This window comes from Camellia sinensis, chromosome 12 (genome assembly GCF_055761805.1).
Source record: "Camellia sinensis isolate YWXY chromosome 12, ASM5576180v1, whole genome shotgun sequence".
In the NCBI taxonomy this organism is placed as follows: domain Eukaryota; kingdom Viridiplantae; phylum Streptophyta; class Magnoliopsida; order Ericales; family Theaceae; genus Camellia; species Camellia sinensis.
This window is the reverse complement of record NC_138972.1, coordinates 69,390,477-69,462,565: the sequence shown is the minus strand read 5'-3', so window position 1 is coordinate 69,462,565 and position 72,089 is coordinate 69,390,477. Positions and strand designations below refer to the sequence as shown.

Here is a 72,089-nt window from a genome sequence, read left to right as displayed (position 1 = left end):
TTATCAACACTATTTAGCAAGTTAACTATATAATCCTGTAGATACCACACAAATTAACAACTTTTAATTAAAATTATAATTCATTTTAACAGTCGCATGAAATGCCTCGTTATATCCCTGTATTTTTATCCCGAAATTGAGTGAAAAATGTGGACATGTGTGACTTTCAAGCTTTCCTTATTCTAGTCCTTGTTTTTAACTTGCAAGCTTGTTTCCAGTGGGGCACCCCTCGCCTCTTGTACTATAAATTATTATGAGAAAGTAGAGAGAGAAAAGAGAGAAACATCCACGGTTCACACCGACGCTCTCACATCACATCAATTACATGTGCATAAATTACGGTTTTAATAAAAGTGTAAGGTTTCTCTCTCATTCTGACTATAACTAAACTATATATATGTGTGTCATCCATTTTTGACTTCCCACCTTGCAATCTTGGCTATTCTACTCTCTAAAATGTCCTTCAAATGGATTCACCTTTTATTTTCCTTGTCCTCATGTTGTGTATATATGTAAGTCATTCTAATAGATCACAGTTATAAGTTGTATAAAATATGCTTCTCTTTTCCAGGCTATGTATGTAGACTTTTATTTGAAAAAGGGGAAGAATAATAAATATTAATTCAGTAAGTTTAAAAATTTATTTTTTATTAATAGTTAGCATTATAAATTTGTAATTATTTTAAAAAATTATCACTGATTTATAATTTCACCTGAAATAAATGAATTAACCAAAAAGAATTACAAAATGTGGAGAATCTAAAATAATTACAATAGACATGAAAAATGCCAATTAGTTATAAAATGATGAGAAAAATATAAAATTATTAAATTATCCTTCATTTTCTCTCTAGTGTCTTCCTATCAAAGCGTAAATCCTAACCCACCACAAACGGAAAATGAGTGAGAGCACTAATTAGTGCTATCACTAATGATGTGGCAGTGGGCCTCACCAGGAATAATTTGATGTTTTGGTCTTGATGTTATATTTTTTTATTTTTTTATTGAGTGCCATGTCATTAGTTGTCTTTTTAAAGCTCTAAAATTAGTAGTCTCTATCATTGTTGCACCACAAACCAAGGGCAGAAGTACGGAGGGATCGCAAATGGGCCCAGCCCCACTCCTAAATTTTGAAAAATTACATATTATCTCTTATATTTTATTAGTATTTATAAATAACATACATATGATATTATTCCTAATTTATATATATATATATATATAATAAATAAATAAAAAAACACTTTAGTAACTCACTACAAAAAATATCACTTTTGGCGACTAAATTTTTAGTCGCCAAAAGTCCGTTTTTAGTCGCCGAAAGTCCAAATTTTACTTTCCCCGACAAAATTTTTTAGTCGCCACATTTGTCGCGTATATGTGGTTGGCGGAGGTATTAGCGACTAAAACTTTTTTAGTTGCCAAAATAAAAGTCTTTAGCGACCAAAATTTTAGTCGCCAATAGTGTTTTACACTTTTGAAAATCATACATTTACCGACTAATAATTTAGTCGCCATTACTCACTCAATCGCCGACTACACTGTTTAGTCGCCAAAATAAAGACTTTTGGCGACTAACCATTTTAGTCGCCAAAGGTGTTTCCGTCGAAAAAAAAAAACCCACTTTTTTTTGCTTTTTCTGAGTTTCGAACCCCAACCGTCCCACATTCTGAACCTTTTTGCAACACACTCCCTTCACTATGCCACTACAACATCACATGAATATATATGCAATATATATTATTTATATAGTATATTAACCGGTATTAATACAAAATAATATATATAAATATAATTTTTTTAATTCAATATAATTTATGTAAAAAGTAAATTATTTACTTAAAAAAATTTAGGCCACTTTTGGCGACTAAATTAAATTTTTAGTCGCTAATTCTATCATTTTTCGCTACTAATTATTATTTAATCGCTAAAAACTTAAGTTCCGCCTAGAAATAAGTAGTTTTGGCGACTAAACCTATTTTTAGTCGCCAAAAACGTCCCCTTTTGGCTACTAAACCGAATTTTAGTCGGCAATGGACTGTTTTTAGCTACTAATTTTTTTTTTTGTAGCCAAAAAGCTTCACTTTCAGCGACTAAACTGTATTTAGTCGCCAAAACCACTACTTTTGGCTACTAAATCATTTTTAGTCGCCAAAAACCGTGACTTTTGGCTACTAAACAACCTTTAGTCACTAAAACCCCTACATTTGGCGACTAAACTGCCTTTTAGTCGCAAATGCCCTCATATTTGGCGACTAAACTCTTTTAGTCGGCAAAAGTTATCAATTTTGGCGACTAATTCCATTTTAGTCGCCAATTGTACTACTTTCAGCGATGAAAAATGTATTTTTAGTCGCCAAAAGTGCTTTTTGTTGTAGTGACTACCTATTTCAATAGCTAATAATTTTTTTTTAATATATATTTCAATATTATTTCACAATGTATAATGAAATGATTTCCCATCGTAGCCCATGTTAATTAATAATATTAATTTTATCCAGTTGATTCCATTCATACAAGTGGTACATGTCACTTTTTTTCCTTTCTTTATAAATTGAATGATATTTATATATTTAATTTAATACTCTAATAAAAATAAATTTCAAAAGTAGTTATAAATGCATGTAACCAAGAAGCCAGGGGCTTCATTTCATTATCATTGCCCTTTTGAGACCCTAACCTGGCCCTCCTCAGAGTCAAGCCTAAGCTCAATACCACAAGCTAGCTCAGTCCGTCATCTAACTTGAGGACCAAGGTGGCCGACCCCAATTGTAAGGTCGATTCCCCATTTAACCATAGTATCACTAAACGCGATGGTCAGTTAACACTAAAATTATAGACCTTCACCTATCACGTGACCCTGTCAGAATGTCAAAACACGGTCCCCAAAGCAAATATGTCACACGACGCACTCTAAGAAGGGCGTCACGAACCCATTGAGGTAACAAATCCTACCCATGTACAACACATTCTACACACTATTACCATATCATATATATCCTCAAGCAAGATGTCTAACTTCTCCATGGGAAGGCCAGAAAGGAAGACACCCACTGATGAAAATCCTTCTGGGCTTGTTTTGCAAATTAAAAGACACATCTCTTTGGTCATTGGACCATCGTGAAGCTGATATCATCAAATATATAAGCAATAAGTCTAGGGAGCCTCTTTATTTATCCAAAAATTTGCCAACTATCCATATGACAGCCCACCTTAATATGGAGGTTGTTTTTATTTAAAAGGAAAATATATATATATATATATACACACAATAACCTTACCTTAACATAATTCAGTTAATTAAGTTATCAATCTATATTATTCATATAAAAAGAGAACAAATTTATATGAATCTAAATAAGTGATTATTAATAAAACTCATGTTAAAAAAAGAAAAAAGAAAATGCGCCTCTCATAAATATGTAATTACCAATTAATTAAGTTAAGCCTCACATAATTCATCTTTAAATATCAACACTCTTTTTTCTCTTTTCTTTTGATTAAAAAATCAATTAACATGTATCAATATTTCTGATTCAATTTGTTTGTTTGAGTTTTCAAATATATATATATTTATATATAATTTCAGAATAGTTTGGTAAAAAAACAAAAAAAAAAAAATTAAAAAAAACTTTTTTTTATATGATTTTCCCTTTTTCGGTAAATAATAATTTAAAAAATTTTAAAAATGAGTTTTTTAGTATTTATTTTTGTCAAACTAGTTTGTAACTTTTGAAAAAAAAAATTAAAACACAAATTCTAAAAACTCAACCAAATAAAATTATATATATATTTGGAGCACGTATTTATTTTATTTTAATTTTTAGGTATGTGTATCATGGTGCTACATACTAAGACATTCTCAAAAAAAAAAAAAAAAAAATGAAAAAGAAAAAAGAAATGCATACCTATTTTATCTACTTGTCTCTGTATATAATTTTTTTTCTTAAAAGCCTCCACTCTGAGGTGGGTTGTCATGTAGTCAGTTGGTAAATTTTCGGATAAATTGGGAGATTTCCTAGTTTTATGATATTAAAAAGATGCCACATTGCCTCGGACAGTAAGTGAATTTGATATAAAAATGAACAAATTATAAATTATATTTGTAGTTTGCCTGTTGCATCAATTTAGTCATGAAGTTTCAATTTTATCATTTTTTGTTCATCAATTTTTCACGCTTTGTTAATTTAATTGATAACATCAATTAAGAAATTGATATTAAGTACAAATTAGTTCATTTAAAAAAAATCAATTATTTTAAATTGACCATTAATCTCCCAATTACTTTTAAAAAAATAAATTAAATTAATCATGTTGCACGTTCAAACATATGCCTAGAGTAAGTCTCTGATACTTTCTCCATGAAAATGTATTAAAATGGATAAGAATGTAACAGCCGACAAAAATAAAAAATTGATCACGGGATGACCCTTTCTTTCAATATTTTAACTCATACATATGATCAGAAAATAGAGAAAGAGGAAGCATCCAAGATATTGTTCAAAATCCATGTTCTCAATGGTAAAAACTTTGACCATGCACGTTGCCAACTTGCCAGCTGCTTCTCTCAACATACCTCTCTCTCTCTCTCCCCCTCTGTATATATATCACTCTCAACCGTTGTTTCCATTCAAACAAACATCTCTCCCCCTACATATATCCTCAAGTTCATATCATTCAAATCATAGATTGGCTCATTTTCTCAAAAAATACTATGAAGATCTCATTTATATTTCTTTGCCTTCTTGTTCCCATTGTCACAGCCCAACTTCGAGTTGGCTTCTACAGCTCTACCTGCCCGCGTGCTGAACAAATTGTTCGACAAGCAGTGCAGAAGCAGTTCAGCACTGACCGCTCCATAACCCCGGCCTTGCTTCGCATGCACTTCCATGACTGCTTTGTTAAGGTAAAGATTTTTATACTACTACATGCAAAGTTTCAAATGGCATTATCGAGAGTTAAAATTGATATCTGTCCAAGGGTAAATTAAAAACACACTCTTTCAGATTTACTTAAATTGTAAATTATTCCCTGTAGTTCTATAAATTATATTATGCATCCTAAGATTTTTAATTTCATAACAAATAAGTCATTTTATTAATAAATCATCAAGTTAATTAACAGTTTTTAATAATGTTGAAATTTTATTTTAATTAATAATTCAAATAATTTTATTATTGTATAGGTGAATATTTAGAAATTTCACTTTTTTAATTAATTTTGTTAAATAAAAAATTTTGATAGGGAGATATTTGTAATTTTTCAAACTACAGAGAATAATTCGTATTTTAAGCAAATCTTAGAGAATATTTGTAATTTACCCAAAATTATCAGCTGTGGTAAATCAGTTATGCATATAGTGGCCGCCGTGTCAATACACATTGATTTCCATTCTTATTGGTGAACCGGCGTGGATTGATATCAGGAGTACTAGAACCCAAAATATAGCAGTTGATATTAAGGCCAAGTTTGGTATACACAAAATAATTTATCTTTTTATTTTTTTATATTTTTTTCATCACATCACCTCTCTACTTTTCTGCACATCTTGTCGTAAAAAGATAAAAAATGCACTTATTTAAGTCAACCCAAACAACTCCTAATTAAAGAAGTTTGAGTGGGTGGTGCGGGTCAGTTGAGGGGCTTATTAACTGGTGGTGGGCTGGGTTTAAATTTATGAAGTTTGAGTGATCAGTTTGGAAAGCTATTCCGATGGCTTTGCTATGGTCCATAGAAATGAATGTGTTTGAAAAGATTAAAAATTAGAGATATAGGTTTGAAAAATTAGAGATATAGCTGGAAGTGCTTAGCGATGAGGTAAAAGTTGGGATTGCATTATGGATTAAGGCTTCGTTTGAGAAGCGTTCCGTTTAGTTAAAAAGTTATTAAAAAAGTCAAAAAATTAATAATTCATATTAAAAATTTAAAAATTCTATTTTCTTTTTACTTTTTACACATTTTTTCATAAAAAATTAAAAAATTATTTTAAACATACTAATTTTTTTAACTCATATTTTAACTAAATAACCAAAAAAATCTAAGTATCACCACCAAATGTGGTTTGTCAGTGCAGGACTTTGACTTTAATTTGCCTCAGACCAAATGTGGTTAGGTGTGCTGGTGCTGTCTTGATCTTCTCACTGCTTGAATATATGGCAGTAGGAAGATGCTCTGTAGTACTTGGCGGTTAGGGTGGGTTTGGCGGCTCTGTTTGGCTCTTTGTGGTTGTTTTATTTTACGAATGTTATTATCACATTATACTTGTCATAAATTCTGTATAAATTACTTATAAGCGTATCATTTTTTATGATTTTATTGCTTCAAAAAAAATAAAAACAAAAACAAAAACAAAAACGAAAACAAATAAACAAAAAATCAAAAGACCAAAAACACAACATCAAAATGACTCGTATTTTCAACAATATCAAACTTTGAATCCAACAGGTGAGGGGTTTTTTTTTTTTTTTTTTTTTTCAGATTTTTGTGTGAGTTCTTAACTTTAAACCCAATTATCTTAATTGTACAATTTCAAACTTTACACTAATTTTGACAATTTTAACCTACCTATACTCTTACACTCAACCCTACTCTATCGATGCCCTCCAGAACATTTTTTATTAGAATCAAGTTTGGCCAAACACAGTTAGGTCAAGTAATTTTACCATAGAATTTCATTTTGTTTCATCTTAAAAAAATTACTCATTTATGCATGATTACAAGCTCTAATTCTTTTGTTTGGTGAAACTGTTTATAGGGTTGTGATGCATCCATACTTATAGACTCAACACAGACTACGCAATCGGAAAAAGATGCCTTTCCAAACCAATCTGTTCGAGGATTTGATCTTATCGACGAAGCCAAGTCAAACCTTGAGGCTATTTGTCCCAGAACAGTCTCTTGTGCCGACATCATAACCCTGGCAACCCGAGACTCGGTGGCCTTAGCTGGTGGGCCCAATTACACTGTCCCAACTGGCAGGCGTGACGGTTTGGTCTCTGACCCGAACCTCGTGAACTTGCCAGGCCCATCCCTTTCTGTTTCACAGGCACTCCAATTCTTCACAGCCAAAAAACTCACTCTTAATGACATGGTCACTCTTTTGGGTGCACACACTGTTGGCGTTGCCCATTGTGGTTTTTTTCAAGATCGGCTTTCAAACTTTCAGGGATCTGGGAAACCTGACCCGACAATGGACCCAACCCTAGTTTCTAAGTTGTTCAAGCTGTGTGGGACCCAATCGAGGCCGTTGAGTCAAGACCCGACTACATTTTTGGACCAAAACACATCTTTTATATTCGATAACGAATACTACCATCAAATTAAGTTGAAGAGAGGTGTGATGCAAATTGATCAAGAACTTGCGTTGGATAAAGCTAGTGCTCCTATTGTGACGGGTTTTGCAAGCAATGCGATCGGATTCCAACAAGGTTTTGCCAAGGCGATTGTAAAGATGGGGGGAATTGAAGTTCTTGTTGGAAATAACGGGGAAATTAGAAAGAACTGTAGGGTTTTCAATTGAGTCAAGCAAAAGAAATCCATGCCTCGGGTCTTGTAACAGTTCTTTTATTTCTGTGTTCTAAACATCAATGATTTAGTTTTCAAATTATCAACATTTAGGTTTCTATATTCAAGTGAATTAATGAATTGTAAACTTTTCCTAAGGATTAATTTGTTCTTTGCCTATTGGTTTGCTTTATTTGTTTTGTGAAAATATGTGTTGAGAAATGAATGCAGATTCACACATGGGTGTTTTAATTTGAGTTTTATTAGTTTAAACAATTGAATTTATTACTTTTATATTATTTTTGAGAAACATCTAGTCAAGTGTCAAATCAAAACATAAATGATCTGAACTATTAGTCCAAGACCATCAAAAAATTACTAGGTGAGTAGTGAGAGGGTGAATCTCCCTATACAACCATGGTACTCCTATTTGGAATGGGATTTGCAATGTGAAAAGAAAAATAAAGGGAAAATAAAATCCAGCATAAGTCAAATTTTCTTTTGTTATTTAAGTGTAAAGGATTAAAAATGATATTTTTTTTTAGGCGTTTGAAGATGGAAACAAAAAAATTATCTGCCAATATTGTATCTAAAATCCAAATTAAGGTACTAAACCTCTGTGTTCATTGTTAAAAGAATATCTTAATGATGCATTTTGCGAAAGTACAAAAGTATTAGAACAATGCAAAAAATCGAGGTGTTGAAGCTACATCATAACTTGGGAAACATATCCCAACTAATTTGGGACATGAAATTCTAGCAAAATCAAAAGGAAATATCATTTCATCCCCCAAATTATTATGCGAAAATCAATTTGGCATCCGAACTTCGTATTATTTTAATTTGACCCCTAAACATTTTTAAATTTGATCAATTTATTGCATGCTGTTTGTTTCCATTTATAATCATACAAAACTTACTAACGTGTAACCAAACTTTATTGTTTTCACTGAATGTTTTTAGTATTTTAAATAATTTTTTTTTAGTTTTTAGATACACTTAATATAAATACAATTAAAAAGTGTAATATTTGTGAAAAAATCTTTAAAAATTTCACTAAATACCAAAAATATACATATATATATATATATATATATATATACAAATTTAGCATATTTTCGTATTATTGTGTATTTATTGATTTTTTAAAATATTTTATTTTTTAGGTACATGTAGGCTAGGTGCATCTAGAAAATAAAAAATTTACTTAAAATATTAAAAAATTCACTAAAAACAAAATAAAATAAAATAAAAAAATAAAGAACTCATTTTTCAGAAAATTGGAATAAAACAATTTTTTTCATCTCAAAAATGAAAAAATGGAGTATTAGTCTAGTTGGGTATTCTTTAAACAATGATTAATTTGGAGAATAAACTAGTTACAATTGTATGTGCATACACACAAGAAATTTTCGGCTCAATTAGTTCCTCCAAGATCGACTCAAGATAATTTGAGACTTAAAGAGATAATTCCAAATGAAAATCTTTGTATTTTTTAATTATTTTTTTGCAATGTATATTATTTAAAATTTAATTTAATTTTTTTTTTATTTTATATTTGGGGGCATAATTGATTTTTAAGGTATTGTTTGGGAGTAAAATAAAATTTCAAATCAAGTTCGGTGCCACATCAGCAAGTTCCATTGGATTTTAGACGGAAACAAATGGTGGGAGGTATATTGATCAAATTTAAAAAAAAAAAATTGCGGTCAAATTAAAATAATGCGAAATCTAGATACCAAATTGATTTTCTGTAATAATTTAGGGACGAAATGATATTTCCTTAGCAAAATCATGAGCAAATACGAAAGAAAATAACCTATTTGTTGGCGAGCAACCAACAACAAATTAAAATACAAACAGTAAAAGACGAGAAAAGTAAAAGTCAATGGGACTAACATAGAAGAAGCCAAAGCAAATACAACTCCTTGATGCCAAAAAAATCCACCAGAAGAATCACAACACAGCTCCAAGGACTAAAATCATCCGTAAAAGACGAGAAATGCTAAGCTAAGTGAGCCTCCTGCTTTTCACTCCCCTTCAAAGAGGAGAGAAAGTCATTGACAGAATATTCTGAAATATTAGCATGCCATTTAACGCAGTTTGTGACTTCAACCTTCACCGAGTCAACTAATTTTAGCCATGAAGGTCCTTATTCTCTGAAGTTATTTTGTTTCTAGCAATCTAAAGAGTCCTAAACACAGGGATGGTTTCCCATATGAGTCTTCCTGTGTGCTTGAACTTAAATCCATTGCTTTGAGGTACTGGTGGATTTGTGTTATGCTTTTGTGAGCGGAAAATGTATGTATACCGAAAATGTATCATGAAGCTTATCACGGTAGTTAAGTGTTGCACTTAGGCCGGAAGTCAAATTTTAAATCTTTTGGGCCATTAGGCCTAAGTTCTAATATCTTTAGGCTAAAAGGATATAACTTGTCTAAAATGACAACTATTTGTTGAAATCAACCTATTAGTTTATAGCTTGATATCACCTAATTTGTCTATCAATTGATACTTACCAACCTCATTTTTCTATCTGTTGAAATTTGCTAAACTATCTTTTTGTTGAAATGTGACACATGTCACTCATTTAATACCCTATCTGTTGAATGTCACACATTTCTCTATCTTACCATTACCTCTCCTTCCGCCAAGGACAGGTGCTGGCGCCGGTGACTTTTCTGGCATGTCTTTATCACCAAATAATATTTGACCTTAAATCTAATACCTTATACGTTCCTTAAAATGGAATTTCACCAATTATTTCTAAAATGAATATGTTCTACACATTCTATTTTCTAAGTACTTCTTTAAAAACTCTTTCTGAACACCTAACATTGTTGTTTGTGAGTATTAAGATTAGGTTACTTACTATGTTGTGTGTACGGGAAATAAATAAACCTTCTCGTATAATCCTGTTGATTAAGTCTGCGCTCCTCTGTACGTCGTCGCTTTATCAACTGAAAACACAAATGTGAGCTAGCCGGCGGGTGTGTGCCGGAAACCTCTCCGATGCCTAAGTCAGTAAGCTTGACAAATAGATAAAAGCTCTGTGTATTCAGAAAGCAAAGTTGTGTATTACCTCTCCAAAGGTGATGTTTGTGAGCTTTTATGGGTTTCGTGTGGCACAATCCTAGTAGGACTTCTACTCCTCCATGCAGAGTCCTCCTAGGATTCATACTCCTGAAAGATAATGCTTATCCTTCAACACCCCCCTCACTGCTTAAACCAAGTGAGATGGTTTTATCATGGCCGAACTCCAATATGACCGAAGTAAACATGACTGTGCATAGCGGCAGACTAAGCCGAACTAGCTCTTCCTTTACTACTCTTACGTCGGCTTCTCATGCACAACCCATGGCGTGGTTAGACCGAACTATCATGTCATGACCGGTGTAACTCCAAGACCGGCCTAACTCCAATCCATCGTTAGACCGATCTAACTTCGATCTTCTATCGGACCGGACTAGCTTTACGGCCTTAGGACCGGACTAACTTCAAAATATTCACTCGACCGGAGTAACTTACATGGCCATTTTACTCGGCCTTTTGTACTACGGCTCATAACGGCCCATTACCCAGCTCGGCCCAATTTTCACATAAATTACCCTCTCAATTGCCCCTTAATTCCATCTGCCTAGCATGATTGGGATTACCTGACCTCCAGCCGAGCTAAGATTCCTCTTCTGTTGCAGCCGAACTAAATTCATACCGGGCCGTACTTGTTCGGTCAGAACGTCCCTTCAATCACAGCTACTGAATCGATTCTTATTCTAATGACACGTGGCTGGTCCTGATTGGCCCTCTGCAGCTGTCCCGCCGCCCTCGTACTTCGCAAAATTTGAACAATTCCCGCCCTTCTACTTTCGTCCTTTTCACAAAACAATCTCCTCATTTTTGGATTCATCACTGCATTTCTTATTTCCTTCATTCTCTCTTTCAAGCTCCATTGCTCTCCAACTTTCGCAACTGTGAAGCTTGCTTCGTGTTCCTCTTTTACTGCCGTTGCTTCCATTTCCAGGTCTTCTACTTCAATCTAGTAAGCAAATCCATCTTTCTTGCTCTGTTTGTTTTCGTATTTGTTCAATCCATATTTTGTTTTGTGTGCTTTTTGCAAACACTTTCTCTATTTAGCCTTCGTTTTTTCTGCAAAAACATGTAATAGAACCACTCAACTTCACGAAACCTGTAGAACATCACTTTTGATCCACAACCCCAACATAACCGAATTAAAAAGTTGTTTGTAGCTGGTGCCTGCATAGCCAGGCTACCCACCGGACTAACACTTCACACAAAACTAGTAGTTTCACCAAGTCAAACCACCTTCTGATTTACTTTAACCGAGATAAATGAACCGAATTAAGTTTGAGCTAAGCAAACTGAAAACCCTTGCCTTCGACCGAGCTAAGTCTTCGGGGCTAAGCCAGTTTTCCTAGTTTTTAAACCGAACTAAGAAAGCTGCCCCTATAGGTTTGACCGAGGTAACAAAACCCGTAGTTCAAACCGTATAAAACCAATCCCAAACACAAATCGATCTATCAAACCCCTTGCTCAATCCGAGCTACCATATACTTTGCTGAACCGAGATAAACCCTGTAGCATCCCCCATAGGCCGAAGTAGGACTTCTTTATCTTTACTTTGATTTTGTAGCACGGTCAACGATCTGTGCTTAACACCTTTGTTTTCCACTTTGCAGACCTAGGTTGCCCAGGCATTCCTCTGCGCGCTCAACCGAGCTACTAAGCACAATTTTTGGACCGAACTAATTTATTCATAATTTATACAATAAATGTGGAAGTATAGGTTTCTAGTAGAGACGCCAGGTGGTCTAGCCGAATTCTGAAAAGATTACAATATACCTGACGACGTTCACCTAATTTTAGCCGAAAAAGATGTCATACCCTGGGGGAATGAAAGCTTTGTCCCCTTCACCCTCTTGTCCATAATTGAAACCGGACTACGATTTCCTGTCCAACCCTTAATTTGTGAGTTTCTTAGGCAAACCAGACTATGCCCAGCCCAACTATCCACCAATTCATACCGTATAATAATGGGAATAGCTGAATTAAACCGCCAAGCCGGTCTCAACCTTGGTCTGGCCGAAATCTTCCACCAATACTCCATTGGTTCGAAGGAAGACGGCTGGGTGTACTATCTTAGGATACGTCGTCGACGTGAGAAAATAATAAAAAACACACTGGATAAAGACTTGAATGACGATGATTTTTTCTGGGTGTCTGGGAATTTTGAGGATCACCAAGCCCAGATTCCTGGCCGAAGCATCAATTGGAAAAAAGGAACACCTGGTATAATTACTTCGGTTTTCTTGCGTGCTTTACAACATTTCGGTCTCAATTTTTCAGCCGAACTAACAGTTGTTTCCTTTCGTAGATTCTGCCCACCTTCGGTCTCTGTACAGCTACCCAAATCTAGCAACCTTACACGCCGCACTACGGTATCTAGAACGTAGTTGGGCCAAGCTGCTAAAGTTCGAACCGACCTATAGATGCAGCGGCCGCCGAAAAGCGAGAGTGACCGACTTTTTGCTAGAGGAGGCCCCAGAACCGGACCCAACCTTGCCAGAAATCAAACTAATCCCACTGACCGCTGAAGAAGAAATGGCCAAGAGAAACAGAGTCAGGGCCCTCTTGACCGAGACCAACCGACCCGAGGTACCACAAACCGGTCAGACGACTGAGACCGTGGTAGCCCTTCCATCCCAGCAGCCATCCTCATCTCGGGCGAACAAGCGTGCCCAGACTAGCCAAACCGAGCAACGACTTGTTGACGAGGATGAGACCATTCTTCCGCCCAGCCCTCAACCAAGCCCTCAACCGGAGTACTCTGACCGAGCTAACTCCTCCAAATGGGCTCCAAGTCTTACCTTTCAAAGTCGAGATATTCAGGAAACTGACTCGGTTATTGCTGAGAAGGATCACTTGATGGCTTTCAATCTAGCCAAGAGTGTTTGCCTTCCAAAAGACATGGAGCACCACAACAAACAACTAAACACCGAGCTGAAGGCCATCCGGTCATCAACAAAATCAATGATCCTGGTAAGTGACTCCCTTTTCTTTGTCTAACTTGGGAAAACTGTCAGTCCGGCTGAAGAGAGTCACTACTCTTTTGCAGGCCATTCAGAAGAACAACATTGCACATAAGAAAGTGTTGGAGCTCCGCAAGACTACCAGGCAGGCCATGGCAGATGCCGAGGCAAAGACAGCCGAGCTGGAGCAAGCCAAGAAGCAGATAGCCGAGCTACAGTCCGAGAACGGTCGCTTGACCGGACTTGTTAGCTCGGCTGAAGCAGAAAAACAAAAAATTGCAGCAACGGTGAAAGACAAATACTTGCGCGAGTTGGCCAAACTTGTAGGCAAAAAGAAAGCCGAAATAGCTGAGCTTGAGAAGAAGCTGGAGGAAGCTGAAAGCTGAGGTTTCAAAGAAGGTGAAGCCTTGTATATCCAACAGTGCGAAGCTGCGAAGGACCTTTTCTTCAAATGTGGCTGGAGGGGTGCTGTGGAGCAGCTCGGTAGTGGTCCTGACACCGAGGTCTACAATGCTCCACAGTATTTCATACCGGACTCACTGGCGGAGTATGCTGCCGATCTCCAGAAGTAATTTCTTGAGGAGTCTGATGATGAAGAAAATGAGCAAACTGAAACTCCGGCTGTCAACGTGCAAACAAATGATCAATCAGCTCGGTTGGAGCTAACGGCGGAAGATTTCACAACCGAAACCGTGCTTCCGATAGAGACCGGGCTTCAAACTGAGACTGCTTTAACCTCTGACACCGGTGATCCTATTGATGTTGACGCCGATCTGGAGAATCTTTTCAACTGATTCTGTAATTTTTCTTTTTCTTTTGTTTGCTTTGACTTGTAACCGGGCTACGAGCCCCTCCCATGTAATCTTTCTAAACTAGATCAATGGAAATCATTTTTTTTTTGTTCTGACTGTTATTCCGGTTTTAGCTGGTCAATCTAACTACGCTTACTAGCCAACCACTCTTTAGCCGACATAATTACTTCGGCTGAAGAGTATAAAGTGTTGGTTTAATTCTACCAACCGCTAAGTTGGTTTAGTCCAGCCAACCATTCTTTAGCCGATTGTACTTACTTCGGCTAAAGAGTACTAGGAGTTGGTTTAGTCCAGCCAACCACCCTTCAGTCATACCCTTACTTCGGTTGAAGAGTAATAAAAGTTGGTTTAATCCAGCCAATCACTCTTCGGCCATACCCTTACTTTGGTTGAAGAGTCATAAAAGAGTTGGTTTACTCTAACCAACCACTCTTCAGCCATACCCTTACTTCGGCTGAAGAGTACAAAGAGTTGGTTTAATCCAGCCAACCATTCTTCAGCCATACCCTTACTTCGACTGAAGAGTACAAAGAGTTGGTTTAATCCAACCAACCATTCTTCAGCTATACCCTTACTTTGGCTGAAGAGTACAAAGAGTTGGTGTAATCCAGCCAACCACTCTTCGGCCATACCTTTACTTCGGCTGAAGAGTAACAAAAGAGTTGGTTTAATCTAGCCAACCACTCTTCAGCCATACCCTTACTTCGGCTGAAGAGTACAAAGAGTTGGTTTAATCCAGCCAACCATTCTTCAGCCATACCCTTACTTTGGCTGAAGAGTACAAAGAGTTGGTTTAATCCAGCCAACCCTTCTTCAGCCATACCCTTACTTCGGCTGAAGAGTACAAAGAGTTGGTTTAATCCAACCAACATTTAGATTGGTTTTTCCAGCCAACCTAAAGTAAAGTTGTTTGGTTATCCCGGCCAAACGTCCTGCAGCCTGGATCCTTATCCTGGGCTTAGGAGGGGTGTTGGTTTAATCCAGTCAACCTCTAAGTTGGTTTTTCCTGCCAACTTAGAATAAAATGTTTACAATGTTTCTAACTTGCTAAAAATTTCTTTTACAGAAAATAACTATGCTGAAAAGAATTGACTTTATTTTATTGATGAGAAGAAAAAAATTTACACCAATTTTTAAAAGAAAAAGCTAAAAATAAAAAATTTGAGATTGGCAGTATTCCACGGTCTGGGAATTGTCTTGCCGTCCTCGTCTTCTAAGTGGTATGCCCCTTTGCCTGCTAATCCAACCACTTTCTAAGGTCCTTCCCAATTAGGCCCTAACTTGCCATCTTCGGGCACCAAGGTGTTTCCCATTACTTTGCGCAGTACCCAATCTCCAACCTTGAATTGTCTTGGATGAACTGTTTTATTGTATTTCCTGGATAACTCTTGTTGATACGAGGCAATGTGAACCAGTGCTCTTTCTCTTCTTTCCTCCACAAGGTCGAGTTCCAAAGTTATGGCTTCGCCATTCAAGTCAGGATCAAAATTTTCGCTTCGAATTGTGGGGAGACCAACTTCCAGTGGGATCACTGCTTCCATGCCATAAGCTAAGGAGAATGGTGTTTCTCCAGTTGATTGTCGTGGTATAGTACGGTAAGCCCATAAAACATGAGGAAGTTCTTCCGCCCACTTGCCTTTTGCCTTCTCTAACCTTTTCTTCAGTCCATCCAAGACAACTTTATTTGATGCTTCTGCTTGGCCATTTGCTTGAGGATACGCTGGTGTAGAATTGTAGAACTCTATTTTGTATTCTTCACAAAAGCTTCTGAAAATTTTGCCATCAAACTGGGTGCTGTTGTCTGATATGAGGGTTTTAGGTATGTCGAATCGAGTAATAATATTTTGCCAGACGAACTTCTTCACGTCTTTTTCCTTGATTGACGCCAATGCTTCTGCTTCCACCCACTTTGTGACGTAGTTTGTTGCTGCGAGAAAGAACTTCCTGTTGCCGGGTGCGGTTGGAAGTGGTCCTACTATGTCCAAGCCCCACATTGCAAAAGGCCATGGGCTAGTTAATGGTAGGAGTTCTCTAGCTGGTTGATGTATTTGGTGTGCAAATTTTTGGCATTTCTCGCACTTTTCACATATTTCTCTGAGTCTGCCTGCATGTATGGCCACCAGTATCCTTGTGAAATGGCCCTGTAAGTTAGCGATCTTCCTCCTTGATGGCTTCCGCACACCCCTTTGTGTATCTCGTACAAGAATGCTTCCACTTTGCTGGGGTGGACACACTTTAGATAGGGTCCTGAGAACGACTTTTTGTATAATGCTAAAGATGGGAAGAGCCAAAATCGCTGTGACTTTGCTTCTATTTTGTTGGCTTCTTTCTTTTCTTCCGGTAGGACGCCATCTTTCAGGAATAGTATGATGGGATCCATCCATGAGGGGCCTAGATCTGTGCAGCATCCTTCTTCTGCTTCGGGGTCTTCGATGCTTGGTCTTGGTAAGTAGTCGATGAGCAGTGGATGAGGGATGGATGTATCTGCCATTGAAGCAAAGCCTGCTAGTTCGTCTGCTCTGCCGTTCTCTTCCCTGCCTATCTGTTCTATCCTCATTACTTCAAATTTCTTGATTTCTGTTCTGACCAATTCTTGGTACTTCGCCATCCTATCATCCTTTGCTTCGTAGTCGCCAGAAATTTGGTGGCCTCCCAGATGTGTACATCACAAATATGGGATTTAGGGTTCCAGAAAATGGCCCAAGGGTGGTCAACATTGGCTTTGAAGTGAGAAAAAACGGGCGACGGAGGGCGATGAAGGGATAAAGTTGGCTGACAGAACAATTACTGGCCTCCCACCCTTCTACGGCCTTTTTACCAATGAAACAGAGGTCCCTGCCAAAAATGAACCCAAACCGATGCAGAATGAAGGTTCGGGGGCCAAAACGCGCAGCCCGAGGCCCCGAAAACTGGCTGTTAGGCACCGGGAGTGGTGTTCGACCACGAAGTTGGTTTCTCGAGCCACAGTGTCCCTCAAAAGGGAGTAAATAAGATGCATGCCAAAAACCGGAGCAAACAGAGGTGATTAAGTGGTCCCGAACCGAGGCACACGGCCAACGGCTCCGAAAAACCAAAAACCAGACTCCAATCAGGCAAAATGGCCTACGACCACGAAACGTAGCCTACAGCCACTGAGAGATGATCTACGGGACCTCTCCCTTCCTTCGGGAAGAGAAAACAGAGAAAACGAAGCTTGGTTCGCAAATCGAGGCAAAGCACAAAAGAGTCCGGAAGTTCGGAGGCAAGGCTCGCAGCCGAGACTCTGAAACTTCTGAACGAGCACGATATGCAACATCTCCAAGCACTCAATCGGTGACGTCTGAGTCTTAAGGTCGGTCAAAAATGGGGTGTCTATAGCCTTGTCTCGGGACCTCTTAACTTTCTCTTTTTGGCTTGGTTTTTGGACCATGCCTTGCTATCTTTGCCTAGAGGGAGACAGAGGCCTGTAGGCCACTTTTTGTAGTCGTAGGCTACCTTTCCCTCTTGTAGGCCACTTGTAGTGGCCCGTAGACTAGTTTTCGAGGCTTCCGGCTGAGTGCCTTGCCTTACAGACTCTTGTCTTTCTTCCTTTTGGTTTGTTTTTGAACCAAACCTTGTTACCCTTTGCCTGGAGGGTGGAATAGGGGTGTAGACCAGTTTTCCCCCCTGTAGACCACTTTTTTTCCCTGCCAGACACTTTTGGTGGTCGGCTAGCTAGGATGGGTGGTCGGCAGCCAACCACCACCTTCTACTCCCTTTGTAGACCCTCTTCCTCCCTTGTCGACCAGTTTTATTCCCTGTAGACCACTTTTGGTGGTCGGTCGACTAGGGAAGGTGGTCGGTCGACCACTTTAACTGGTCGGTGGCCTTTCTGCACTTTCTGCAGATGTTGTGGGTGCCAGCTATGCCAGCTAGTGAGCATAGATTGCATCCTTCATACATGTGTATGGAGGAATTGCACCAAGCTTCTTGCTTCTCCAAGAAGCTTGAAGCTTGGAGTTCTATAAGAGGGAGTCTCTCTCTTCCTTTTCTAGGTTCAGATTTTGCTGAGACCAAAATATCATTCTCTCTCTAGATTTCCCCCCTCTCTCTCTGTCTCTCTTTATATATATATATATTGTGCTAAGAAGTGTATTTTCTTTGCATTTTTGTACACAACCCTCTTAGCCAAAGACCCTACCTTGGAGCTAAGGTTGCTTGAGGACTTGTAGGAGCTTCAAAAGCTAGTTTTTTTTTTTTGCTCAAAGTGGTGCTGTTATTGTTGTGCTTCAAAGGTGAGTCTGATATCCTCTTTAAAGATTCATTTTCATTGCTTATTTGGCCATCCTTGCATGTTTTTTTTTACTTAGCTTTCAACTGAAAAAAGTTCTATTTTGAAGTGTTTAAAATGGTTGTTTAAGGCTTTGTTTGAGTTAGGGGTGGTTTACCCCATTTGGTGGCTTGTTCTGCCTTGTTTTGTGCCATCTTTTAAGGCCTTTGAGACCATCTCTTTTTGGCCCTCCTACCACTGAATTCCAGGGGAATTTCAGTGGTGGAAATGTGGTTTTGAGGTCCCATATGGGTGGGGGTGGTCCCCCCTCCTCTTCTCTTGTTTGCATGTGTTGATGGCCCTCCAAAGGAGCATGTGTTTCTACTTCTTAGAGGCTTTGTTTAGGCTCATTTTTGTGACTTTTCAGACCTACCATAATTCTTTTTTTGGTTGTCTTGGACACCTCTTGCATGCTTCTTATACTTGTAGTGTAATCCTACTTGTAGCCTTGCAAAGTAGCATGTCTTTGTGATTTGAATTTGCTTAGTTCAAGCATGTTTTTGGCCTTTCATTCTAGCATGCGTATGCTTCACTCTAGCTTATTTTTTGCTCTAATTTAGCATGCTTTAGGTCTGATTTGAATGGTTTTGGTCATGTGGTTCATGCTTTGAATAGCTATAATGTAGTTGGTCTTGCTAGCCTTGAGTTTTGGGGCCTTTAGCATGCCATACTTGTGTTGTTTGCATGATATGTCATCATTTGGTATGCAATTTCAGTGCCTACATCTCTGCCATACTCTCTTGTTTATCACTTCTTCATTGTGCTTGAGAGTTGTGCTTAATGCCTAGCTTGCGAGCCGATGCATGAGCATATTGTTGTAGCTTTTGGTGCTTCATTTTCAGCATGGTTGTACCGTTGTTGTGGCATGACGTAGGTTTGACCATTTGAGATTGATGATGCATGCTTCATGTGTAATACACTTCACTAGTTTTGGTGCCTTAGCCTTTTAACATGCCATGCATGCATTGATTGCATGATAGAGTCTTGTGCATGCCACTTTAGCATTGAAAGATGAGCATACGTTGTTTGCATTGTATTGTGTTTGGATCAGACGTTAATCCAAACACGAGGAATGTCGCACGTTTTATACTAAAAGTGATGAAATGTGTAGCATTTTTTGGTCGCCGACCCTCTTGATCAAGCATGATAGAAATGGAGGCCCTTATGTGTTATTTGTGTATTCATTGACATTGACTTGTGCAAATTTGACTTCTCGGCCATCGTGCATTGCGATGCTTGGTTGGTGGCCGAAGAGTCGAGTACCGCACTCTCTTGAGCTTGAGAAATGATAGGGAGGGTGGTTGTGCATACATATCTTGCAAATACACTGCTATGCCCGTTGTTGTTCTCTGTTGCAGCAAAACTGGAGCTTGGCAAAATTTCTGGTTGGCCGACCAGTAAGGGTGGTCGACTGATCACTTTTTCTGGTCTATAACCAGTTTTTCTGGTCTATAGCCCCTTTTTCTGGTCGGCAACCCACCAGGAGGTCCCCATGTTGGAACAAAAGCAATCTACAAGTTGGTACACTTTCCAGAGATCAAATCAAATGCAAACAGAGGCAATTCTGGGCGCAGTAATGGATTTCCGAGCGAGGCGATCGAGCATGCGTGCACCCCTCGCCCCGAGGGCCTCTTTTAAACTGCTTTAGCTGTTTTACTTAGTTAGCTAATTCGTCAATTTTTTACTTAATTAGCTAATGCGCTTAATTCATCGATTTGTTTTGTAATAATTAGTTAACTAGGAATACTTAATTAGTTTTGGTTTGTAATAATTAGTTTAATTAGCGTAACTAGTTAGCTTATTATTTGGACCCTCCGTCGAGAGGGAAAATGTTGTAATAAGTGTGCGTGTGTGTGATGCATGTCTTCCAACCCAACGTCTTGCTCCCTTTTACTTATCAGCTTTTGATGGTTAGTTTTAGGGCATGTTTCAATTAGCATACTTATACTTTGCATACGTGCATCATTCATTCGTATCGCATGCACCGGGCTCGGCGCATCATTCAAACTGCATTGTATTTCAATTTCTATTTGAATACATGTATCAAATGTCGCATTCATATGCCATCTTAGATAGCCGAGCCTATTTTAGTTGCATTTTTGCATGTGTTGCATTAGACATTTTAACATAGCTAGGATCATGTATGATTTTTAACTAGTTTTATGTTTTGGCTTGGAGTACACTGTAAGTGTTTATGCTTTAGCATTCTTGCATGTGTGTAAGTGACTGCCATGATAGCATGCTTGCCATGAGGCTATGTGCTTAATTGATTAACTGCATGAATGCCTATGGATGAAGGCTTTATTGCTTGAATTGGAACAATTCATCAAAATGTGAGTTTTAAGCCCACTTTGTGGAGTGAGAAATCATGTTTTCTTAAGCCCACTTGAGGGTGGAAAATCCGCGTTTTAGCCTACTTGAGGGTAGTAAATTCAAACCATTTTCGAAAAACAAACATGAGATGTTTTGTTTCAAATTGAGTGATTTAGTCTATACTTGTGTGCTGTGCGCATCACATAGTAAGCTAGCTAATAATCAAACAAGAACACATGTGTTTTCAAAACAACGTATCATGTTAATTGAGGTCGATCTTTGATCGGGCGAGTGGGGTGCTTATTTCAGGACCTTCCCTTCTCGTACCCAAGTTCCCAAGCCGAGGTAACTTTGGTAATGAAGGACACATGGCCTTTGGCACGAGTCAGGGTTTCCTAAATTTTTCAAAATAAAATATTTAGATGGCGACTCTGAAATTTGGCAAAGCAGTCCATGTTTGGCGCTTTTTGATTAAAATCGATTTTCCAAAACGATTTGTCGGATTTGGACTCTTTGGTGATTTATCAGTCTTACATTGCACTTTATGAGATTAGATTTAGAACCGTGACAGGAGTACGAACTGTAGTAGCTAGAACCCAATTCGCTCCCTCGCGTGCGGAGAGAGTTCAGACGGTCTACAGTTAACTGGGAGTTTTTGCTATCAATGATGAAAAATTTTGGGTTTGGTGAAAAATAGGTGGGTTGGATTAGGTCCTGCATTTCTACGTCAAGGATTTCAGTGCTTGTAAATGGGTCACCCACAACAGAGTTTTCTCCTCAGAAGGGTTTAAGACAAGGAGATCCACTATCGCCTTTCCTCTTTAATATAGTGGCAGAAGGTTTAAATATTTTGTTAGAAAGAGCCAAAGAAAAGGGGCAGATTAGAGGAGCTTCAGTTGGTCATCGAGAACTGAAAATCTCTCATTTACAATTTACAGATGACACTATTATTTTTTGTGAAGCCAAATGGGATGAAATCATGGTGCTTAAAAGAATTTTGAGGTGTTTTGAAGTCATGTCAGGCCTCAAGATTAATTTTCATAAAAGTATAATTTGTGGAAAAGGAGTTAGTTAAGGAGTTTGCTAACAACCTGAATTGCCTTAGCCAGAGTCTACCTCTGTCATATGTTGGCTTACCTTTAGGGGCCAATCCAAGGAGAAGAAGTACTTGGCAACCAGTGGTGGAGAAGTTTAAAAAGAAGTTAGCATCTTGGAAGAGGAGATTCTTGTCTTTTGCTGGTAGATTGACCCTAATTAAGTCCGTATTATCAAGTTTACCAGTGCATTTTCTATCTATCTTTAAAATGCCTGTTCATGTTGCTAAAGCAATTGATAGGATTCAATCAAACTTCTTGTGGGGAGGTTCTGAAATTCAAAGGAAAATTCTCTTAGTTCAATGGAAGGAGGTGTGTAAAAGTAAAGCCCAAAGGGGGTTAGGTGTGAGAAGTCTTGGTGATGTTAACGTGTGTTTAATGATAAAATGGTTGTGGAGGTATGGTCGACAGCATCAGCCACTATGGAAAATGGTGGTATGTAGCAGATATGGTGGGATTGGGGGCATGTGGAAACTAGAACCAGTGTCAGCTGCAATGGTATCTACAATGTGGAAGGATACTGCATCATTAGCCTCATCAAATAGTGTAGTGGCAGAGTTTTTCTCACAAAACTTCAGGATTATCATTGGAAATAGGGAAATGATTCATTTTTGGACGGATAAATGGTTCAATGATATGAGTCTTAGGTGTGAGCTTCCTAGACTGTTTAGTTTATCAGTGGAGAAGAAAGGTTCCTTGCAGTTTTTCTACCAAAGGAAAGGGTTGGGCAGTGACTGGAAGTTGGTATTTAGAAGATCACTCTTAGGTTGGGAGGAGAAGGAAGTTCAAAGGCTAAATGTATTATTAGCAAAGGTTCCTAATTTAAATCCTCTAACTGAAGATAGCTGTTTGTGGAGAGCTAGTAATTCTGGAGTATTCTTTGTGGCTTCAGTGTGGAAAAGGTTGGAATTAGTTAATGGATCCATGATTCACATTTCAAAGTTCCTGTGGAAAAATGCAGCACCCCCAAAGGCTCATTTCTTCAGCTGGTTAGCTTGGAAAGGGAGAATCAAAACTGCAGAATTTATGCAAAGGATTGGAGCTCTACCTGTCAATGTCAGCTCCCTATGTGTATTTTGCAAAGCAGAGGTAGAGTTGCTTTTATGCCCATTGGTATGGAAGTTATGGTCTGAGTTGGTAAGCTGGTGGGAAGTGCAGTGGGTAACACCAGGGTCTGTGGTTGTTTTGCTTAATTGGTGGTCAGGTATGAAATTAAGGAAGAAGGAGTTCAACATTTGGAAGGTGGTCCCTTTGGCCATGTTATGGTCCTTATGTAAACTTAGGAATGAATGCTTATTTAACAATGGTAATGCAGATTTTGCACAGATAGTAGAGCTATTGAAAGTAAGAATTACATTATGGGTTAAGTCAAATGTTAAGGGGGTGAATTACACAGTGCATGATATTGTCACAAACTTGAAGCAGGTGAAAGGTTGTATGACATAGGTTTATGGCTGTTATGTCATTAGTGTGAAGGTAAACCTGTCATCAATATGGAAGGTAGCTGGTCTGATGCAGATTGGTATGTAGCAGATTGTTGGAGTGTAGCAGATGTTGCTGTCATTTTTAGCTAAGATATATTGGACGCTGGTCATTTTTAGCAGATTGGTATGTAGCAGATTGGTATATATGCAGATTGGAAGTTGGTCTGAAGCTGTTACTCTGGCACCAGTGATGCTCCCTTGGAATGTATGTTGCTGTCTGTGAATGTAACCTGATTGGTATGTAGCTGCTGGAGTGCATTGACATGATGATGTACAAAGCCACAAATCAGTAGCTATGAGGGGTAGCAGCTAAATTTGAATTGATATTGGGATGTGCCTTGATCAAAACAAGGCCTATAGTCATGTTTTGTGTTGTTTTTCCCTACTTGTGTTGTTTTTTCCCTTCCTCTCTTTTGGTTCTTTTGATTGGTTCCTCACCAATCTTGGGTTAAGTGCTAGTAAAGGATTACGCTTCATTATCAGTGTCAACCTAGTTGGGATTGGTAAGGTTAGTTATGATGCTCTTTGCACTTCCCTTCTTTATTGATGTAAGTTTTCGCATGTATCTTGCTTTCTTTATCAATAAAGTTTCTTTTGCTGATAAAAAAAAAAAAAAAAACAAAAAATTATGGTTTTAGCGACTATTTTTGGCAACACTATATAGTTCGCCCAATCGAATTTGTTTCATTTTGCTACTACAATAAAAACATACTTTAGTAGCACTATACAAGTGGCACGTTTTTAGAAAATGCCACAAAAATAATATTTGGTACCATGTTTTAGAAAAATGTCACATAGCCACAAACATAAAAGACTCTAGTGACGTTTCAATAAAGAAGTACTATATAACTACAACAAAAATGTGATCTAGTAGCATCAATTTTATGACATTTTATAAAAGAATGACACAAGAAATCATTTTAGTAACATTTATCAACAGATGCCACTAAACTTTAATAGTAATGACATTTTTTGAAAAATGTCACTAAACTAGGTAGGTGTAAGTTACACTACTAAAAATTAGACCATTTGCGACAGTCTCAAACGTCGGAAAAGGTCCACATGTTGTCGCAAAAGATTTTTTTGCGACGAAGTAGCGACGGGAAATGAAGGGTGGCGGTAGGGGACGTGACAAAAGTATTTTCACGATGGTTTAATCGGACACAAAAGTGAGAAAAAGATAACTTTTAGCAACGATTTAGGATGCCGTTACCAAAAACTTTTTTAGAGATGATGTTTGACGTCACAAAAAATATTATTAGTGATGGTCTTAAACGTCGCAACAAAACAAAATTAAATCAATAATGCATTCGCAACAGTTTAAATCGTCGCTAAAGATGCCACTAACATATATATGTGACAGGTTATCCCGTTGCTAATAAAATGCAAGGAAATAATGATTATATTAGCGACGGTTTATTACTATCGCATAATAACTATTTTCATAAAATAAATATATATTTTATTAATTCATACCCTGTATAAATTATTAATATTTTTTAAAATAAAATACATCCACATCCATATACATTGACATTGACATTCACTTTCACAAAATCATATATACGAATAATAATATATATATACCATGTAACCGTACAGTGCCAACCAAACATTCCTTATAAAAATATACAAAACATCCTTTAACAATACTAGTAATTTTTAATAATTCAAGAACTCAAATTTGTATATAAAACAAAACAAAAGTATCGACAGTACAAATAAAATATATATATATATATATATATTATAGCTTGTTTTAGAGTCAACAGTAAGCTCCAATATCGATATGCGAAAATATCATCACGTAGTCAGATAGGATCTGCAAAAGGAAACAAAAATAATAATTATTATTTATAATATAATTAATTTCAAGTTTACAAAAAATGTAAAACATTTGATATTTACTTCAAAAAAAAAAATAAAATAAAATAAAGAAGATTGTAACATATACATGAATTGAGTGCCACATAACGTATCTTCCAATAGGTTCTCCACCTGTTCTTAGACCCCGGAATGTTGTTTCCAAACCAGCATTCAACTTTTTCACTTTTGAGACAAAGACTTTGCAATATTCAGTCCCAATTGGAACTCCATCAATTTCACACAACGGATCTTCACTAATAAAAAAGTTAGGTCCAAATTATAGAAACTGAATCACAAGAACAAAAGGACGTACTAACGACACAAACTAAACCTATATGCATTACAACCTACCAATCTATTGAAGCACGCACTACAAGATTAGAAAGGTAAAGTGACGCAATATGTGTTCCATCTAAACCACATAAAATTAAACCCATATGAAAAAGTCCCTTGGAGAAATGTTTTATAGCTTCCTCTCCTGTTTGACCACCAAGAACTATGGCCCTTCTCCCACCAACAACGGATATACTATGTCCCCAAGCAAATCTCAGAGGTCGCCCAAGTACAATTAATAACCTCCAAGTAGGCTTCTCATCGGTAGGGTCCAGGATATAAAGCTGTGAGGCTGAGTGAAGACTAGCCATGGACCCAGCACTTACCAGGATTCTGCCACCTGGCAGGCTCACGGCTACATGATCTGATACATACAGACTGCAAGAATGCAAGTAACCAATCAAATGTCCAGGAAATAATGGTCTAAGCTCAATAATTAAAGTTAAAAAGCATATATATATTCTTGAACAAGGAAATCAAAAGAAGCCTCAACAAAAACAAAGTTCAATTGATTTCCAAAATATCTAGATGCCATTGATAGTTAATGCGCATGCTATTTCGATGAGTTATTTTGAAGCATACAACATTGTGACTAAGCCAAGCCATACATCTGAACACTGCAACCTTTTACAGCAGTTGGAGATAAGCATTACCATAGAAACCTCATAGAGAAATGAAATTAGCAGCTAATGAGTGAAAAGCATAACATATAAACTTACCTCCACGAGAAGTGAATTTTGCATCTGTAGAGCAATTTTGAGATCATCCCCTTCTCCAAGAACCTTTCAACAACTAGGACATCTAGCAAAATAAAGTATTGTTAACCAGAAACCAGAAACTCCAACATCCAAAGACGAAAACCATATGAACCAGAATCTCCAACACCCAAAGATGAAAGCAACTACCTCTCAGGTACCAGGCCGAATCTTAGCCTTTCAGGAGGCAAGAAGAAATCTCTTGCAACACTCCTGAACTTCGAGAAGAAAGAATCAAGGCAAGAAGAACTCTCATGCAACAGCCATGGCCTTCAAGAAGAAAGAATCAAATCACTGGAACTCTTCAAAGCTGCAAGAAATCCCAACAGTGGGACTCATATTTTTATCCACAAGAAAATCAATTTCACATACAAAGTTAAATTCCCCAAGCCAAGAGAGTCCACTAGACCCACTTTGAATACCACAAGTTAATTGCAATAGTTAATTGCAGCACCAGCCAAATCATTGGAATAGGAGAATTTCAAGTGCATTTTCAAAACTAGATTCTGGAAGGATCTATCAGTTGCTCACAGAACATCAGCAAAGAATAAATTGGAGCTTAACCACATATAAAGACCTAATTTTGCCCATTGTGATTAGCAAGACACGGGAAGAGGGACAAAGTTTATAATTTGACATATTATGAAACACGATATCAAACAAAAATTTGAAGCATTGAGATGTGGATGATTCGCATGTGCTCAAGTCATTTGTATATGTGGATGACAAAAAAAATGGTAAGTAGTTCTTTATTATTTTTCTGCTATTAGAGCAAAGGGACATACATAACTAGTTCTTTTGTACAGTTCCAAAGTAGGACAAAAAATGGTCCCTTTTCTAGCAGTCCAAATGGTAATGCCATAGTCCAAGATTCACCCGAGTCTCAGTTTTCAAAATTATAACAGCAAGTATATGCTGAAATTATTCTCCAGTACTACACTTCTTTCGAAGTTCATTAATGGGCATGTGAAATTAGCTTTGTGTACGCTGGTCAGTTAACATATTCTAATCAATATTGACACACATAATTGAAAAAATAAAGAAACAAATAGAACAGAATAGAATTTCTTAGATGACCAAAATTACGGTATCAGATGACCACTCATGCACCTCGTGCATCAAACAACTGGATGCAAGCAGCCAAAATTAGCAATTACAGCCAAGTGCCCTCACTTCACCATACTTGGGACAAGCTTAGGAACTTTAGAAGGAAGTTCACGATACATATTCCCATAATGAGCTAAATGACTCCTCTGCCCGACTTTACTTAAGCAGATATCGTGATGGAATATTAGTTAATCCACCCGATTATGTATCTACAAACAAAATCCTAGATGGTACAATAATTGAATTGAAATTATGTGAATGGTAAAATTAAGGAAAAAGAGATTCTTTAGATATTTATAACTTTATCAGAACACAATACCATAATTAGAAAAGTCTAGTCAAATAATGACATAGGAATTGCAATGTATTCTCATGCTTAATGAAAAAACCTTCAGAATCAGGTGTTCCAAATGCATCATTTATGTAGAGATCTCCAAGAGATGCCAACTTCTTTGCAAATTCAGGATCATTCTTCTCTTCCTTCTTATAGAATCTCACATTCTCTGAAAGGTATTACAGTCACCAATTTTTCTACTTCTTCAGAGAAAAAAAAAAAAAAAAAAATCACAAATTCAAAAACCATTTTTGAAAAATAAAAACCAAACAGGGTGAATTGTAATTAAAAATAAGATGGATAAATAACCAAAATATCACAAAAAAAGAGAAAAACAACCAAAGAATGAGTAAAACTAAATTGAAGCTCTGAGGGCATGAATTTTTATTTTTATTTTTATTTTTTTGAACTGGTATGGGCATGAATTAACTCCCTATAATTAACAGCTCTTTCTCATCTTCTCTACAAACCCAATTAATTCCAAGGCAATGTTCTATCAAGCAATTCAAATTTGCCAACATATGGAAGTAGATGATATATCCTTAGATTAGGTTAAGTTAGGATTAGGGTTTTGAAACTTTGAAGGGTTTTATTCTTTATTCTTCACTTTTCATTCTTTATTCATCCATGTTGAGAGAGTTTACAAACTAATCTTAGATATACAGAACTAGAAATCAGAAATCCATTGGACATGGAGATACAAAACCATCATTGAAAATTTTCAATGGCTTTAAAATTATTTGGTAACACTAATTCAAAATCAGATTGTATACCTTGAATCATGGTGCAACAATTGAATATATACGGAGATACAAAACAAAACAAAAAAATTAACTGAAAATCCAAAGAAATACAAAGCAGATAGACAAACAGAGTTCAGTTAAGAAATTAGGAGAGAAACAAATGGGGAGCGAGATACAGAGAAAGCGCTGACGAATCTACCGAGCCAAAATGAAGCGGCGATGGTCACAGCAACGGCAAACGGCCGAAACCTGACAGTCGACGAATGTCTATGCCGGTTTCAGGAAAATGACCCTTTTTTTTTTTTTTTTTGGACGGCACAACAAAATCCATGGCCAAAAAGTAAATAAATAAATAAAAATAAAAAAATTGCGAAGGGAAGAAAAGTCGTGGCAAAAAATTTGCGATGGCTAATGGATTGTCATCTCAAAAATCATCCGACATATTCTTTCCTTTTTTTAAGACAGTAATTACCGTCGCAAAATGCAATCATTGGTGATGGGTATTAATTGTTGTAAACAGTTGCTTTTTGTGACGGAAAATATACCGTCGCAAAAAGTTCGGTTATACCCTTTTTATGATATTAGGTGAAATATGTCATAAATAAATATTTTATGATATTTTGAAAAATGCTACTAACCCAAAAACTTTCTAAACTATCTAATGGCATTTTTTGAAAAAACAAAAAATGCTAATATACTTCCAAATTTTTTTGAAAATGCACAAAATAAATATAAACAAATAAATAGAACTCAATAAAACACATTTTTTTTTTTAATTCTACTTGCCACATGTGTTTTGTAAGTCTTCTTTAATGGCACTTGATAGTGTCACGAATGATGTTTATCATGACATCAAAGTGTCATTAAAAGTCTTTAATATTGATGGTGTAATGACACTTACAACTGTCACTGAAGTGCCACTAGGTCTTTTTTTTTAATAGCGCTTGGTAGTGTCACAAATAGTATCTATTATGACATTTAGGGATGGCCATTTGAATCTGATCCTTGGGAGTCCACCCATACCCGTATGAATGGTGTAGATTTTACCTGACATGACACTTATATAGGGTTGGGGTGGGGGTCGGGGGTGGATTATATTTTGGTCACCTGCAATAGGAGTGGGGCGGGGGCAGGGGTGGGTATCACCTCTCCCGATCCAAACCCGACCCAATATAATTAAATATATATATTATATAATTAGATATAAAAAATAAATACTAAAAGTTTGTGGTTCTGTCTAAATATAAATAAATAATAATTCTAAAAGTCTCACTGTTTATACATATGGAAAAAAGAAAAATAATTTAGTGTGTTAAGAATTTAAATGATTTTTAATTTTTTTTTTTTTTGCTATTTGAAATGTGGTTGGGTATCGGGTATCGGCGGGGGCGGGGGCGGGGGCGGGGGCGGGGGCGGGGATGGGGTTAAAAAATTCCACCGGTAGCGGGGTTAGAGCGGGGACAGAGGCGGGGTTTATCCACGTGGGCAGGGATGAGGAATAACAAACCCGTCCCGTGCCCATCCCTAATGACATCAAAGTGTCATTGAAAGTCTTTAGCCATGATGGTATGTTAGGTTTTTATTATTGGTAACCCCGTTTGACAAAACTGCTTTGAGTTGTAATTTTATTCGCATTTATATTTCAGTGAGGCTATGAATTTATTAGATGCGAATCCAACCCGAATGATGTTAATGTGTTCAAGATTGCCACTTCGCTGATTATGACGGGGGTCGAGCTTTCTAGTTTTGGTCTTCCCGCTCGAGCGGGAAAGTGACGCTCGAGCGGGGTTTACAAGCTCACAGTATCTCTGCTATGCCTGAAAAAATACTGGATGGTGTGATTTGACGCTCGAGCGTGGAAACCGACGCTCGAGCGTGGAGCCTATATGAAATCACGGAATTTGAAGTCTCCGCTCGAGCGGACATTCCCACGCTCGAGCGAACCGTGCGAACCCAGATTTCTAGACTTGTTAAGGAGTTGGTTTTCTTCTGAAACTGGGATTACTTTTGGTTTTCTATAAATAGTTGGTTTTCTCCCAACACTAGAGTAACTCCTCCAGATCTTTTTTTGGTTCTTAAGGTTTATGTCTGGGGATATTTTGTTAGTTTTTCTTTGATGTTTTGTTGAGTATTCAACTTATGGTTTAAAAAGAATATATCAAAGGTTTTATTTGTTCTACATAAAAGAGAGAGTTGTTCTTCGGTAGATTATGAAGAATTCGAGCCTAAAGCTTCGGTGGATTCTGGAGTGGCTCATCGTAAAGAAAATTCCGAGGTGAAGACAGAGTTGGAAGAGGCACATAGAGGTTGATTCAATTAGGCGTGAATTCGCTAGGTAATTGAGAGTATACCTGTGTAATTCCTTTAAATTTTCTTAGTGGATTGTTTTGTGGCTGTTGCCCGTGGTTTTCTAATCACAGTTGGAGGTGTCCAATTATGGTTTTTCCACGTAAAATCGTTGTGTCGATTTGTCTTAATTGTTTGATTATGATTGTTATATTTTGCTTAAAATTGGTACATAATCACAAATCAACATCTAGGGGATTTCTAGATTTTTCATGGTATAATGACATTTGCAAGTGTTGCTGAGGTGTCATTAATATCTACCGTGATTCGTGTATAAATGACACTTGTTCAAAATGTTACAAGATTAAAAAATACCATTAAAAACGTAATTTTGTAAAATATTCAAATACCACTAAATTAAGAAAATATTGTAGTGCATCTCAACTAGAGGTGCCTCAAGGCTTTATAGCCCCGACCCAAAATCAAAATCAAAATCAAAATCAAAATAAAAATAAAATATTCTATAGTTCAATCGAATTTATTTTGTTAGGATCAAAACCAATTTGGGAGATAACAATATATGTACATACAAAAGTACCATAACCAACCACCTCAAGCACTAATAACCAAAATCACTATAAATTTGACAATCAGTAAAATCTCAAAATTAAGAATTAAAATGACTCATAATTAAAATTCTAAATCTTTATATTTGAAGCGTATACTACATACCTTTTGCAATAAAAAAAAAATAAATAGCACAGTTTCTTGATCGTGTCTTCGGATTATTTCCTGTCTCCCTTCGCACAGTGTGTAACGAACTCACTATTAATAACATATTGAGTTTTATATGCCAAGCATACTGTTGACTATATGATATCTCTAAAGATCTTTATTTATTTTTTAAAATTTTGAAAACTGAAAAAAAAAACGATAAGGATACTCTTTCAAATTGGCTCCCATTTTTATCATGGATCACTAAAAGATTTAGAGTTGATAATTTTATTAAGTTATTTTTTTTTAACTACTTGCATGATTTCTGATCCATGTGATCTCTGCATTTGAGCAACCTTTGGATCTGAAAATGTCATGGCATTGGCAGGTGAGAGAAAGTTATTGACATTTATTGGATGTTATAAAACTAACTAGGTGTTGTTTTTTTTATTTTGTTTTGTTGTTTCAGTTCCGGTTTGGTTCCGGTTGGTTTCTCACCAATTTTGATGTTGTACTAGAATATAATTGGGTTAGTTCGGTAGTGTCAACTTAGTTAGGACTGTTAAGTTTTGTTTTGACACTTTATGCACTCGCTCCTCTCTATTGATATTTGTATCAATCATTTATATATTTTTATTCTTATCAATAAAGTTTCTTTTGTCGAAAAAATAAAAATAAATAATTAACTAGGTAGGGCTTGAGCCACGATTCCCTTCGTGGAGGGGCTAGATTGCGAGAAAAAAGGGGTAGGTCCCGACAGTTGTCAATAGATCGGGTCGGGTTGAGTTTTATTTGTTTAAATCATTATTAATTGGACTAATAAACAAGTGCAAGGGATTAGTCTCAATTTAAACATTTTTAGTACAATTTTTATAGTTGGATTGATCAAAATATATAAATTTATAATAAAAGGTAGGTAAATTACACTTATCTCCCTTGAGATGTTTCATAATTGCAAAGATCTCCTTATAGTTTCAATAATTATACTGACATCTTCTATATTTAAAATTATTATTAGGATTCCCCCTTCTATTATCTCTTTGTTTGAATATCTAACATAACAAGGTGATGTCAACAACTTTTAACTATTAAAAGGCCAAAACTACCCTTATTCATCTCTTTCTAGCAATGAAAAGGTTAAAGGGAAAATTACATTTACCTCCCCTTATATCATCTCATTCCTCTCACAAACTTTTTCCTTTGGTTTTCTCACATTTTCTTAATCATTTTTTGTCATTTTTCTCCTTTCCTTATTTTTCCCCTATTATTCTTTCATTATGACCTACTTTATATCTCTCAAAAAAATAATGTTCACCATATCCGTCTCTGTAAATTTTTAGTACCTCCATCTCTTTTCGTTTTCTTTTATTTCTTTCACTCTTCTTGCTATTTATTCTCTTTTATTTTGTTTGGGTGTCCTTACAACTGATAACAGTGTCACATATATATATATATATTTTTTTTTTGGGTGCTCTTTCCTTATGCTCGTTATAGCCACAAAAAAATAATAAAAATTACAAAGCCAAGAAATTACATTTACATTTTGAAAATTTTGTGGTAAATTGTACTTAATTCTCGTAAGGCTATAGTGTTTCAAGGGTATTATAGTCATTTGCACAATCAAATTAACATCTTTGGTCCTAGTTAATGGGAGAGAAGAATCTTGACAATGTCAGAAAAAATAAGAGAGGTCAATGTAATTTCAAAAATCATAGGGAAGGTCCCTACAATTATGCAAAATCTCAGGGGAGGTAATTACAATTTACCCTAAAGGTAAGGTGGTATGCTAAAAATTGAGAAGATCTTAATGTAATTAATCTAATTTCCACTCAACTTTCTAAACTAATTTTTATAGTTTTGGTTACACAATATCTTAAGTCCATAAAAGCTTTAGTTTAATTGCTTTTAATAAAAGCTTTTATGTTTAATATGATTGCAAATCAATCAAGTAAATTATATTTTTTTTATTTATCGCAAGTTTTCTTAAGGGAAAATTAAATATCAATGGGTGTTTGAATTTTTTTTTTTCATTTAGTGATGGACTTTATAATCATTATAAAGTAAAATTACAAATTTTCATGATTTTGTAATTAATTTTTTTAACGATTTCTCTATCATGTAATTTTTCCTGTTTTAAACATGTGATTACCAATATCTTTTTAACATGAGCTTCATTTAATTTTTTAATAATATTAGTATGATCATCTTTTCTTATTATAATTTGTTTATTACTTTATGTGTCAACACTGTATTAATGTTTGCTACCAATGTAATCTCAACACATGATAGGACACAATGTAATCTCAACACATGATATGACAAAAAAATAAGAAAAAAATATGATCATCATAATATTATAATCATTAAATTTTGAAATACAACTCTTAAACATTATGAAATTTACAAAATTTTTAGATATATATTGAATTTTGGGGCGGGTCATTAGGTAATATACAAAAAATAAATAAAAATAACATTTATCTAGGGGGCAAGGACCCCCCAACCCCTTCCCTCGGCAATATAACTAGGCTTCCTATGTTATATAATTATTTTTTTTAAGATGTGTACTATATACTAGTTATGATAATGTATAATATGAAAATGATTATAATACACACTCTTCAAATCCTCAAAAGGTGTGTATCATATGTATCTTATAACTAAAAAAATGATATAACTTTTTACTTTTTGAGTTTCAAAAAAAAAAAAAAAAAAAAAAACCATAACCAAATACTACATGAGGCATAACCAAGAATCTCAAAATAATTTCATAAATAAAGAAGAAAATTAATTACAATTAAAAAAAAAATGGTGTAACTAAAGGTGCATATGGTATATAGTGTGTATTATAAAATTCTCCTTATGATATTGACAACATAAATACCATAACCAAAAAAATTTTCAGTCATATATAACTAAAACAATTGCAATGAGTTATAATTAACTTCTTGAGGCATAATCATTTTTTTTTTTTTTTTTTTTTTTTTTTTTTTTTTTTATCATAACCAAAATAATAACCACAATAGATAATGACTTATATCACAATAAGTCATAGCCAACACCAAAATGGGTCGTAACTCAATTTCACTTAAGGTATATAACCAAGGACGTTCAGCCATAATCAAAATAACAATCAAATTTCCTAATATACATGATGTGCCTTTTCTTCAGTTATTTAATAATGGGTTAATTATTTTTAGTCTCTAAAGTATGAATCTATCATTTTTGTCCAAAGTGTTTAAATTATATCAATATAGTATTTAATGTATAAAAAGTATTTCAATTTAGTCCCACAATTCAGATTGACACATTGTCTCACAATCTAATTCTCTTAATAGAGACATTGGGAGGGACTAAATTGGAACACTTGACACAATTTAAATATTGGAGATGAAATTAAAATAATTTTATATATTAAAAATCAATGGACACAATTTAAATATTGAAAATTAAAATGACATGAAACTCATATTTTAAAGACCAAACTTTCAAAAAAAAAAAACTATAGACAGATCATATAAGTCGAACTAATTAGTCTCAATTACAATAAGGAAGATTAGATGAATTTGGAGTGGCAATTGCACATAGTGCACGACAGTCATTGTTACACTGCCTAGTCAGCCCATTCTAAGATTCATTTCAATGATCTAAATCGTTACTTTTTAGATTATATCGAATAGAATATTTTTATAAAAAATTAAATTAATCGGATATTAATAGGTCTTTCATCAAATTACATTTGCATCTAAAATTTTGAATAATAAGTGTAACTTGAAATAAAAAACTGAATACAAATGTGATTTGATTAAAAAGATACTAATATCTGATTAACTTGTCTTTTTCGGATATATTCTATTAGCTATATTTTAAAAAGTAAACAAGCCTTGGCATTGACTAAAATGAGGTTTGGGGCCTAAAATAATTACAAAATGATAAAATAAGTTAAAAAATCAATAAAATAAAATATCGCATTTAAAATATAATCATTTTATTTTTTTTCAAACAAAAGTTAAAAAAATCAAAAATTCCAACTCAAATGAGATTTTTTAATCCTAATCTAATAGTCAAAAAGCTACAGAAATCAACCCATAACCCATCCGAAACTTAAATTATCAAAATTAGCCGTAAAATGAACTCAATAGATCGCACAACAATGACTACTACGTAACATGCCTAGTCACCATCCCAAATCCAAATCCAGATCAGATCGACACGGTGCGCATCACATTGTATCCCCGTATTTTTATGACGAAATTGAGTGAAAAACGTGGACTTCTGGGATTTGAAGTTTTCCTTATTCTAGTCCTTAACTTGCAAGCCTGTTTCCAGTGAAGCACCCCTCCCTTCTTGTACTATAAATTATTATGAGAAAGAGAGAGACAAAAGAGAAACATCCACCGTTCACACCAACACTCTCACATCACATCAATTAGATGTGCATAAATTAAGGTTTTAATATATAAAAAAAAATAAAATAAAACAAGAAACCGTGTGATGTTTCTCTCTCATTCTGACTATAACTAAACTATGGCCAAGTTTGACATCTTTCAAAAAATTTATAAAGTCAAAAAGTCACTATACTATTTAAGTTACATCATCTTATTTAAATCACATCACCTCTCTAACACATCACTTCAAACTCAACCCAAATCCAACTTATATTTCATAAAAAATCAAAAAATGTACTTATTTAGTCTTCCCAAACTTGGTCTATACATGCGTGTCATCCATTTTTGACTTCCCACCTTGCAGTCTTGGCTACTCTACTCTCTAAAATGTCCTCCAACCATCTTTTATTTTTCTTGTCCTCTTGTATGTGTGTGTATATCACTCTAAGGCCTCGTTTGGGAAGCGTCTCATTTAGTTAAAAAGTTAAAAAATCTACAACTCATATTAAAAAATCAAATATTCTTTTTTCTTTTTACTTTTTTGCATATCTTTTCGTAAAAAGTCAAAAAATTATCCCAAACATACTAATTTTTTTAGCTCATATTTTAGTCAAATGACCAAAAAATTACTAAATTAAACTCTGCCCAAACGAGGCCCAAATAGATCTCAGTTATAAGTTTTGTAAAATATGCTTCTCTATTCCGGGCTGTGTATGTAGACTTTTATCCGCAAAAAAGGGAAGAACGACAAATATTAATTTAGTATAAGTTTGAAAAAAAAAAAAAATTTAATTAATAGTTAATATTATAAATTTGTAATTATTTTGAAAATTACCACTGATCTATAATTTCTCTTAAAATAAATGAATTAGTCAAAAAGATTTACAAAATGTGGAGAATCTAAAATAATTACAATATACATGAAAAAATATCAATTAGTTATAAAATGGTGAGAAAATATAAAATTACTAAATTATCCTTCATTTTCTCTCTAATGTCTCCCTCTCAATATGTGTAAATCCTAACCCACCGCAAACCAGAGGGGCAGAAGTACGGAGGGACCGCAAATGGACCCAGCCCCTCTTAAATTTTTAAAAATTACATATTATCTCTTATATTTTATTAGAATTTATAAATAACATACATATTATATTATTCCTAATTATAAAAAAAAATTAAAAAAAACACACACACACACTAGTAACTACCTATTTCAATAGCTAATAATAATAATAATAATAATAATAATAATAATAATAATAATAATAATAATAAATCTACTTCAATATTATTTCACAATGTATAATGAAATAATTTCCTATTATAAGCCATGTTAATTATAAATATTAATTTTATTAAGTTGATTTTATTCATATAAGTGGTACATGTCACTTTTTTCTTTTCTTTATAAATTAAATAATGTTTATATATTTAATTTAATAATCTAACAAAATTAAATTTCAAAAGTTGTTATAAATGCATGTAACCAAGGAAGCCATGGGCTTCATTTCATTATCATTGCCCTTTTTATTATTTCGATTTATTATCTTCTGGTTTGATACTTCCTTACTTTTCCTAGTAAAAAATAATACTATTATTTGAAACATTTATCTTTAACAAGAATTTCTATCAACCGAATGGTATGATCATCAAATTTTTATATCCAAATTACTTATCTTTTATTTATTTGATGTTTTAGCTCATCTCATTACAAGAAATATCACTTTTGGCTACTAAAATATTGGTCGCCAAAAGTCCAATATTTGATCGTTGAAACGATTTAGCGACTAAAATATTTTGTTGCGAAATTCGTCGCCTATACCCTGTCGGCGATAGTATTGGTGACTAAATTTTGTTTGGTCGCCAAAAGTGAAACATTTGACTACTAAATTTGTTTTAGTCGGCAAATGTTATGTTTTCGCCACTAAAACCTTTAGTCGCCGAATGTGACTTTTGGCTTCTAACGTTCGTGTGGTCAGGGAAGGTGTTCTTTTTTTGCTACTAAAGAATTGGTCACCAAAAATGAACATTTGGCTATGAAACCTTATTTAGTCGTCAAACATGACATTTCGGCGACTAAATTGTCAGTCACTAAAAGTTCTACCATAAAATTTTAACCAACTAGTAGAGACTAAATATTTTGGTCACCAATAGAATATATATTTTTAGGGACCATGTAATTTTGTTGCTGAAACTTTTGTCGACTAAAATTGTTCGTAGCCAAAAACCTCTTAAGATTCACTTCTTTACTTTTTGCCACCAAACGTTTTAGTCGCCAAATAATATCGTTGTTTTTCCGTGACTAAACAATTTAGTGGCCAATAGTTTCTTTCTCTCATTCTCAAATTTTTTAGCTACTAATTATTTGGTCGCAAAAAATTTTTGGGTTATATTTTTGCTACTAAATTATTAGTCGCCAAAACATTTGATTACGTATTTGGCTACCAAAATATTTGGTGGCCAAATACTTTTTTGTTTTGTTATTTTTTTTTTAAAAAAAAAATTCTAAACAACCTGTATCCATTAGTAGTACAACCTGTACCCTGTATAAACAATATAATCCATCAACGCTAAATATATTATCAACCATTCAAGCATTCAACAGCGTGCACACATTTCAGTAACAAGCATCCAAAAAATTAATATTGAACGTCCAATTCTATATATAATACAAATTCCATACGAACCAAGTCTAATCCAACGTCAATAATTTAATTCCATATATAATACAGGAATAACCAAATTAATTAACAAAAAGAACATATGTACCACAACAAAAATTTAATCAGTACTGCCCCAAAACTATTTTGTACCACGTGGTATGCTAATTTCTACCATGCCAAATTAGCTGATATTTACCACACCAAAAAAGTAATTTGTACGAACCACTATATATACGGATAGAGGTATAAAAACAATGCCCTCCCGTACTTGTCAAAAAAAATCATATCCACATTTGTATGTCCAAAACCATCTGCAAAAAAAAAAAAAAAAAAAAGAAAAAGAAAAAACCATTAGTTTGGTGCCTATAGAGGCACTTCCGGAAGACATATAGCAACTGTATTAATTTCAAACATCAAAAGACACGGAGAGTAATAGCTATTAATTAATGAAAGACACCCAAACATGGACTGGTAGACAAGCATTAATTCTATGAATTAATGCCAAAAGTTATGTTTATGGCAATTAAAAGGGCCACAGTCAACAAAAACACTAAACAATTTACCAAAAATATTGTGCCACGTTTAACTAATAAGAAAAGAGTTAAACAAACTATAGTTTAAGATGGTATTACCAGGATGGTATTACCACGGCATGGGCATTTCATGTTCTACCACATAAACACATTGTCGTCCCCCAAACGCTTTTTTCGACTATTGTTATAACATTTTCAACTCTAACTCCCAACAAAGTTGTCCTATTTACATACCATCTATCCCTACATGTCACATTTGGACCCGGGAAGCCTCCCGTTACATAAAAATAGTGGTTCGGGGGCTGTTTTCCATTTTCGCCCCCCGAACCCCTTTTGTCCACTAAATTTATGACATTTTCAATTTTAACTCCTAACGTACGTGTCCTATTTACGTGCCGTCTGTCCCTATATGTCACATTTGTCACCGGGAAGCTTCCCGTTACGTAAAAACAGTGGTTCGGGGGCTATTTTGCATTTTCGCCCCCCGAACGCATTTTTCCGACTAAATTTATGACATTTTCAACTCTAACTCTCAACGTAGGTATCCCATTTTCGCCCCCCGAAATATTTATCCTTGTGAGTTCTTGTTTTATCTTCTTAATCTGTAAATCTATCTAAGTAAATTTTAGTAGTTTTATGTGAAAGTTAACTGTGTAGGTATTACCAGATTACAAAAATTATGGGTGTACTAACCATTTAATCCACAAATTATTTGTTATAAAAATATAAGAGGACCCATCATTAGAGTTTGCCTGGTATCCATAAAACTCAATATTGGCCATACAATGAAGACATGACCATTTCAGCAAATTTTAAAGGCAAGGAGATTGTGTTGGTTAGCATGAAGATGGTGTTTTCACTATGCTTATGCTGTTGTGACCTCCATGAAGCTTCCCGTTACGTTAAAACAGTGGTTCGGGGGCTGTTTTTTATTTTCGACCCCGAACCCCTTTTTTCAACTAAATTACTGACATTTTTAACTCTAACTCCCAACGTAGGTGTCCTATTTACGTACTGTCTGTCCCTACATGTCACATTTGGCATCGGGAAGCTTCTCGTTACGTTAAAACAGTGGTTTGGGGGCTGTTTTGCATTTTCGCTCCCCGAACCCCTTTCTCGACTAAATTAGTATAACATTTTCAACTCTAACTCCCAACGTAGGTGCCTTATTTACGTACTGTCTATCCCTACATGTCACATGTGTCACCGGGAAGCTTCCCATTATGTAAAAACTGTGGTGCGGGGGCTAATTTCCATTTTCGCCCCCTGAACCCCTTTTTTTTGACTAAATTTATGACATTGTCAACACTAACTCCAAACGTATGTGTCCTATTTACATACCGTATGTCCCTAGATGTTACATTTGTGACCGGGAAGCTTCCTGTTACGTAAAAATAGTGATACGAGGGCTGTTTTGCATTTTCGCCCCCCGAACCCCTTTTTTTTTACTAAATTTATGACATTTTCAACTCTAACTCCCAACGTAGATGTCCTATTTACGTACCGTCTGTCCTTACATGTCACATTTGTCACTAGGAAGCTTCCTGTTATGTAAAAATAGTGGTTCGGGGGCTGTTTTGCATTTTCGCCCCCCAAACCCCTTTTCTCGACTAAGTTTATGACATTTTCAACTCTAACTCCCAGCGTATGTGTTCTATTTATGTACCGTCTATCCCTACATGTCACATTTGTCACCGGGAAGCTTCTTGTAACATAAAAACAGTGGTGCGGGGGCTATTTTGCATTTTCGCCCCCCGAACCCCTTTTTTTTTACTAAATTTATGACATTTTGAACTCTAACTCCCAACGTAGGTGTCCTATTTATGTACCGTCTATGCCTACAAGTCACATTTGTCATTGGAAAGCTTCCTGTTATGTAAAAATAGTGGTACGGGGGCTGTTTTGCTTTTTTGTCCCCCAAACCCCTTTTTTCGACTAAGTTTATGACATTTTCAACTCTAACTCCCGGCGTATGTGTCCTATTTACATACCGTCTGTCCCTACATGTCACATTTGTCACCGGGAAGCTTCCCGTTATGTAAAAACAGTGGTTTGGGGGCTATTTTCCATTTTCGCCCCCCGAACCCCTTTTTTCGACCAAATTTATGACATTTTCAACTCTAACTCCCAACGTATGTGTCCTATTTACGTACCGTCTATCCCTATATGTCACATTTGTCACTAGGAAGCTTCCCATTACGTTAAAACAGTGGTTCAGAGGCTGTATTGCATTTTCGCCACCCGAATCCCTTTTCTCAACTAAATTAGTATTACATTTTCAACATAATTTTAGCAATCTTCGATGTGGTCCCTATCCTTGGGAGTTAGTCTACCTCACAAAGCATCATGTATTATTTTCGAATAGCCTTGAGCATTTGAGTAAATTTTTTTAACATGATTAGATGTCAATTGATAAATGTATAAATCATAACATAAACACAAATCTCCTAAACTACCAAATGTTATAGCTCATTCTCTAACAATGACAGATATAAGTGAGCAATCAGGTCAGTGCACCACTGGATGTTACATGAAGGCACAAAATCTATATATTTCAAATTACTGCATAATATTAGCACATTTGTACATTATGTATGATTGAAGGCACAAAAGCTATATATGTCAAATTACTATGTAATATTATCACATTTCGACATTATGATGATTGAAGGCACAAAATCTATATATTTCATAGAACTATGTAATATTATCATATTTCGACATTATGTAATAATTGAGTTACTATTCAAAATACCACTGTTGAAAACAACATGCTACTTTAAACGAAACATGAAATTCACTATGTTTTTTTAACATTTTGCTACTATGGATAGCTAGAAACTCACATTGTCTGGAATAAAAGCAATCTTTTTCAAGGAAACTACTAAACCTGTTCAAATAGCATTGGTTTTCACGGAAGACGAAGAATGTTCATGGAATCAGATTTACAGCCCATCTCTTTTTCGAACCTTTAACGAATGTTTTCTCTTAAAATAAATTAGATGCTCATCAAAATCATCAAAAGGGTATGCACAAACAGACGCATGCAATAAACACTTTCACCAAATATGTATACTTGATAAGTTCAAGGGTACGACATACTTGTTCCAAAAAAAAAAAAAAAGATCCAAATATTTAAGCCTCTACAAACTGAAGCTAGATACATAAATAAAGAATTCACCTTAATGAATGCAACTGAACACCATTTACAGCTCCATGGGAAGCACTGAGGGGCTGTGTCGTTCGATTTTGCTCATTGCTAATGCGCATCGCAACAGCTTCCTTTTCCATGGCAGCTATTTCTCCCCTCATCTTTTTGGCCTTAACTTCCATTGCTTTATTTAATGGTTCGACCTTCTTTGCCAACATTGGCATTGTGCACTCAGAGACAATAGTGTCAAAGACACACACACACACACACACATACACATACATAGATCGCTAAACTGATACATAAAATCTCCCACCTCAATTGAATCATCTTTGTCCTTAAGGCTCTTATCTTTCTCATGGCAAGCTTTCCTCAAAGTTATGATATATTTTTGTAACATATCATACAACATTCCTCAGGGCATTCCCTGGATAGTAAACAATGGAGGGAGGAATGTTGATATAATCTCAAATGATTTCAATCTAACTACAACTCCACTCAATGATGACCCTTGAAGACAAAATCATCTAGTTTAAGAACATAGTTTCATGTGCAAGATATTACTATCTAGTTACATGCCGATATGTATCCCTATAATGTTACCCACATTTCTTCCTTTGAATATTCCAAAAAATGCCAAAAGTAAAGTTGCATACAAGTACTAGTTATTATGTTCCCATTATTGATGTTGGAAAATACTTATAGTTGAACTTCAGGCAAATACATATAGAATAAACATAGACATACAGAGTCTATATAAACTAAAATTATAGAATATTTTTACTACCAATGAATAACATCACATAAAAAGAAAAAAAAGAGTACATTTTATAAACAGACCACAACTGTAAGCCCATACCTTTGTTTTTACATGATAGAAAGTTGTTTCAATATGTATTCATAGGACTGCTCGATAAAATCATAACATGACGAGAGGTTCAGTTCAGCAAGAAATTCTTCAATCTGTTTGACATCCTCGAACAAAAGAACACTTTCATTAGAATATGTTTCAAGAGTAAATACCTAATATGCCACAGATAAAAACTGCAAGCTGTCTAAAATGAATAGCAAAGATGGACACAATGTAAGTCAAATTTTTTTCTCCTTGTATCAAGACTAGTGAGTCGATCATTAACTGGATTGTTTCAAAGTGCTTAAAATCTAAAGATTGAATCTCAGGTGCTTAATTTATGATTTAATCCAATTAATAAATAAACCAAGAATGGAAAATATAAATAGATAAATGAACCAATCAACACACAAGAAAAAAGAAAAAAAAAAAGAAGGTTTTAAGTTGTTGGATAAGATGGCAGTACAACATGATTATAGGTTTGGCAATTAAGAAACAAGCTTCAATCTTCATAATCAGCAATTGGACATGAGTAATACTCTGCACATATGTAAAATCATAGCAAGAGTAATATGAATGAATAGATGAGAACAATTCCTTGATGTATGTTTGACATGCATTTCAACAATAATATGAATGAATAGATGTAAAATATAAAATCATAGACAAGGAAGATAGAATCATAGATTACTCATACCAAAGAACAAGTCCACATAGCAAGATAAATACAAAATGAAATCAATACTATGAAAAGAAGCTGTAGTTCAACAACCTCCTGAAAAGTCATGGTTAGTAAATATGCAAATTAAGTGCCATGAGTAAGGAGTAAGCTATGCCAAGATGAGAATTATGGCACATGAAAATGTAATGCTGCAATAATATGAACTTGATATCCATCTTATCATAATTTCCAAGGCATAAAGTAACACTTGTAGCACTAGTTCTCTGTCCATAGTTCTTCTCTCATCCTACACAAGATTTAGAAACAGAACCAGATTCGTAAAATAATTATAAATTCATATTCAAATTCAAATCAAATGAACACTGAATATATTACCAATGATAAACCATGAGTCATAGCTGATAAGTTTTACTCCTTCAATAGATAAGTTCTTCAATTTATCACAAAGTTCAATCCACAAAGTGAACATTTATTCACATTATTAAGTTATTAACAAAAACAACCATTTGATCCAAATGATTCAAAGAATGGAACCCTTTAATAGCAAATTACAATAAATCTCTTACGATATGTAATATTAGCCAACTCCCCGCCATAGCCAACGCAGAGGGAAAGAAAGAAAAAAAATACATAACAAGGACACTTACATTTCTTCTTGTCAATCTAGAGCATGTCTACAATTCTTTGTAATGACACCAATATCATTGCTTGATTTCAAGTTTACAATGGAGTTAAATCCACAGCAACTTGGAGAACACTGGCCATTGTTTCTGGAGAAGATCTGTATGAATGCATTTGAGAAATAGCACACCCAAAAAGATGTGTTTCCTTGGCTTGACATCTGAGTTTCAAGGCATGGTTGATACAGCCATATTTATTTTTATGGCCATAGTGAACTAGATTACTTCCTTTCAGATGTAGCTTGGACCCTTGCAAGATGAACAATGGATCCAAGCTTGCCATATCCCTGTGTTCGGTTGCCATCTAAGGGCAATTTCGTACAAAATGCCGGTGTTGTATGTTTAGCATTTGTATTGGCTGTCTTATGTTGTCACTGAAGATCTTCTGTGTGAATTACAGCCAATGAAGAGGAAATCTTAAAAAGTTTTGCAGGGGTACTGTTGTGTAGCTTGGTGAAAGGTAAAAGTCGCATTGTAAAAGTTGCAAAATTACTCTGTATTTTTTTTTTTTGGTACATTAGAGGGGGAGGGGGAGTTGAACCTTGACCTCCTAGTGAGGTACATGGGTTCTGGCCACTGGGCTAACCCTAGTGGTTCTCTATATTTTCAAATATAAGAATTGATTGAAATCACAATATCAATAACATTGACATACATTGAATTCTTCTTTATGGTTCAAATTTGAATGTTTCTTCTAGATGACAACTGAAAATTTAGTGTTCAACTTATATCATATTGATCTTTTGTATGCATGGGGATATATGATCTGTGATCTGTTGTTGCGATTTACTGCACTTGAATTTCAAATGTAGTCAGACTAAACTTCTTGTATATTACAAGTTTGGGCTAGTTAAATTAGCTATTCATGTTCAAAAGGATTGATGCCATAAATGTTCTTCTTTCAAAATGTTGTTCATGATACTGTCATTATTCATTCCTTTTGAAAACCTTTAGAATGAGAAATATTTCTACAGCTTGGTGCATTGATTGGACTCATTTGGACATAAAGAGGTTTGTAGTTGGCATTTTGCACCAAATTTCAACTTACTAAATTAATAATGACAGTGTCGTGATGGGGTAATGTACCGTGAGTAAGGAAAAAAAAGCAGAAAGCTTTTAAATGGGGAAATATTCATGTACATCATTCACTAGGAAGCCACAGTTTTCATTCTGAAATTATTCAAAATGATTTTGAACTTCTTAAGTAATATTAAAGTTCTTTCAGAATGTGGTATAATAATTTTTTTTCTTTTTTAGACTATTGAAAAACAGTATAATATCATGCTAGTAATATTTATTGGAAAAGTGAACTGAGTCCTCTATCAAGATGGTAAATTTTTGTTACATTCAATCCTTGCTACTTCCAAGGAGTGTGCTCATTCAAAGAACTGAATATTTTTGTCCTGTATTACTCGATATTTTTGACCAAAAAAATACCATTATTATGTTCAAATATCTCCATGCTAAAAAAATAAATAAAATTAAAAAATAGTGCATTCTGTTGCAGTAAAACAAAGTCAAATAATAAGGCATGGGTTGCCAAAGACTCCCTAAGTGGTTTCAATTTCACATCAACTCAAACACAAAATACCCACCCCACCCAAAAATCAAATAACTAAATAGATAAATGAAGAAGAAGAAGAAGAAGAAGCTTAGAAAAAATAATGCTCCATCTCATGAGAGAACCAAGTTCTGGAAGTACAGCAAATAATGTAATTTCATTGACTCGAGAAAAATTGTCTTAGTCATAAAACATACCTGCAATATATTAAGGACAATCCTGATTACATCTTGATCTTTCAAGAAATCCACACTATGGCATGCTTGTCCTATAATTTCAACCCATTTCTAAAGAAAAAATGAAACCATAAGCCACTAGCCACCACAGAGACTAGCATGGGCTTGAACACAAATTTTAACTTTATTAAGTTTTGAATAAATGCACACATCACATAGAACAAACTCATTGTGCTCTTGATAGTCAAAATTATGTATCACTGTCAGTCACCAATCTTAGATCATTAGGTTTTGCGTTTCTCCTAAATCAAACCAAACCAAATGAAATTAAGCCTTGTTTCTCAATCAAGTGGGGTATTTGAATATTTTTTTCGTCATTCTTCTTTGTCAAAGGCTATATTCTCAGTTAGATTAAACAAATGCATATCTTTTTTTATTATCGCATTCAGTTTTGAATTTCCCCTTCGCTTACAGTTTCATATGTGGTGACCACATCCACCTTCCTTATGGTTACATCTATAGGTTTTCATTGTACATGACCAAACCATCTGTCCTATTACGCTAATTTTAATGCCTTATTTTTTTTTCTTTTCTTTTTTAAGGTGCTAAGGTGCTATACTCAATTGCTTGAAGTTGAACTCAACATGTGAAAGAGTGTACTAATGGTTCAATTGGCTAATATGAGATGCTTACAATTTGAGCCAATTAACCCCACTTAGTGATTTACCCCAAGCATTTCAGTTAAACTCATTTGGGTTCAACAATTGAAACATTAAATAAAAACACAGAGAGGCACACATACTAGTTTTACCAAACTAGATTGGGAGGAGAGAGAGAGATACCTAAATAGAGGTGTTCAATCTGATGCCATTGAAATTAGAGAGAGAAGAAGGAATGAGAGAGAGACACAGAGAGAGAGACAGAGAGAGAGAGAGAGAAGGTTGTTATTTTTCTTAGGTTCAATGCAACAAAAATGCTGGTTTTGATCAGAGGGAAGAGAGTAGTTTTTGTGGGTGATTCAATGAACGGAACTCAATGGGAATCGATGCTATGTTTGTTAATCAGTCATGACCAACATCCTCATAGATGGAGTATGGAAAAGAAGCTTGGGGCTGGGTCGATTTGGGGCTAGGTCGATTATTAAACTCCAATCAATTCAGCAAGGTCTGTTTATCATCACCAAACGACAATGCTTCAAAAACTAGTGGTTTGGTTGTTGGGTGTACTGTGGTTTTGCAGAGAATTAGATGGATAATACACAAGATCTCTGTGATGAAGAGGTCAATAGAGATGGAAGGAACAATACTTGTTCCACTTCTTCAATATATGGCGCCTCACAGTTCTGAATGGAGGAAAACAGAGAGAGGAAGACATAGAGACAAGTAGAGAGAGATAGAGAGAGGACAAAATAGAGGAGATACCTGGAAGTGACTGCGCTACTCGTGTAACCCTTGCGGTGGTGCTCGTGTAACAGACGGAGACAAATCGATAGAGAGGAGGGCAAAGGCGAGAGTGAGAGTGAGAGAGATAGAGAGTCACAGAGGCGTGAGGCGAGAGTAAGAGAGACGGTGACACAGAGGCGTGAATAAGAAAGAGAGACAGATCGACCTTAATTTCTTAGGTTTAGTTTTTTCCCGACCAGTGTCTGTTAGTCGCCAAAAAGAAACAAAACCAGTTTTTCTTGACAAATTGAATAATTTAGTCGCTAATTGTTTTACGAATCCCTCCTTAATTGGAAATCTTCCCTCCAAAACTTCATTACAATTGCCGACCAAATAGTTTAGTCGGTAGAAGTAAGATAAATAGCGACTAAATTATTCTTAGTAGCTAAACATTATACAATGAGGGACCAATTTTTTTTTTTTTGTAGCCTAAAATCCTATTTTGAACGACTAAAATTAAATTAGTCGCCAAAAGTAACATCTTTAGCTACTAAATTATTCTTTGTAGCTAAAGATTGTGCATTTAGAGACCAAGATTTTTTTTTGTAGCCCAAAATCCTATTTTCAACGACAAAACTTAAATTAGTCGCCAAAAGTAACATCAATACCGACTAAATTATTCTTAGTAGCTGAAAATAGAACCTTTCCCGACCAAATTTCTTTTAGTAGCTAAAGTGCCTATCTTTGGCGACTAAATTTATTTTCGTAGCTAAGGTGTGTATCTTTGGTGACTAAATTTGTTTTATTCATCATTTTTAATTGCCGAATGTGTAAATTCCTGTAGTGTCTTTCATTTATTATATCGATATTGATGACCGGGGCCCAACTTGGCACAAAGGCCCAAGACCATAATCTGGCCCACACCCTCCGTGGAAAGAGAAGCCCAAGCTCAAAACTGCAAGGTAGCTCGATCGGTCATCTAACTTGAGGAGCAAGGTGATCGACCCTAATAGTAAGGTCAAGTCCCCATTAAATCTTACCAGCACCAAAAGTGGTGGTCAGACAACACTAGGATTCTAGACCCTCACCTACTACTTGACCTCGTAGGAATGTCAAAACACGGTTCCCAAAGCAAATACACCATGTTGCACCCTCTAAGAGGGACGTTACAAATCCATTGAGATAATAAGTAAGAAACCCTACCCATGTACGACACATTCAACACACTATTATCATATCATCTATATCCTCAAGTAAGATGTCTAACTTCTCCATCAGAGGATCGGAAAGGAAGACACCCATCGATGAATCCTTCTAGCCTTGTTTTGCAGGCTAAAGACAGCAAGGGGCTAGTTTAAGACACATGGGCTACTTCTCTCTTTAGTCATTGGGCCATCGGGAAGCTAATATCATCAATAAGTTTAGGGAACCTCCCTAATTGACCAAAAAATTTACCAACTGCCCACATGGCAGCACACCTCAATATGGAGGTTGTTTTTATTTAAAAGGAAATATATATATATATATATATACAATAACCATAATGCCTCCAAATTTTATTATTCAGATACATTATCAATTCTTCATTAAAGTCCAATTATATAACATAAGTGTGGAAGTGAGATTACAATGAATAAAAAGAATATTCTCTCTCCTATAATACAAATGATGAAGTACATAATTACAATAGATTACAATCTATACCCTTAGACTTACATATAATGTTACAAAATAAATAATTACAATGAAGAAATGTCATTTTTACAACACATTAACCCTCAATAAGAATTAACTTCTTGATCCTTGATCGATGTAACTGACTCCGTACTTGAAAAATTATTCAACGATTAGGATGAACATAATGGTCAAGTAGAGATTCATAGTGGTTCTAAATAATAACATTTCATCGATAAATATGATCATGATGCTCGAGTTATAAGGACATACATAAGGCGTCATTTTATATTCAAAATACACATATGTACGTATTTCTTTTAAAGAGGATCCATATTTAATAACACAATAAACTCATTTCTTTTCTTATTTTTATGAGTCATTTCTCATATCTCAAAGAAATAATTTTCTCAAATTTATTTAATTTCACAAAATCGATTTCACCGTATAGTTGATTACAATGTCACTTCCAGCCATCTACCATTCCACAAAATTAAATAACTAATTATGATATCACTGACAATTCAAGACATAGTAGTTACATCCATCGTGTACATCATCATATATCAATATGCCACAAGTCATTCAACAATAGAACACCTTCATATAGTCCCACATTTACCAGCCTTGGCATAGAAGGACAATTGGGTACCTTTCAATCCAATACCACAAAGCTGACTATAACGAGTCCCCAAACCACAACACGATTTACTGGGCGCTAACCGAAAGATATTCTAACATATCTCAACACGCCATGCTTTACTAGTAGCTAGCTGGAACGAAAGCAAAACCTCCATATAACCCCAATAATTCACATGTTTTACCGAGCGCAAGCTATAAGGTAAGCGAATTCCCCTATCTCCATGCGCTATGCTTTACCGATTGTTATCTGGAAGGAATGCAAAACCTCCAACCACGCTTTATCGGGCGCAAACTAGAAGGAATGCATAACCTCTGTCAATGCATCACGTTTTACCAGTCACAAGTCAGAAGGAAATGAACCCTTCACATTGCTCATCACCTTCCATAACGTTCTAAATTAAATAATCAATCAACAACATGTAATATGTATAGCCTATTCTACAACCATCAATACCATCCTCTATCGATGACCAAAGGCAAAATCTCTAATCATTATATAACACAACTCTGAAAATTTTAATAAATGTAAACCTCACCAACAAACATTGTATGGGTCTTATATTCAGTTGAATTTAATTTTCATTATTTACAATTCCAACATATTCAATCATGTGACAATTATTCATTTGCTTGTCTCACATAAATAAGTTAACCACTTAATCAATTTCTTTCTAATCATCATAAAATTACCATTAAACAAATCTCAATGCCCATTTTCTTATTTCTCTTTTCATATCATATCTCTTTTCGTAATAATCAATATGGTTCAAAGAAAAATCAAGAGATTAACAATTAATCTCATTTCCTAACATTATTAAATAGGAAAAAAATTAGGACTTTTTATTTCGATCTTCAGAATCAAGTTTCATTGACTTCAAGTTCTCAAGATCAACATTAAAATATAAGATTTACTCCTTATAATCGAAACCCTAACTCACATCTACATATTTTTCACGAATCTCCTTCTAACCCATGATTTTGTGCACTAGTAAAATACCACAAGTCTATCTATAGCAAAATATTGAAAAGAAACAAAGAATCCCTATCTTTTGAAGAGAAGAGGAAAAAAACACAAAAATTTATCCACGACGAAAAGACGATTCCGCTCAAATCAAAAGAAAACTCTCGCCGTGCTCTACGTTTTGTTATAAGGAATTAAGGTGAGATTCTCACCGTAAGTGATGAAATCCAAGGTATAAGAGCTTGAAGTTTGGAAATGGAAGAGAGAGAGAGAGAGAGAGAGAGAGAGAGAGAGAAGAGATTGAAAAGTGAAAAAGATTTGACCTAAAAAATTACTTTAAAGGGATGATCTCGAACAGACCGCTTAAGCGGCGAAACGTGCGCTTAAGCGTGAGAGGTAGAAGACCACTCGAGCGGTAAAACTTGTGCTCAAGTGAATATGAAAAACTCCCAGTATCTCCGACCAGGAAATGAATAGACTTCTTGAGCGGATAAACTTGCACTCGAGCGACATTACATACTATCAGAATCTCAGACTGCAGAGCAATGCACTAAACTACTGAAAAGATCGCTTAAGCGCTCACTCTTGCACTCGAGCAAAGAGAAAATTTTCAGATTGCTACAATAACCTTGCCTTAACATAATTCAATTAATTTTATTATCAATCTATATTACTCATATAAAGAGAGAATAAAGTCATACTAATCTGAATAAGTGATTATTAATAAAACTTACGTACATTAAAAAAAAAAAAAAAGTGCCTCCCATAAATATGTGACTATCAATTAATTAAGTTAAGCCTCATACAAACAATTTACAAAAAGAATAAATTCATCTTTAAATATCACCATTTTTTTTTTGTTTCTTTTCTCTGATTAAAAAATCAATGAACCTATATCAATGTTTCTGATTCGATTTGTTTGTTTAAGTTTTCACCAAAAAAAAAAAAAAAAAAATCTAAAAAATTTCAGAAAATTAGTTTGGAAAAAAAATATAAAAAAAAAAACTCGTTCTTTTTATATGATTTCCTTTTTTTGGTAAATAATAATTTTAAAAATTTTTAAAATCTTTTTTTAAAATTTATTTTTATCAAATTAGTTTCTAACTTTTGAAAAAAGAAATTAGGACACAAATTCTTAAAACTCAACCAAACAAAATTATATATATTTGGATCACGTATTTATTTTACTTTATTTTTTAGTTGGGTGTATCATGGTGCTACAATCCTAAGACATATTTTGAGGGAAAAAAAAAGAAGGAAAAAGAAATATACATCTATTTTCTCTAGTTGTCTCTACATGGTAATAACAAATTGATAACCTAATTAATTGTAACGCTACATTTTCCTTAAAAGCCTCAACTTTGAGGTGGGTTGCCATTTGGTCAATTTGTAATTTTTGGGTAAATTCGAGAGGCTCCATAGCCTTATTGATATATAAATGATACTAAAAAAAATGTCACAGCACTTCAGACAATAACTGAATTTGATATAAAAATGAACAAATTATAAATTATATTTGTAGTTTGCGGCGGCTTGTATCAAATTAGTCATGAAGTTTCAATTTTATCATTTTTTGTTTATTAATTTTTCATGCTTTGTTAATTTAATTCATAATGTCAACTAATAAATTAAATAAATATGAAGTGTAAATTAGTTCATTTAAAAAAGAATCAATCATTTTAAATTGAACATTAATCTCTCAATTACGTTTAGAAAAGTAAATTAAATTAATTATGTTGAACGTTCAAATATATACCTAGAATAAGTCTCTGAAACTTTTCCCATGAAAATGTATTAAAATGGATAAGAATGTAACAGTTGACAAAAATAAAAAATTGAGCATGGGATGGGATGACTCTTTCTTTCTTTCAATATTTTAACTCATACATATGATTAGAAAGTAGAGAAAGAAGAAGCATCCAAGATATTGCTCAAAATCCATCTTCTCATTGGTGAGCTTTGACCATGCACGTAGCCAACTTGCCAGCTCCTTCTCTCCACATACCTCTTGATTTATCTCTCTCTCTCTCTTCCTCTCTCTATATATATCGCTCTGAGCCTTTGTTGCCATTCAAACAAACGTCTCTCCCCCTACATATATCGTCAAGTTCATATCATTCAAAGCATATATTGCCTCATTTTCTCAAGTACTATGAAGATCTCATTTATATTTCTTTGCCTTCTTGTTCCCATTGTCACAGCCAAACTTCGAGTTGGCTTCTACAGCTCTACCTGCCCACGTGCCGAACAGATTGTTCGACAAGCAGTGATGCAGCGGTTTAGCACTGACCGCTCCATAACACCGGCCTTGCTTCGCATGCACTTCCATGACTGCTTTGTTAAGGTAAATTTTTTTATAATACTTCATGCAAAGCTTTAAATGGCACTATCAAGAGATGATACATATAGTATTATAACATCTCAATCAATGGTGTTGGCGGTGAGCAGCTATATCAGTTACGAACTGATACATATAGTGGCCGGGTCAATTCGCATTGGTTTTCATTCTTATCGGAGAACCGGGGTGCATTGATGCTAGGATTCCTATGCTAGAACCCAAAATATAGCTGTTGATATTAATGACAAATTTATACTGTTATACAAATACAAAATTAAAACAGAATGATATAACAAGTTTTGACTATAGAGTAATGATATACAAAATACAAATATAATTAATGTACAACAATTTTATAGAGAATGATTTGGTTCTTTGTGGTTGTGTTGTTTTACCAATGTTATTGTCACATTATACTTGTTATAAATTATGTATAAATTTTTCATAAGCATATCATTTTTCATGATTTTATTACCTTAAAAAAATTTCAAAAATAAGAAAACATCAAAAAAATGAAACATCAAGGCGACTTATATTTTCAACAATATCAAACTTTAAATCTAGGATGGCAATGGGTCGGGATTTTCAAATTTTGTGCGTGAGTTTTTAACTTTATACTCAATTATCTTAGTCACATAATTTCAAACTTTACACTAATTTTGACCTACCTACTCTTGTACTCGGCCTTTCCCTATCTCCAAAATATTTTCTATTAGAATCAAGTTTGGTCAAATGCAAGTAAAATAATCTTACGACCAAGTTTCCTTTTGTTTCATTTTAAAAGAATTACACATTTATGTATGATTACAAAGCTCTAATTCTTTTGTCTGGTTAAAATTGTTCATAGGGTTGTGATGCATCCATACTCATTGACTCAACACAGACTACGCAATCGGAAAAAGATGCCTTTCCGAACCAGTCTGTCCGAGGATTCGACCTCATCGATGAGGCCAAGTCAAACCTTGAGGCCGCATGTCCCAGAACAGTCTCTTGTGCCGACATCATAACTCTGGCAACCCGAGACTCGGTGGCCCTTGCCGGTGGGCCCAACTACACTGTCCCAACTGGAAGACGAGATGGTTTGGTCTCCAACCCAAACCTCGTGAACTTGCCAGGCCCATCCCTTTCTGTCTCACAGGCACTCAAATTCTTCACAGCCAAAAAACTCACTCTCAATGACATGGTCACCCTTTTGGGTGCACATACTGTTGGTGTTGCTCACTGTGGTTTTTTTCAAAATCGACTTTCAAACTTCCAAGGATCTGGGAAACCTGACCCGACAATGGACCCAACCCTAGTTTCTAAGTTATTCCAACTTTGTGGGACACAATCGAGGCCGTTGAGTCAGGACCCAACTGCATTTTTGGATCAAAACACATCTTTTATATTTGATAACGAGTACTACCATCAAATTAAGTTGAAGAGAGGTGTGATGCAGATTGATCAAGAACTTGCCTTGGATAAAGCTAGTGCTCCTATTGTGACGGGTTTTGCAAGCAATGCGATTGGTTTCCAAAAAGGTTTCGCAAAGGCGATAGTGAAGATGGGGGGAATTGAAGTTCTTGTTGGAAATGCCGGGGAAATTAGAAAGAATTGTAGGGTTTTCAATTGAGCCAAGCAAAAGAAATCCATGTCACGAATCTTTTAAAAATTCTCTTATTTCTGTGTTCTAGGCATCAATAATTTAGTTTCCAGATACCAACATTTAGGTTTCCATATTCAGTTGAATTGATAATTGTAAACTTTTCCTAATTATTTCAGGTTTAATTTGTTCTTTGCCTATTGGTTTGTTTCATATGTTTGGTGAAGATATGTGTTCATAAATGAGTGTAGATTCACACATGAGTGTTCTAATTTGATTTTTATTGATTTAAATAGATGAATTTATCACTCTTATATTATTTTCTTAGAAATAACTAGCCAAGTGTCAAATTAAAACATAAATGGTGTGAAATATTACTCCAAGATCATCAAATTATTACTACATGAGTAGATGGAGGGTAATCTCCCTGTATAACCATGGTATTTCCATTTGGAGTGGGATTCGCAATATGAAAAAAATAATAATAAATAAATAAAATCATTTTTAATTCTTTACACTTAGACAACAAGAGAAAAAAAAAAAAATTTCCCGACTCAATTAAAAATGATTTTTTTTATTATTTTTATTTTAAAGTTTGATGTATGGATTGCAAAATTTCCCGACTCAATTTTATTTGTTTTGACTTGACTTTAATATAAATGGTTTAAGATAGCATTAATTGGGTAGGGTAAAGTTTAGTGGTAGATAGGTTAAAACTGTTAAGTTTATAGTAAAATATGAAATTGTGTTACTAAAATAATTGATTTTAAAAAAATTTACACGCAAAATCCGAAAAATTTGATCTATTGCCATCCATAGTTTGAAGAGGGAAACAACAAAATTATCTATCATTAGTGAATCTAAGATCCAAATTAAGGTATTAATAAACATCTTTCTTTATCGACAAATGAACATTTTATTACTGTAATTTGCAAAAGCAAAATCGAGGTGTTGAAGCTACATCATAGTTTGGAGAACATATCTCAACTAGTTTGACACATAAGCTTGTAGCAAAATCATGTGCAAATACAAAAGAAAACAACCTATTTGTTGGTGAGCAACCGACAACAAAATTAAAGTACAAACAACAAAGACGAGAAAAGCAAGAGTCAAAGGGCTAACATAAAAGAAGCTAAAGCAAATGCAACTCTTTGATGCCAAATAAATCCACCAAACGAATCGCAACACAACTCAAAGGACTAAAATCATCTGCAAAAATCAAGAAATGTAGAAGCTAAATGAGCCACCTACTTTTCACTCCGCTCCAAAGAGGAGATAAAGTCATTGATGTTTGTTGATTTTTGTACCAGTCATTTATATTTGTTGGTGTTTGTACACTCGACTCTTTTTATTGATATTTGTATCAGTTATTTATGTACTCTTATTTAATCAATAAAGTTCCTCTCGTTAATGAATAAAAAAAAGGTTAAATTTTTCTCATATTGGCTATCTCAACTTAAGGGAGTATTTGGGTTTGCTAAGCCGATTTTAAGAATGATTTCGATGATCAAAATCATTCACTTTTTAGGACTCGTTGAGTAAAATATTTATATAATAAATCAAAATAATCAAATATCAGTAACTATATGTTGGAATCAAATTTATATTATAAAAAATGAATGACTATTCTTAAAATTATATTTGTTGTCTATTTTTTTTTAAAAAAAATATGATTCATACATATAATTACTGATATTCAATCATCTTTATTTTTTATAAGAATATTGTACTTTATGAAACCTAAAAAATGAACTTTTCAAATCACCAAAATCGGTTCTAAAATGGGCCTACTAAGCCTAAACATTCTTTGAAGTTGATATGGTAATTTAAAAGAAGCCAAACCCCCCAAAAATTACTAACTAGGTCCTTCTATGTTACACTATTGTTTTATTAATTTCTGTGATGTTCATGTTTCAATTATGAGGCAATTTTGTTCCCTTTGATTTTTTATTGATGTGTAATCCTTTGTTTTGATTATTATCAATAAAATTTTCTTTTTCCGATCCAAAGAAAAAAAAAACTATATATATATGATAATTTGTGGTATTGATACATAAATACCATAACTAAATCACTTTCAATTGTATAACTAAAACAAACATAATGATTTATAATCAAATATGACTTGAGGTATAACCAAATTTTTTTTTTCCAGTTATAACTAAAATAATAACTACAATGGATAATAACTAACATTATAATGAGTTATAATTAATACCAAAACGAGTCATAACCCAATATTACCTGAGACGTAACCAAAGACATTTTTAATCATAACTAAAATAACAACCACAATTCCTTAATGTATATGATGCACATTTCCTTTGGTTATTTAATAATGGGGTTAATTATATATTTAGTCCTTAAATTATGATTCTTGTATCATTAATATCTAATAATGTCGGGAGTTGTTCATCTCCATACTTTTTTAGTCCATTCACCTCCAGGCAAATTTTATCCACCACACACGTGTCTAAAACAACATCTAAGGGCTTGCATCTATTCAGTAGACATAGAGAACACAAAGCGAGAGATGTAGAGGGAAAAAAATGAAAAATATTTGAGATGCTCAAAAGGTATTCATAATTCTCTTTACAATGATATAGTAGAATATGTGTCAATTTTTAATTTATTACATACTTTTTTTTTTTTCCAGTAAAACAAAATCTTTATTGATGAAGAAAACATACATTTCACATGAGATTATATCAATAAAGAAGAAAGAAGAAAGAAAGAAATATAGACAAAGCACAATGTTGGTGAGGAACCAACACTAGCTGAACAAAGCAGAGGAATAAAGTAGCAGTAGCCACACAATAAACAGGCCACACCCAATATTCAAAGTAGTAGCAGCCACACCTATATGCAGAGTTTAACTTTTGTAGCTTATACATAATGACACTCACTAAGTACTTGAAAAAGGGGCACGAGGCAGTCACACAACAAACAACATAACAAGATAAATGAATAAACATCAGCTACTACACACGACAATAGACCACATCCAAAATTCAAACTAGCAGCAACCACACCCAACAGCAATTCAACTAACACCCTATATGCAGAGTTTAACTTGTTGTAAATTATAAATAATCACTCATTGAGTACTTCAAGGAGAGCCTTGAGGTTTTGACCCACATTGCAATCCTAAGCTTGATAGAATCACACAACCCTTCAAAATTTTGCTGCCACTTATGGTTATACTTGTATTGGCTGCTAGTCCTCTTCTACTCACAGCTTGGGCATATGACTTTCTTCCTTGTACTGCAACAGGAGCCCAACTAGTACTACCTACACCTCTCCTATCAACTGATATCTCTGATGGCCCCTGTCTAACTTCCTTACCTTTAACAAACTCTACTACTTTTACCTTCAATGTTCTGTTGTCACACCATAGTCCATTTGCTTTCTGAACTGCCATTCTTGCTTCCACTGGACAACTATAATGTACAAATCCAAATCTTGATCGCGGCATCTTCCTCCTTTTGTTTGGAATGAACATATCCCTCACAACCTCGAACTTAGTAAATAGTGCATACCACCCTTTTGGATCCATAGATTTTGGTAGATCATCCACAAATACTGTGTGAATAGCACCTCTAATCCTTTGTTCTTGTTCCTGTTGGGATATATCTCCTTATTGGAGTTTGAGACCCAATTGGTTTGTTAAAAGAATTTTAATTTGGTTTGGTTTAGGTATAATATATTTTATATATTATATCTAATTTGTGGAGACCCAATTCAGTTTGGTAACAACTAGGGTTTGGTAAAACAAACTCAAGATTTAACAATATATATATATATATATATATATTGTTTTGTGTGTTTTGGTGTGTGGCGGCAGTGGCTTAATACAATAGATTTGATACAATTTGGTGGCTTTGGCTGTGTGGAGAACCAATAGTGTCAGATCAAATTCGGTGGTTTCTTTGTATGTGATTTAATACTGCTACGGTCTCTATTTCGAAGATAATATGGGTTATTATTTTGGGTCTTCTTCAACTCTGGTTTCAAAGACTTTTGTTCATCTATCTGGTAAGGTTTTTCCTCTTGTTTATTTGTGATTATTTGGAATTCATCGAAGGGTAGTTTTGTGAGACCATTCGTGTCTCGTTTGTAATCGTTTGAAAACTTTTTGGTTGATAGTAGAATCGGATTTCGATCTCGTGGACGTACCTCACGTTAAGGGAACCACGTAAAAATTCTTGTATTGCTTTTGATTTAATTTTTCCGCATTAGTTTTTATTCCCATTGATTGATTTACTGGTGGGGGATCATATATTTTCCTTAACAACTGGTATCAGAGCTTACGGTTTATTTGGGTTTATTTATTTGTGTAAATCCATGGAGGGGAATGTGGGTCGTATGTCTAGCTTCAATGGAAGCAATTGGGTAACTTGGAAAACTAAAATGAAGGACCTATTATTTTGTAAAGATTTGTATGGACCCATTGAGGGTGATTATCGAGGGTATGAAAGATGATAAATGGAATAGGCTTAATTGAAAAGTCATTGGTGTTATCCGTCAATGGATTGATGACAGTGTGTTTCATCATGTTGCTATTGAAACTTTGGCACATGATTTATGGAAAAAATTAGAAGGCCTTTATGATAGGAAATCATCCACAAATAAAGCTTTTATGTTTTGTAAGTTGGTTAATTTAAAATATAAAGAGGGCAGCCCTATTCCAGAACATCTGAATGAAATAAAGAGTATTGTTAACCAACTTGCTTCTATGAAAATATAGCACTCAATGTCTTTCTTTGAAAAGGAACCATCTTTTGAAAAGGAACAAGGAGAAAAGGTGTGATAAAAGTGTGGATAAGAAGCAAGAAGACACAACAGCAGTTACTACCAATGGTGATCTCATAGTCGTTTGTGAAGATGATTGTATCAATTTTGTGGGCCAAGAGAGCAATTGGGTGATTGATTCTGGTGCTTCTTTTCATGTGACTTCTCGAGTTGATTTCTTCACTACCTATACCAAAGGAGATTATGGTTCTGTTCGAATGGGTAATGAAGGTTTGTCCAAGATTATCGGCATGAGTGATATTTGCTTAGAAACAAATTTGGGCTGCAAGTTGTTGCTTAAAGATGTGAGGCATGTTCCCGACATTCGCCTTAATTTGATCTCTACTGGGAAGCTAGATGATGAAGGCTTCAACAACAAATTTGGTGATGGAATATGGAAGCTCACAAAGGGTTCTTTGGTGGTGGCTAAGTGCAAGAAGACTCATACACTTTATTTGATGCAAGGAAAAATTTGTAAAGGTGTTGTCAATGCACTTAAAGATGATACTTCTGCCGAATTGTGGCACAAGCGGCTTGGCCATATGAGTGAAAAGGGCTACAAGTTTTTTTCAAGAAAGAGCTTCTACCCGATTTGAAAGGTACACATCTCAAAACTTGTGTTCATTGTTTGGCGGGTAAACAACATAGAGTTTCTTTTTATAAAAATGTTGCTTCTAGAAAAGAAAATATTTTGGAGTTGATTCATTTGGATGTTTGTGGTCCTTTAAAATTTAGAACACATAGTTGTAGACACCCCATTTTTGACCGACCTTAAGACTCAGACGTCACCGATTGAGCGCTTGGTGATGTTGCATGATGTGCTCGTTCAGAAGTTTCAGAGTCTTGGCTGCGAGCCCCGCCTCCAGATTTCCGGACCTTCTTCGGTGCCTTGCCTCGGTTTGCGAACCAGACTCGGTTTTCTCTGTTTCTTTTCCTAAGGGGAGGGAGAGGTCCCGTAGACCATCTCTCAATGTCCGTAGGCTACATTTGGTGGCCGTAGGCCATTTTTCCCATTTCGGAGCCCGGTTTCCGGTTTTCGGAGCCGTCAGGCCGTGTGCCTCAGTTCGGGACCGCCTAACCATCTCCGTTTGCTCTGATTTTTGGCATACATCTTATTTTCTCCCTTTTGAGGGACACTGGGGGTTGAGAAACCCACTTCGAGGTCGAATGCCATTTTTGATGCTTAACAGCCCATTTTCGGGACCCCGAACTGCGTGTTTTGGCCCCGGAACATTCGTTTTGCAACGGTTTTCGTTCATTTTTGGCAGGTACCTCTGTTTTATCACAGGGAAGGTCACTGAAGGGTGGGAGGCCAGCAATTGTTGCAGCAACCAGTTATCTCTCCTCCGGAGCCTCCCGGCGCCCGTTTTTCGCACTTCCGGGCTAATGTTGAACACCCTAGGGGTAGTGTTGCCAACTTTCAACCACATAACTGTGATCTACACACTTGGGAGGACCCTAAAAGTTTATGGCCGGCCATTAATTTTTCTTTCCATTTTTGCCCCTCCTCTTCAAATGCAATGTTGAACACCCTGGAGTCACTGTTGCCAACCCCAAACCACATATATGTGATCTACACACATGAGAGGACACCAAAATTTGGTGGGAGGCTAGTAATTTTGCCGAAAAGCCAACTTCTTTTTGGTCAAAAGTGGTTCAGCATGAATCCGGGAAGGAGAAAAAGCTGCGCGGCTTCACCGAAACGGGCGTAACTCTTTGCACAAGAGGAATTAAGATATGAGGCCACCACCATTGGAAAGCTTACTTCCAGGGCTTCATTTTGCACTCAAGAATCTCCCAAGTCCAAGTCCGGGGGGGAGAGATGTGGTTGGTTGAAGTCCGCTTGGACTGAATCTGCGCGGCTTCACGGAAAAGGGCATAACGTTTTCTACAGGAGGAATTTTAATGCAAGGTTTGCGCCATTGGAAAGCTAACTTCTGGGGCTTCATCCTAGGGGGTGACCGGCCATTTTTTCTGGCCGGTCGGCCATTTTTTTCTTTGACCTAGCCGGCCGGCTATGTTAAGTGGCTGGCCGGCCATCTGCAGAAAAAGTAACAGGCCGGCCTGTTTCTTCAGGTTGAGTGCATTCCAGCTGTGCCTTGGTTTTCTCCCAAAAATATCTGCATCCGGGGGGGCCCTTTTGGGGAAATTTTGCTCTCCTTTATGCCCCACCTTTACAACCATCTTCTTGTCCATATAACCAGCTGCCATTGTTGGTTATAGAGGTTGGAAAAATTCATCTTCAAGGCTCCATACCTAACTCCATTGATATACCTCTCATTTCTTCAAAAAACCCTAAGTCCCTAAGCTCCATTCCTTCTACACCACCAAGCTCTACCACCACCACCTCATCTCCAGCAGCAAAGAAGGATTCTTGAAGGCTAAAGAAGCTGCAAATCCATCCAAGAAGCAACAAAAGTTTGAATCTTCAAGGGTAAGTAACACTTTTACCCTTTTGACCCTTTTTCTTGATTCATTTATAAGCCTCACTTCCTTTTTGTTTCAAGCTCCGGCCCTAACTGAAAAGGGTCATCTTTTGAGCTCATCTTCACTTTTCATTAAGGGCTCAACCCTGTTTGAGCCCTCCATAATACACTTGCTTCATTGACCATCTTGTATGTCATAGATTTGCATGCTATTTTTGACCCATGAGCAATTTATTTTCGAGCATGTTATAAACTGATATTAGGCTTATTTTGAGCCCCTCTTCAACATTGAAGAAGGGCTCAACCTTGTTTGGTGTCTCCATGTGTCACTTGTAGTTCAATCCCTTATTTGGCCTCATTTTTGCATGAGTTGATAGCCCTCTTTGCTTCTGTTTTTGGACCTTGGTCCGAACTGAAAATAGCCTTGTTTTGGCCTATACTTCATGTTTCATTCACACTTTTTTTCTGTTTGGTGATTATTTTGTATACTTCATGTTTTAGCACCTTTTGAGCTTCATTTTACATCACATTTTTAGAATATTTGTATACTGATTTTGAGACTGCCATATACTGTAAATGTTCATATTTTTGGTCCATCTTCAATGTTGTAGAAGGAAATTTTTCAGTTTGGGTTTTTGTTATACCACTTGCTTCTTTACCCCTCTTTTGGCCCCTATTCTTGCATGCTATGTTTCCCTTATCTATGCTTGCTGTTTGGCCATGTTCATAACTGTGAAAGTGCATCTCTTGGGACTGTCTAGCTTCTGTCTTTGCATTTCATGTCCATATTATGCATGTATGGCATGGCTATAGGCCATTTCGGGTGCTTAATGTTGCATTTCGGGACTTTTCCTTGCATTTCATGTCATTTCGCTTCATTTCGGGACTGTTTTCCCCCATATTTCGTTGCTGAAATTCCATTGGCATGCTTGCATATCATTTTGGCCATATTTCATCACATTTCATCATTGCCTCGGTTTGCGTGCCCGTGTGCACGCATTTCGAGGCACTCCATTTTTATCCGCTGGCATCCCATGTGAGTGTGGCTGAGGCTCACTCATGTTGGTATAAGCCCATTTGTCATTGCCATGTCATTTCATCATTGCCTCGGTTTGCGTGCCCGTGTGCACGCATTTCGAGGCACTCCATTTTTATCCGCTGGCATCCCATGTGAGTGTGGCTGAGGCTCACTCATGTTGGTATAAGCCCATTTGTCATTGCCATGTCATTTTAGCATCGCCTCGGTTTACGTGCCCGCGTACACGCATTTCGAGACATCGCATTTTCATTGTATCTGTCATCGCCTCGGTTTGCGTGCCCGTGTGCACGCATTTCGAGGTATCTCATTTTCATTGTATCTGCCATCGCCTCGGTTTGCGTGCCCGTGTGCACGCATTTCGAGGCATCTCATTTTCATTATATCTGCCATCGCCTCGGTTTGCGTGCCCGTGTGCACGCATTTCGAGGCATCTCATTTTCATTGTATCTGTCATCGCCTCGGTTTGCGTGCCCGCGTGCACGTACTTCGAGGCATCTCATTTTCATCGCATTTGTCATCGCCTCGGTTTGCGTGCCCGCGTGCACGCATTTCGAGACATCTCATTTTCATTGTATCTGTCATCGCCTCGGTTTGCGTGCCCGCGTGCACGTACTTCGAGGCATCTCATTTTCATCGCATTTGTCATCGCCTCGGTTTGCGTGCCCGCGTGCACGCATTTCGAGGCATCCCATTTTCATTACATTTGTCATCGCCTCGGTTTGCGTGCCCGCGTGCACGCATTTCGAGGCATCTCATTTTCATTGCACATATCATCGCCTCGGTTTGCGTGCCCGTGTGCACGCATTTCGAGGCACCTCATTTTCAGCATTCCGTCATTTTCTCGGTTTGCGTGCCCGCGTGCACATATTTCGAGGCACCTCATTTTCATAGCATTGAGTATGTTAGGATTATATATTAGTTGCATTTCATGCATATCATGCATATTGCATCATGTCCGGAATAGGAGTTAGCCCGGGCACGGGAAACGAGGTACATTTCGTACTCCGAGTGACGGAATGTGTCTCAATTCCCCAGTCACCGACACTCCGGATTATCCATGATGGAGTTAGGTTTTAGCTGTAGTTTCATGTGCATTCATCCTATATTGAGTTGTGCATTTCGACTCCTCTGCCATCATGCCTCGGTATGCGTGATTGGTGGCACGAGGATCGAGACATGCATATATTTGTGCAAATACATTGCTATGCCCCTTTCCTGCTCTCTGTTACAGCAAAACCAGGAATCAGCAAACTTTTGGGGCTTGGCACGCATTTCAAGAACAGGTGTAAACAGAGGCTAATTGGGGCATTCCGGTGGATTTCCGCGCAAGACAGTCCGGACATGCATCATCCACCAGAAGCAAGGCAGTCCCTGGCTTGCACGCCAGTTTATTTGCTTTCTAGTTAATTCATTAATTAATTAGAATTCTGTAATATTTTGGACTGTAATATTCTTTTATTTTGGGGACTGTAATATTTGGACTGTATTATTTATTCGGACCCTCTGCGCGAGGGCAATGTTGTAATAAGTGTGTGTGAGTGTGTTGTATGTCTTCCAACCCCACGTCTTTCTCCCTTTTATTTATCCGCTTTTGATGGTTAGATTAGGGCATGTTTAAATTAGCATACAGTATGACAGCATGTCTGCATCATTCGTATGTATTGCATGCACCGGGCTCGGCGCATCATACTAACTGCATTGTACTTTCAATTCCAAATTGAATATATGTTAGCTGTAGCATTTCATATGCCATGTTTAGAATAGCCGAGCCTGCTATAGTTGCATTTTGCATGTGTTGCATTAGGCATTTTTGTATACTTAGGATCATGCATGATTTCTAATGTAATTTCCATTTTGGCTTGGAGTACACGGTAAGTTTTATGCTTTAGCATCCTTGCATGCGTGTGAGTGACTGCAATGAATAGCTTGCTTACCATGAGGCTATATGCTTATGTGATATAACTGCCTGAATGCCTGTGGGTGAAGGTTGGGTTACTTGAATTGGGACAATTCATCAAATGTTTGTTTTAAGCCCACTAGATAGTGGCAAAACCATCTTTTCCAAAAGCCCACCTGGGGGTGGCAAATCCACGTCTTAGCCTACTTGCGAGTAGCATCATCAAACCATTTTCAAATAAACAAGCATGAAATGTTTTGTTCCAATTCGGGCGACCCGGTCTATACTTATATGCTGTGTGCATCACATAGTAACCTAGGCTAATAACCGGAATAAGAACATACAATGTTTTCAAAAATTGATATCATGGTTAGTAGAGGCCGGTCTATGACCGGGCGAGCGGGGGTGCTCACGAAGTGACCTTCCCCAATCGTACCCAAGTTCCCGAGCCGAGGCAACTTTGGTGATGACGGACACGTGGCCTTTTGGCACCGAGTCAGGGTTTCCTAAATTTCCCAAAATAAAATATTTAGGTGGCGACTCTGTATCTGGCAAAGCAGTCCATGTTTGGCACTTCTTTCAAAAATCTGTTTTCTTAAAACGATTTGCCGGATTTGGACTCTTTGGTTCAGATTTAGAACCGTGACTGCGAAAAGTCGAGTCCGAGCTGTAGCGAGGGTCCCCCGCGGGCTTGTTACAATAGTGGTGCACTTTATTTTGTTACTTTCATTGATGATTATTCAAGGAAAGTTTGGGCTTTTCTATTAAAAACTAAAGACCAAGTTCTGGAAGTATTTAAGCATTTTCAGGCCACTGTTGAAAGAGAAACAGGGCAGAAATTGAAGTGCATCAGATCAGACAATGGTGGTGAATACATTGGGCCATTTGATGAGTATTGTCGCAGCCAAGGCATTCGGTACCAAAAGACAGTTAAGAAGACTCCTCAACATAATGGCGTTGCCGAGAGGATGAACCGCACCATTGTGGAAAGAACAAGGTGTTTGCTTTCACAAGCTAAATTGCCAAGATCTTTTTGGGGTGAGCCAATGAGGGCAGCAGTTGACGTGATCAATTTGTCTCTTTTTTATCTTTTAAATAGTGATGTTCCAGAAAGAGTTTGGACCGGTAAAGATGTGTCTTATGAGCACTTGAGAGTGTTTAGTTGCCGAGCCTTTGTTCACATTCCAAAAGATGAGAGGTCCAAGCTTGATAGCAAGTCAAGACAATATATTTTTGTTGGCTATGGGTATGATGAATTCAGGTATAGATTGTGGGATCTGGTCGACAAGAAAGTCATTCGAAGCCGTGATGTTGTTTTTCTTGAAGATCAAACAATTGAAGACTTTGGCAAATGTGATCAACCAGAGCCAAAAACTAGTGCTCTCATTGACATGGATCCATCACCTTCATCTTTAGTTGATGATGAAATTAGGGAAGATGTGAAGCCACCTATTGAAGATGTGGAGGATGATGCTAATCCTAATAAAGTTGAGCCTGAAATTGAGGAAGAGCATCCAACTCAAGAACCGCCACCACAACTTGAGTTGAGAAAATCTACAAGGGACCGGCAACCTTCGAGAAAGTATCCTCTCAATGAATTTGTATTGATATCCGATTAAGGGGAGCCTGAGAGCTACCAAAAAGCAATTGAGCATGCAAAGAAATGTGATCAGTAAAAGGTTATGGAAGAGGAGATGAATTCCTTATTTGAAAATCACACCTATAATTTAGTGAAGTTGCCTAAGGAGAGGAAAATTTTGAAAAATAAGTAGGTCTTCAAATTGAAGAATGATGGCAAGAACCTGAGGTACAAGGCACGTCTTGTTGTGAAAGGCTTTGGGCAAAAGAAAGGTATTGACTTTGATGAGATTTTCTTGCCGGCTGTGAAGATGTCTTCTATTCAGGTTGTACTTGGCATGGCTGCAAGTATGAACCTTGAAGTTGAACAACTTGATATAAAGACTGCATTTCTTCATGGTGATCTTGAAGAAGAAATTTACATGAAGCAACCGGAAGGTTTTGTGAAAAAAGGGAAAAAGAAATTTGTTTGCAAATTGAAGAAAAGTTTGTATGGCCTCAAGCAAGCCCCGCGGCAATGGTACAAAAAATTTGACTCTTTCATGATGAATAATGGTTTTTCTAAAACCACTTCGGACCATTGTTTGTTTGTGAAAAAAATTTCGGATGATAAATTTATTATTCTTTTACTTTATGTTGATGACATGTTAATTGTGAGTCAAGATTCTACCATGATTAACAGTTTGAAATTAGAGTTGAGTAAGTCTTTTGCTATGAAAGATTTGGGACCGGCAAAGCAAATACTTGGTATGAAAATTGTTCGTGATCGCAAAAAATGGCTGATTTGGTTGTCTCAAGAAAGCTAAATTGAGAAAGTTCTTGAGAGGTTCAACATGGATAAAGCAAAACCAGTTGGTTGTCTATTTGCGGGTCACTTCAAGCTTAGTTCGAATCAATGTCCTACAAGTGAAAAAGACAAAGAAGAGACGTTGAAAGTTCCTTATGCTTCAGCAGTTGGTTCTTTGATGTACGCCATGGTTTGTACAAGGCCAAATATTGCTCACGCTGTTGGTGTAGTGAGTCATTTTCTCTCTAATCAGAGTAAAGAACATTGGGCAGCGGTAAAATAGATTTTAAGATATCTTCGAGGGACGTCAAAGGTGTGTTTGTGTTTTGGGGATGGTAAGTCGATGCTTGATGGGTTCATGGATTCTGACATGGCCGGTGATGTTGATTCTAGGAAATCTACTTTGGGGTATTTGATGACATCTACAGGGGAAGCTGTGGCATAGCAATCTAAATTACAAAAATATGTTGCTCTCTCAACAACCGAAGCTGAATTTATTGCCATTACGGAAGCTTACAAAGAAGAGTTACGGTTAAAGAAATTTTTGCAAGAGTTGGGTTTGAAGCAAGAAAAGTATGTGCTTTATCGTGATAGTCAAAGTGCGATTCACTTGAGTAAAAATTCTACTTTTCATTCGAGATCGAAACACATTGATGTGAGATACCACTGGATGCGTGATGTGTTAGATTCGAAATTGTTGCAACTTGAAAAGGTTCACATAGATGATAATATTTTGGATATGTTAACTAAGACTTTGTCGAGGGGCAAACATTTAAAGTGTCGAACTTTGGCGGTTATGGTTGAGGTCTTCACCTAAGTCGATAGGGGGAGAATTGTTGGGGTATATCTCCTTATTGGAGTTTGAGACCCAATTGGTTTGTTAAAAGAATTTTAATTTGGTTTGGTTTGGTTTGGTTTGGTTTAGGTATAATATATTTTATATATTATATCTAATTTGTGGAGACCCAATTCAGTTTGGTAACAACTAGGGTTTGGTAAAACAAACTCAAGATTTAACAATATATATATATATTGTTTTGTGTGTTTTGGTGTGTGGCGGCAGTGGCTTAATACAATAGATTTGATTTAATTTAATTTGGTGGCTTTGGCTGTGTGGAGGAGCAACAGTGTCAGATCAAATTCAGTGGTTTCTTTGTATGTGATTTAATGCTGCTACGGTCTCTGTTTTGAAGATAATTTGGGTTATTATTTTGGGTCTTCTTCAATTCTGGTTTCGAAGACTTTTGTTTATCTATTTGGTGAGGTCTTTCCTCTTATTTATTTGTGATTACTTGGAATTCATCTAAGGGTAATTTTGTGAGACTATTCGTGTTTCGTTTGTAATTGTTTGGAAACTTTTTGGTTGATAGTGGAATCAGATTTCGATCCCGTGGACGTACCTCACATTGAGAGAACCACGTAAAAATTTTTGTGTTGCTTTTAATTTAACTTTTCTATATTAATTTTTATTCCCATTTGATTGATTTACTGGTAGGGAACCATATATTTTCTCTAACAGTTCCCTTGACCATCATGTTTGCGCAGCACCGGCCTCTATCCTCCCTCTATAGTTTTCTGTCACTCCCTCTCTTACAAGCAATCTCTCTCACACACACCCAGTGTTATCCTTGATAAGACCTCTTATCTATCATGCCTTAAATCCCATGACTCGAGTCTGTGATCAGGGGTAACAAGATAGGAATAATTTGAGGACTGAATAACTAAAAGAAATAATGTATTACATACTTAATGATGGTAGACTAAACTCCTATATTTTATGATTATGCATGAATTTATGAATATAAATATTTAGATCTCTACTATTACTCAAAAAATAAAATAAAATAAAATCCCCCAAAGAGTCTCTTTTTTCTCTCCCTATTTGCATTTTCTCTCTGAACAGAGCCTAGACTAGCAAACCCAATTTCTATTTCTTTTTTAACACCCATCTAAACCAGACCCTCAATTTCAACCCCTTGAAAACATAAATCAAAGGATAAATTATAAATACACCCTTGAAGTTTCTTTTATATACAAATTATCTTTTTTGGTTTTGAAAATTACATACCGTACGTCTTTTGAAGTTTTTTTAATTTCATAACAAATGTCCTTTTATTAATAAGTTATCAAGCTAATTAATATTTTTTAATGATATCATAAATATGTTTCAGTTAATAATTTAGGCAATTTTATTATTATATCGGAGAGCAGTTATGAATTTCTCTTTTTTAGTTAATTCTATTAAATAAAAAATTTCGACAATGGAATATTTATAATTTTTCGTATCATGGGAAATAATTTGTATTTCAAACAAATCTCAAATAATGTATTTTTAATTCACCTAAATCAAAAAAATTAAACACGATTAAGAAAAACAAACATCAAACACCAAAATGATCATAGATTGAAATATGCGTACTTTACTGCCATCAAACCCATCTTAGAACATTTTTATAAAGCTAGTTAAAATTTTATTATATTTTAATTCAAAAGTTAACTTTTTTATTTCAGCTATACACTTTTTCAATGCACTCTTAACAAACATTTTATTTTAGCCTACATTATTTAAATGCAATTTTTATTTTAAATTATCTTTTATAAACTCAAGTACAAGTAACTCTAACATATCAAAAATAATATCTTTTAATGTTTAACTAGCCAAAACTACTAAGGACATTTGTTGCATAAAAATTATCAAAATTAAAATAACTAACTTGATAGCTAATTTGATGAAATTGAAATTTTATAATTTACTTTATTCACTGTTTTAGCTAAAAAATAAAATAAAATAAAAAGAGATGCTCTAACTAGTGTACACAATCAAAACCCAATCCAATTGTGACTGATGCTTGTTTTAAAAGCCAGAGAAATCCTCGCCTGAACTCTCTTAAAAATAATTTCACGAACAATCAATTTCCTATTATCATATATATATATATATATATATATAATATTTAAAATATATTTTCAATGGGTCTCATATTTTCAGAATTTAAGCTACAAAATTATTGAAACCGTAAGGCTTGATTTCTTGAAAGGGTGAAGACAGACGCAGAAGAAGAGTGTGGGAGAGGGATTTTTTTTTTCTCTGTGAGATGCGCTCGAGCGTAGGAGCATCCGCTCGAGCGTAAAATCACACATTCCAGTATTTTTACAGGCGACTGCAGAGTTGCTGAGAGCTTCCAATCCCCGCTCGAGCGTCCCTTTCCCCGCTCGAGCGGGAAGGCCAAAAATGGAAAAACTGGAAAAAAAAACATGATCGGACAGGCAACTTTGAATGCATTTTTGCATTTTGCTTTATCATCAGGCAGGCAGCTCGATCCCCGTCATAATCAGCGAAGTGGCAATCTTGAAAGCTTTATCATCACAAACTTCTCTGAAATGCTTGATTCGGGTTGGATTCGCATCTAACAACTCATAGCCTCACTGAAATAAAAATGCGAATAAAATTACAACTCAAAGGAGTTTTGTCAAACGGGTTTGCCAAGAAATAAAACCTAACAATCTCCCCCTTTGGCAATGCCGTGACAAAACACACCTAACAAATAAAATCCTAAACACCCCAACCCATTACAGCCAACAAAAGCCAACTTCTTTCTTAAGGTCATGATCTGCAAAACAGTTATTAGTGCCACAATCTCCAAAACAACTATTAGTCCCACAAGAGTATATGAAAGAGCAAGAGACATATGACACGATTATCGTGAAACATGAGATGGAAAACATGAATAGATGAAAACTAAGACTCATGAAAAACAACACTCAAACAACAAACGCAAGATCATAAACCACACAAACAATGATATGACGATGTAAATATCAGAAACATACAAGAAGGGCAAATAGTGCATAGCAACATGCAAAACATATAGCCAATCTCCCTTTCCAAACATATCAAAGTGTTCATGCTAAACAACTCTTACAAAGAGAAACCAAACTTCCTTACCAAGCCAAAACAAGATGAACCAAACTCCCCCTCACTGAAAGCAACCACAAACAATGAAAACAGTGAACAAGAAGAAATCGACAAAAATAATATGGTGGAGCAATCCAGAAATTTCAGATTAGTACCTTAAAACACATAAGATTATCCAAGAAGCACCATTAGAAGAAAACACAATGTGCACAGTCTGTAGAAAATTCCTCATGAAAAAAAGTGATGCATTATGTGAAAAGCATAGATCCCATGAGAAAAGTGTGTGTGTGACTCTTGGAGTTCGACAAACACTAGATTCAATCCTAGTAGTGATATGAAAGCCGGACCTCTGACAAGAGAATCTTAAGCACGACAAAGGAAAGTCAAACCACTAGGAATCAAGGGGTATTTGGTGAGTAAAGGCGGAGGCTCCCCCTCAATCAATGAATCTTTTTTCTTTTTTTTTTCTTTCTTTTGCACATTTTTTTTTTCTTTTGCATATTTTGTCTTCTTCTCTTTCTTTTTCTTTTTCTTTTGCACAATCATTGGTGGCTGACACGCTCAAGAGTATGGAAACCGAACCAGAGAAGCATGGATATAATAAGGATGGCCTGGTTGGTGACTCTGAGGTAGCCTTTTCCTCATGGCTAGACTGCAAAGAATTAAGGGGAAAGCCATGGAGATGCAAAAGGATGGTAGGTGGTTAAGAGACT

The 72,089-nt window shown here is 35.6% G+C and overlaps 3 protein-coding genes across 9 annotated transcripts; 2 read left to right on the top strand and 1 right to left on the bottom strand.

Annotated features, from left to right (window-relative positions):
* The first annotated feature begins 4,604 nt into the window (after positions 1-4,604).
* Positions 4,605-7,661, top strand: LOC114271859 (peroxidase 44). The gene is made up of 2 exons (XM_082898883.1): positions 4,605-4,906; positions 6,755-7,661. The coding sequence occupies exons 1-2, from the start codon at positions 4,715-4,717 to the stop codon at positions 7,517-7,519; spliced, it is 957 nt and encodes a 318-aa protein (XP_082755009.1). The 5' UTR covers positions 4,605-4,714; the 3' UTR covers positions 7,520-7,661.
* Positions 7,662-25,088: 17,427 nt separating this feature from the next.
* Positions 25,089-29,110, bottom strand: LOC114301191 (uncharacterized). Of its 7 annotated transcripts, none has more exons than XR_014346534.1 (7): positions 28,879-29,092; positions 27,992-28,139; positions 26,646-26,805; positions 26,460-26,541; positions 25,759-26,118; positions 25,496-25,656; positions 25,089-25,363 (listed from the first exon to the last, which is right to left on the bottom strand). XR_014346534.1 is itself a non-coding variant. In XM_028246117.2 (7 exons), the coding sequence occupies exons 4-7, from the start codon at positions 26,504-26,506 to the stop codon at positions 25,307-25,309; spliced, it is 630 nt and encodes a 209-aa protein (XP_028101918.2). In that variant the 5' UTR covers positions 26,507-26,541; positions 26,646-26,805; positions 27,992-28,139; positions 28,879-29,092; the 3' UTR covers positions 25,089-25,306. The 7 variants fall into 7 exon arrangements, 6 of the variants coding, with proteins under 6 accessions (XP_028101918.2, XP_082755003.1, XP_082755002.1 ...); XM_028246117.2 differs by having other exon boundaries at positions 25,496-25,661; XM_082898877.1 differs by having other exon boundaries at positions 25,496-25,661; positions 27,992-28,105; positions 28,879-28,998.
* A 23,987-nt stretch (positions 29,111-53,097) lies between these two features.
* Positions 53,098-55,140, top strand: LOC114301193 (peroxidase 44-like). The gene is made up of 2 exons (XM_028246120.2): positions 53,098-53,366; positions 54,208-55,140. The coding sequence occupies exons 1-2, from the start codon at positions 53,175-53,177 to the stop codon at positions 54,970-54,972; spliced, it is 957 nt and encodes a 318-aa protein (XP_028101921.2). The 5' UTR covers positions 53,098-53,174; the 3' UTR covers positions 54,973-55,140.
* Positions 55,141-72,089: the final 16,949 nt, after the last annotated feature.

Bases quoted from the DNA above. Each gene is read 5' to 3' on its own strand.
- LOC114271859 (XM_082898883.1), top strand. From the start codon at position 4,715: ATGAAGATCTCATTTATATTTCTTTGCCTTCTTGTTCCCATTGTCACA. The intron at 4,907-6,754 runs GTAAAGATTTTT...AACTGTTTATAG, and splicing joins TCCATGACTGCTTTGTTAAG to GGTTGTGATGCATCCATACT.
- LOC114301191 (XM_082898876.1), bottom strand. From the start codon at position 26,506: ATGATCTCAAAATTGCTCTACAGATGCAAAATTCACTTCTCGTGGAG. The intron at 26,119-26,459 runs GTAAGTTTATAT...GCATTCTTGCAG, and splicing joins AAAATTCACTTCTCGTGGAG to TCTGTATGTATCAGATCATG. The intron at 25,662-25,758 runs GTAGGTTGTAAT...CTTTTTTATTAG, and splicing joins GTGCGTGCTTCAATAGATTG to TGAAGATCCGTTGTGTGAAA.
- LOC114301193 (XM_028246120.2), top strand. From the start codon at position 53,175: ATGAAGATCTCATTTATATTTCTTTGCCTTCTTGTTCCCATTGTCACA. The intron at 53,367-54,207 runs GTAAATTTTTTT...AATTGTTCATAG, and splicing joins TCCATGACTGCTTTGTTAAG to GGTTGTGATGCATCCATACT.